This window comes from Myiozetetes cayanensis, unplaced genomic scaffold, assembly GCF_022539395.1.
Source record: "Myiozetetes cayanensis isolate MyiCay16 unplaced genomic scaffold, myiCay2020 scf2-11, whole genome shotgun sequence".
NCBI lineage: Eukaryota > Metazoa > Chordata > Aves > Passeriformes > Tyrannidae > Myiozetetes > Myiozetetes cayanensis.
This window is the reverse complement of record NW_026087411.1, coordinates 67,879,583-67,951,671: the sequence shown is the minus strand read 5'-3', so window position 1 is coordinate 67,951,671 and position 72,089 is coordinate 67,879,583. Positions and strand designations below refer to the sequence as shown.

The 72,089-nt window shown below is 38.6% G+C and overlaps 1 long non-coding RNA gene across 2 annotated transcripts; it reads left to right on the top strand.

Annotated features, from left to right (window-relative positions):
- The first annotated feature begins 24,868 nt into the window (after window positions 1-24,868).
- Window positions 24,869-49,235, top strand: LOC126640260 (uncharacterized). Of its 2 annotated transcripts, XR_007628967.1 has the most exons (4): window positions 24,869-24,954; window positions 41,754-41,872; window positions 46,286-46,386; window positions 48,309-49,235. It is a non-coding gene; the product is annotated as an uncharacterized LOC126640260 (long non-coding RNA). The 2 variants fall into 2 exon arrangements; XR_007628966.1 differs by lacking the exon at window positions 24,869-24,954 and having other exon boundaries at window positions 41,509-41,872.
- Window positions 49,236-72,089: the final 22,854 nt, after the last annotated feature.

The following is a 72,089-nucleotide window of genomic DNA, read 5'->3' as shown; positions in this document are numbered from 1 at the left end:
AGTCTGTTCTTGGGGTAGTGAGGGTGTGACTTCTGTACTGGAGTTGACTGTTTTCTACTGATCTTATATGTACCATGAAAGAAGCCCACGCAGAGGGGAAAACTCATCTTTTTGTCCAACTTTGAAAACAGAAAATTGCAAATATTAATGAACTTGTAGACTCATCTACTTTTCCCATTCAAAATCTGCTACAGTAAATCTACCTTCATTTGTCTCAGCAAGAGCTCAGAGATTAGCCTTGTCATGTATCTTGCTTACACATTTAGGGGTAGAAATCAACATCAATCGATTCTTCTCTGCCTCCCAGAAAACAAACAAAAAAGCAAAACTAGTCATAAAATCAGTCATAATCACAGAAACATTTAGGTTGGAAAGGTATTTATATAGTTATTTATGATCTGACAGTTTTTGTTAACCTGCATTCTAGCTGTATACTTGTCACTGTATAGAGCCAATTGTGTTCTATTCGTTTGTGCTCATAGAGATCTCATGTAAGCTACTAATGTCTCCTGTTTCTGTAAGTAAGACTACAGAAGTCTCTGGGAGTACTGAGGATATAGACATGATAGATCCATTCAGCATTCCCAGTTTAGCTTCCTGGCCTTTTGGCCTCTCAGCACATATTTTTGTTCTTTTCATTAAACACTTTCCTTGGGGTTAGACTTGGAATGTCATTTTGCTGTCTCCTTCCTCTTTGTGTCGGTACAAATCCCTTTCATTACTTCTTCCTTTGGCACCAGTTAAAGTTGCTCTCAGGCTGGAAAGTTCCTGTGGATGCTGTAATCTTTTCCAAAGCCCTTGCCATCTCCCTCCTTCTACCTCCTGTCCTCAGGACACCAGTTTCTGAACAAGGCTCCTGGGTATGCTGGCTGCTGGGTCACGTGCAGCTGGCAGCGACCTTCAGTCAGGCTTACTTCGTTGTTTCCAGCTCCAAATTGCATTAGAAGAACTTAAACTCCATTAGCTTGTTCGTAGTGTTGCTTTCCTTTGCACTCAGTGCCATTGCCAAAGGAATGTTGTTGATTCTCTTTGGAAAAGATGGTGATCAGCACTTTTCCAGTTGGAATGGAATGGGAGGGAAGTGGGAGCAACTGCGTGGATGGGGAAGGAGTGAGAGCAGATGGAGGAGAAGTGGGCCAGGAGATGTCTTCCCTGATGGAGGTGGGCAAACACACTTTTGGTCTTTCTCCTTCTGTTAAAAGGTCTGGAATACCTGTCTTGTCCTGGAGGAAGAAGAGAAAGAAAATGGAGGAAGAAATGAAAGAGTTGTGAGCCTTCAGTCCAAGTAAGGACAAAGGGCTAGTCCCTCAGTATGGAGGCCTGGAATGTGGCCATATGACTGTGAATCAGCTGCCCCTACACAGTTGAGCTTGGACTGAAGCTAGGAGCAGCCAGGACGGGTAAACCTCTGTGGAGTGGGCTGTGTTTGTCCTTGTGCCTTCCGAGCTCTAGCACAATTAGGTGTTTCACTCCCACTTAGATTTCAGTAGTGTAAGATAAAGAATACAAGAAAATAGTTTTGAAAGAAATTTGAAACAGAAAAGTAGCATGATACTTTAAGGTTATACTTATTTTCTATAACAGAATTGCTTCTGTGAAAGTTTACATGAGTTGTTTTAAATAAAATAAATATATATATATTAGGTGTTTAATAGGAATTGAATCATATTCCATCTATTAAAGAGGAAAAATACAGATTTCCAATGAATCAAAAAAAATTCAAAATAGATGCTTTAACCACCTCTTTTTTTTTTTTTTTTTCATGTTTCAGAACTGGAAATCTTTGCCTGTATTTTCCTCAGCTTTTCACAGAGGCCCAGGCCAAATATAGTTCAACTAATGCTGCAAGCTGAGGAAGGTGACAGTGACAGCTTGAAACTAAACCATAGTCACCTATTTCTTATACAGGTGTTATACCTTCCTGCAGGTCAAAGTTTTACTGCCATTGTTTTTTATGTATGTGGACATCTAATGCATGTAAACATTTTTATGTTTTACCATCGAAGTTGGAAAATATGTTTTGTGTCTATGATCTATTCTTTAGTCCACGTGTTACATATGCTACAGAGGTTGGCAGCAAAACAGTAACTGCTTTAGCAAAGTTTGTAGTCTATAAAGAGCGTAGATGTTCAGTGCCCAGCCTTTTCCCTGAGGGGAAACAGACTGTCCATCTTCCACACAGATCAGGCACAGATCTCTGTATAACAAGGGGCAGATTTCCTTTGCAGATCATGGAAGAGCAGCTGAACTATTTTCTGGCCTTTTTTGACAACTCCACCTCCCCTCTCCAATCCCATGCCCAGGGTGTTTTCTCTGGAGGGAGGGATAGTATTTTTGAGCACATCTTCACCACAGCTGACTGGTACAGAAAGCTTTCCGTGGGGCCTCTGTCTGGGAAAGCAGTGTTTGATGGGAAAGAATACTGCACATGGAGAAAGGGCTACGGAGGTGTTGTCTTGGGGTGTTGTGTTGTCTTGATGTCTTCTTGCTCTGTCAAACATTGACTGTTAGCTCCTGCAGGTTTATAAAATCAGAAATGATAGGTGTTTCCAATCCTTTCCAATCTTCACCACCAAAAAGCCTATTTAAAAACAAAGCAAGCAGGAAAACTAAAATTGCCTTATCAAAGCAGATTGTTTGAACAACATGTCAAATTCCTGTCCCTGAGCAGATGGCAGTGATGTCTTCAGTGAGTGGATGTGCTCTAGCTCATGGTAAGGAGAAGTCAGCAGCAACAGGAACTGGATGCCAGTGTCCCTGTCATTCTTTGTGGAGCTGGCTGGAAATAGAAAAGATGCATTTCTTGCCCTTTCTACCACTGTGTACAGACATGGTAGAGGTTGCAGGTTGCTTCAGAGCTCTCTTCAGCATTCTGTTCTCCTGTCTATCCCCATCCCGGAGGAAAAGGTTCTACCTGGCTGTCCACCACAACCACTCTTCTTTCCTAGGCCACAACAGTGGCAGGAGAGCCCCAGTGAAGACAGTGGGCCCAAATCTCCTTAAGGGAATATAGAGAAGCAGAGCTGAAGTTGCCTGTGGGTGGTCTGCCTTTAGATAAAACTGCATAAATTATGATGGTGTTAAAGAAATGAAATAAACAAACAAATTTAAAAAATTAAAAAAAAAAAAGGAAGGAAAACAGGGGGGAGGGAGGGGGAGGGATGTGCAGGGATGAGGATAAAAAAAAAGAAAAAAAAAAAGGAAAAAAGAAAAAAAACCCCAGCCAGATTTTTTTTTTTCAGTTCAATATGCTCCCTATTTCAAGTGTATTTGTGTATTTAGCCAAGCATGCAGTAGATAAGAGGTATGTATATATATATATCTCTATATATACACAAAAATATTCCCAGTCAGAGAGTTGTCTATTTAGTGAGTCTAACGAAGAACTGAAGAAACAACGGATCCATGCTTTGGTGACCAGACTCATGCAGTTAGCACATTATGAAACTGATTCATGATAAGTTAGGAAATGGTATGCAAAATGCAGGTGTTTGAATGAGAAATACTTACACATCACACGCTAACTCTGCCAAAAGTTGTTGGCAGATAAAGCAAACTGAAAGCTCATATCTAAATGCAGAGCAGAAGGGGAGCAGTCTCAGAGATAAACAATTGGTTATAATGAGAGCACTGGCAGCCCAACATCAATGCTGGGCAAAACCAAGTGCAAAACAACCAAGGAGAAGAAACCAAAAAAATGCAGAAAAATGTCTCTGAGCACACTAGGGAAAAGCATGAGAAAGTGGCTATTCATCTGCATGATCCCAAGTAAGTTAAGTAAAGTTGATTTGGGAAAACTGATATCCTATCCTGAAGATAGGTCTTGGCAAGTGCTGCTGCATAAAGAATTTTCTTTTCTGGCTACATTTGGGATCTCCAGCCTGAATAAACTTCTGGATATTGACAATTTAGAAAGATTTCTGCATCTACAAGTGAAAATGCATCTTTGCAGCTTTCTTCAAGAAAGAAGTTATCCAGAATGGCATGGATATATATTATTAGCAGAGCAGAACAAGAGGTGTAGGATATTTAAAATTTTTGCAACATATTTTTTTTACCTTGATGAGGAATATCACTGTATGGAAACAGAGATTTATGCAACCTATTAACTTCAAAACCTTTGTTGCAAATGGTGCTCAGTTCTAGGACAGAACAACAGAGAGAGAGACTGAGAGGGAGACAGAGTCCTGGTGGTGGGTGGAACACCCACATGAGAGTCCCTCTAGGGTTAGTCTGCATTGCTCTTCATAATCCTGTGTTTGTGATAAAAAAATGATAAAGGATATGGAATTTACAGCAAACAAGATTTCACATTTAAAATCAAGATAATTTAAAACCAAGCTAAAGCCTTCCATCTTTTTCTCTTTCCCTTCATTCTAACTCTCAAAAGTCCTGAAAGCATTGAAAGAGGTATGTATAAGAGAATATATAATGCATAAAGACAGCTGAGTCTCATCTGTGTGTTCACTGGGATCAAAAAATATCCTGAGATTACACTGGATACATACTGGAGAATATACATGTACTGGAAAGTGTACACCTGCCAGACATGGTCAGAGATACCCAGAGTCTGTTGAAAAGAAGTGGTTTCTTGCAACATCTTTGGAACAGGTTTCTTTACAGCATGCTTTCAAGATATATTTTATTGCAGACTTGTGAGTTCCATATTATTTTTTTTCTTTTATTTACAGCCATTTTAAAATATTTTTACTGGAGAGGAGATGCTGACCATGTAGATTCCCTTCAGAGCAGGCTTAGGTTTTTTATTTGCTTTTCATGTAGCTGAAATCTTAACTGTTCTCAATAGCATAAGGACTTTAAAGAACGTCACTGATGTCAAATCATGCCTACTTAGACAATGAAATGTCTAAGCTTAGCTGATTTTCAAAATTGTGAACACTCAATCAATAGGAGCTCCATGGAACATACAGAAAAGTGCTGTTAGTCATTCTTGAACAAAGAAACACTTCCTCTGAAGGATTAGGGCAGTTCAGCACAATGTTTCATTTTAAGAAGCCAGTGAACAATGATAACTATATCTCTGGTTTTATTTCAGTTGGTTCATATTTTACTTGAGTGTCATTGTGTAAAGCCTGTTAGCTTCAGTGAAGGGTCAAGTCTTGTTCTTAGAAGCTGAATAATATATCTTGTGAATGTGCTCTGAAATCCTTAACTCTTCTGCATTAAGAAACAGTTTCTATATTTCCTTCAAAGCTGCACACTGACTGTCGTGTCTGCGATTACCAGGTGAGAAGGTATCATGAGGCTCAGTATTGAACAAAGGTAATTTTGTGCATGTTCTTCTAAGATTACTAGGAAATTCTGATATTTTATAATGCAGTTGTCATCACAAACCTATGCAATTTACAGTTCCAATAGTATGTTACCACTGACTTTGTTAGCCAAAATTTGACTCACATTCATATACCCTTTGAGAAGGCCTTTGCAGATGCATGATGGATATGATGTTAAATTATATCTTAATAGATCTCTAAAAAGACCTTGAAAGAAAAGAAGAAGAATCACTTGATACCTCTTTGTTGCTGTGTGTTTTAATAAACTAGCTTTGCAGGAGCCAATAAAATATGGTAGAGTAGATACTTCTTTTCACTACCAAATCTAAATGGAGAAATGTCTCATCCTGATGATAACTGTGTTTTAATGTTTTGATCTTACTGCTGGTCTGAACTATATTTTTCAATTCAGTGCTGTCTTTGGGTCTTAGGCTGACCTGCAAGAAAGGTGATACTGATTTAGTTCTATGGCTTCAACATCCACTCAAACATCCAATGAATTTGGCTGATGCTCACTACCGTATCTATCCCTCTTTATCTGAAAGTGCTTGTGTGCTTTAACTGAAACAGAAGCATTTCAAGAGGACTCTCCAAATGCAGCAGCAGTGAGATACTCATTTCAGCAACATGTACAAGGAAACCTAGCATCACTGTACAGTAAAACACACAGAGCTCTAGTTGCAATGAGAGAGCTATGAAGCGGTATTCTATTTCTGTAGCTGTTCCATTTGTAAATCTCATAATTTACTCATCTGATTGCTGAAAAATGCTTAGGGATGTGGTTTGTTTGCCCTAATCTGTCACTGCATCACCTCAGGCTCTCATATTGCAGCAAAGCTAATTATCGTGTTTCCAGCAACACAGCATGATCTCACATTTGTTTATTGGAGGAAATATAAATATGGCTTTCCAAACAAAAGCCTAACATATATTTTATGGCATGAAAAGCAAGGGATTCGGAAGGAGTAAGGAAATAAAAAAGAAATATTTTCTCTTTACAATGTTTATAATTCCTTGGATTTTGTTGTAAGCATTCAGATAATTTTATCCTGTGCTTTACGTGACATTTTACACTTAGTGAGAGTGTGACATTTCATGAGCAAACCCAAAGTGAATCTTCTGTTGTAAGAAAATTACCTCTAAGGGATCTTTTTATGTCCTCTTGGTATCTCTACGTGTTATGTGATTCTGACCAAATTAAATTTATCTAGAGTAACTGGTGCTGCCTGGAATAAATGGCCTTCATTTTGCTACTGCAAACACTCATGTGCATGTGCAGGCACACTAGTGCTCTCTCAATTTGTGGCATCCAGAAAGCTTTATTTAATGTTCTCATTTGTAGTTGTTTAATTTATTAGCAGGAACAGATTCAATCAAGGCGGCAGTTTGGTTATTTTTTTAATGTTTGTTTCTGAGCAGGCTGAGCCTAGCAATTGCAGCTTGTCACATACCTCCCCTGGAAGCTCTGTTATTCACATGAAACTTGTATCTCATATATATCACTAGAATTATATAAAACAGGCTGTTCTCTGGGAGATAACACACTTATTAAAAAGCATACCAGATTATAAATATCTACTGGCACACAGAGGCTTCTTAGACAATAAAAGAGCAATAACAGCTCAGTCCCCACAGCTCCCCCTGCATACAAAACTAGACTTCTGTCAGCTCTCTGTGAGGAAGTGTTTTTCATGAGAAATCAGATGATGGAATTGAAAGGATCAAGATGCTACTCGGATCCAACCCCTTGCATTGAGCAGGGGAGGACCCTGTGGTACTCCATTCGTTGTAGGCATCTGACCTCTCCTTAAAGCTACTGAAAGCCTGTGTCATAACTACACCATTAGTCAAAATGTTCCATCAGCTTTACTGACAAAAAGTTTTCCTAGGATGTGAGATATAGCTGTTTTTCATCACTAGACAACAGTATGTTACACTTGTGGAATCCAGCATGAGAAATTATTTTTCTCCCTGTACTGATTTTCATGCCTCAGATAATTTGATGAGATCAGAACAGACTTAATGGCAGATACTCAGGAGACATGAGACTGGAAAGGTCAGAAATGATCTGGGTCCAGCAGCACTGAACCAAATAAGGGGTCCCCATTTGATCTGCTGCAGCATGATGGCAAAATGTATGAGTTTCTTTGCCATTCCTCACTCCTATTATTACATCAGTTTCCAGCTGAGCAACACAGGGGATGTCCCATGACCAAATAAGCACCACCACCCCTACTGTGCTGCTGTCAGACAAACAACCACTCAAGCTACTCAGTGAACAGTCATCTTACTAGTGTATGGCTCCATGTGCCTCAGTTAGAAATAATCTGTGAATGATTCATGAACTGGGAACAATCTCAATTCAGTGGCTTTTCAGTTCTCCCAGTGTGGGTATCACACTTCCTTTTATTAATATTTTGAAGCTTTGCAATTTTAGCCTAACATATGTATTCGATTACCAATTTATATTTCCTAAAATAAAACCCACACACATTTCCTAAAATAAAACTCACACACACTTTTAGTATATCAGTAATATTTAACCTATCTACAATCCAGAGTGATTCATCTATCCCGTAGAAACACATATGACAATATACTTATATAAAATCAGTGCACCCCTTATAAAGCTCATTCTCTCCAGTAATGCCTTCCAACCAGTCTTAAACTTTCTAAGAAATTGTGACATCTTTAAGTTTGGAAAGCAGGTTCAGGCATAGGACTTCAGAGGACAAAAATGAAGAGAGGTCAACATCTTGTAAGAATACTAGTACCTGCATCTACAAAAGTTGGAATTAAATGTTTTCAGAAGAAGAGTACTTTCTCTGCTGCTTATTTTCACAGAAGATTTTTTGGAATTGGAAGAAAGAGAAATTGTTAGATCAAATCTTAAATTCTTTCAACATTACGTGAAAATAAGGAGATGGACATAAGTTGTGTTTGAAAAATTACACTGAATTTTAAATGTGTTTTTTTTTTTTTTTTTTTTTTTTTAATTAAATAGATTGGAGCAATGGATTGTGAGGCAACCCTTACTCTTCTCATCACTTAGGATACCGAGTTTCTTGTGCCATGGAAACCTTCAAAAAAGTAAGGAGGGCTCTAATCTTTGGCACTAGTTTATCAATTTTGTTGTACTTTTTAAAAAATGCCTGATTTTCAACATTCAGCCTTGTTGTTTACCACATGATTTAAGCCTCTACTTTCTATCCAAGGCAATGTATAAGAAAACTTTAGTCTAATTTGCTAACATGTGTTTACTGGCTTTGTTACATTAGAATCAAGTTGTGAATCCCTATTTTCCATCAATGGCAACAAAGGTTTGTGTGCAAACACTCATAAGATCATGCGGACTGATGTTTTCTGCTCTACTGATAGAAAATAAAATCTCTGACTGATAATAACTAGTATTTTATTTGTCATTGTTCCCCCTCCTTTTTCTTGACAACAATAAATATGAATAATATTGGGCTTTGCTTTTCATCATTGAGCTTTATTAATCAGCAGAGGGGAGGTATTTTAAACACAATACGAGGTCACATAATTAAACTGTCGCTGAGTAGAATTTAAATCATTAAAAGAAATAAATTGCCAAAAGAAGCATCAGTATTTCTTTTAATTTAACAACAACAACAACAAAAATATATTTAAGAATGCTATGTTGCCACTCCATTCTAGTCATCTAAACAAAACAAAGAAAAATAATCAGCCTGTACTCTCTCAACCATGAAAAAATTTATAGCTAGGAAAGCTAGAAGCCTGACACATTTGGCAATTAATACAGAGAACACTAATTCAAAACTAATTCAATCTTTCTCCCATTATCACTATAAATAGGTAATTTATGTAGGTTTGGATAATATATTCCAATCATAATACAAACCTGAGAAATACAACTAACATCCAGACTTAATAAAGTCTATTCTAATTTCTTGCAAATTTATTGTCCTTTATTTTTAACAGTGCTTCATTTCTTCTTGACTGAGCTGCCCATACACTCCCTGTAATTCACAAAGTAATGTCAGACAAAGTTAACACGCATTAAGTATCACCATCCTACTCACAATTGTGCAGGTCCAGGGCAACTTAAAGAGAATTTCTTTCAGTCAAGATACTCATGAGTTCCCCCTTCACTTGCCCAAGCCACTTCTGCACAGTTTGACATTTATAAATGAGTGGGAGAGAGCTGCTGCATGTAGATGGAGTCATGTCTGCTTGAACTAGCACCCACAGAAATCCTGAAACCCCTCTGAACTCTCTTGTCTTACTGTTTACCCTAATATTCCTGAGTAAATATCCACTAGAAATACCTGATTCTACCTTTTGTCACCTTAAGTCAGCTGAGAACACTCTACACCCTGAATAAAAGAACTGAAACAATGGCTTCACACTATAACAATCTGTGTTCTATAACTATCTACGTTCTACAATACAAGCAATTCTTCCCCAATGAGTCTCCCCCAAACTGTGTTATCATGTGGGCTTTTACCAGGAAGCTCAGAAAAAGCTGTTTAGGAGCTAAGAGCCACAGGTCCTACTAAGATGGGGTAAAAAAAAAAAAAAAAGAGGTAAAAATGACTGTGGGTCCAGAGATGGGTTTGGTAGAAAACTTATTTGCTGCTGAACTCTGGATTCAGGGTGAGAAATTACTTTTGAATTTTGCAGTGTATAGGCTCTTTTTCAGAGCAAGTGTGAAAAACACCTGTTCAGAGCCAAGTCAAGATATATTCCTTACAGGAAACAAATAAGAATTACTCAGATTCAGCAAGCTGCAGGCTGTGTAAAGATCCTTCATTACTTTTTCAATATTAATATCCAGACGGAATGTACATTTGGCTAGATTTATGGATAGAAATATAGTGTATATTTAGACATAGAGATAAAACAGTTCTTGAACTCATGCTATACTTTTGATAGAAAGTAACTCACGTATCTTTGCTAGTTTATAATTATAGGATGTCTACACACGCATTTTAGCTGCTCTAGGAATGCAGTTCTAAATGCCTCTGGAATTATTATACCTCTTCTAAGGGCACTTTGATCCTATGGTGAGAACAAAAGCAAACATATCTATCATATTTAAATGATGATCAAAATAGTATGATGGCCATAAGCATGAATTTGTAAAGTAAGTCATTTAGCTGCAAATCTTCCATGTAAAATAATCTTTGATCTTTCTTAAGGCAAAAGATTGCTGCAGTTGCATGAGAGAATCTTTTTTGTATATTTTTGAAAGTATTGAAAACTGACGACTGAGGAAACTTGAAGACAATGAAGAGTCCACAACTAAACCTACTACTAAGAAAACTGTCACAAGAAGCAGTAGTGTAGTAACATTTTTTAGATATCTGGATAAACACACACTCTTTTGCACCAAAGAAAGAAGAACGGTAATTACATAGATGATATCCTCAATCAAAATGTACAAAGGACAAAGGAAGTTAGAGAAAGAGATCAAAAATTGAATCTGCAAAGTCACTTAGGTCTCTAATCTTGTACCCCCAACCATTTGTTATAGGCTTTAGATAGCCAAACAACTTGTGGATCTGAATTTGGGTTTTCTGTTCACAGTCTCCATGAAATAATGTGAGGTAATGGTTTCATACGTATTCTTGATGTGATAAATGACTGCAGAGCTGTCCGTTTTAAATTAATTTATGATTCTAGCCTGTCTGCTGGAAGTTTAATTCTCTCAACATTTCCCAAAATGCCCCGGAGCAGGTCTTCTTTGTCCTTGGAGTGCCCTGGAGTATTGGTGGCTCCGTATTTTTGTTTTATTTTAGCCTATGGATTTGAGACCAAAACTGTGCCTATATAACACCTATGTAATTGTGACTGCATAATGCCTGTCAGTCAGAGCCAGAGCCAGAACTGTCTGTGACAGTCTACAGGGTAGCATAACTCTGTTCACACCATGGAAGCATCTCTCCAGTCTGCTGTGTTTCTCCCTCTGTCATCTCCAGGGCAATTCTAATTCAGACATATTTGTTTAACAACAGATGGAAACGAAGGTGAAGAGGAGGGTAAAGAGTCAGAAGAAGTTAAAAATATTTTAATTTGACACAGAAAGATTGTGCTGCTAAGATTAAGAGACAACACAATAGAACCTGAGCAGAGTCAGTTCTGCCTGAAAGGGAATTCGCTCCATGTCCTTCCCAGACATGTATAATGCACGTCTGCTAATTTTTTAATTTGAATTTGTCATTTCCTCTTCCCTGTACTTAATTGACAGAGCAAGCAATAATTATAAGTATTGTGCCATGTAACTAACCATATCAGCTCTTTATTAGCTTAACATCTGTTAGGTCTTCATGCACCAACATCATGTAGGATGTTCTGTGTGATATAATTATGAATTTAAAATTTGTGTGCCAAGGGCTCAGGCAACTCTGGAAGGTTCAATTATACCCTGATATGCTGTGATTACTGGGGATGGTCCTGTGCAGGGCCAGGAGTTGGACTCGATGATCCTTGTGGGTCTCTTCCAACTCAGAAGGGATTCTGTGTTTCTGTGTGATTCTGTGATATCATGAACTACAGTCCCTATATTACTGTATTAGCTATGACAATTAGTAATGTTAGTTAAGTCATACACAATTTTATGCTGCCATTTCTCCAGCAACATTTAGCTGATAAAAGTGCAACATATGTACAGATGTGCCACCTCTTCCTAAAAGCCTCAAACAGAAAGACCTGCTTCAGTAGATCGGTATGTACATACTATCCATGGAATAACCGTGTTTATTTGAGTGCAGCAGAGTTAGTAAGAGCAGATAAGTTTATTTAAAACTGGTTTTTTGACTACATGATGCTGAACTTCTTGAAAAGTGACTCCAGTATTTTACAAGTACCAGAAGTGGCTTACAAAATCGTGGCTTGTGTTTTCAAATCTAGTGGGTACACTGTCAAGTTTGTGAGACATATAGTCCAGAAGCCAGATAGATTTGCTCTGTGAGCCAACTAACCACTTGAATCCTTTCTCTAGTATTTTTTAAATCTCTGTTCTCATAAACTATTCCATGAATGTATGTAAATGGAGTCTTAGCCTTTGCACTCCCCTAATAAGATGTCCACACCAGATGTTGCTGGGTTTGTAACAGCAGATAAGTTGAATCTCGAATTTTGAATGATAGGAGGGTTTAGATGCTTAAATACCTTGAGAGGTTGGTGCTGGGTCTTTTGAGTTAAACCACAGACACTTCTGTCATAAGACAGTCATATAAAAACATAGGATCTAACTCTAAATGTCGGCTCCTGAAGTGTTGATTATTCAAAGTCTTCTCTTATTGACTACATTTATTCTCCGCTGGCTCTGCTCTGCTCAGTTACAGTAGTGAATCCAGTGCTGCCTGGAATAGGGCTGAAAAAGGAGAGTGAGGGGCTGAAAAAGGAGAGTGAGTTTTGTAGTTATCCCTAGTAATCTTCATAGGAGACAAAATGGAGCTTTTGTTTTCCTTTTCAGATTATGTGGATTTAACAGTTACCTTAATAGTTAATAACCCTTTAATAATGTGTCTATAGCATTACATTTCTTTGCACTGAAGTTACAGAGGTATACACTTTCTTGGTGGTTTGATGGGCCAGAAGCAGCAATGTTTTACCCCTGCAGTGTTTGGCAGCTGGCTAACATAGCAGTACCTTTGTAGTGAATTGACCTACCGTCATGCATTGCTTCCCTCTCCTCTCCTTTACCTCTCCACCCTCTTGCAGTAAAGTCAATCTGGATTTCCTACCATGAATTTGCATTTAGTTTTGCATAATTTGCATAACTAAAAATTAAGCTTAAGCTCATGGGATGACTGACTCCAGAAAGTGTTTGCTATGAAGTACTATGGTGGGTTGACCTTGGCTGAATGCCAGGTGCCCACCCAGATGCTCTATCATTCCCCTTCCCAGCCAAACAGGGGAGAGAGTAATATGGAAAACAACTCATGGGTTGCAGTTTGTTAAAGCAGAAGCAAAATATTTCTGTTCCCTTCTTCACAATTTCATTACTTTCATCTGTGTTCCTAGTGAAGAACGTCTATATAGAGTTGCAGGACTTAAAATATTACAGTACTTGGCCTCAAGTCCTGGTTTGTGGTTTTTTTTTTTCCTAAGGAAACATTGGCTTTCACTGGACAAATGAAATGGAAAATCTACATATTAAAAAAAAGCAAAATATACTCGTACCAGACCTAACATGAGCCATGTGTGCAACCATCCACTGCAAGATGTTATCTCAATCAAAAATATAAATAATTCTTTCTGACTACCACTATGATTCTACTAAACCCCCCTGGTTTTCCATGGGGAAGGTTAATTTGGGGCAGAACTACATTGATGTGACTACAATAATTCAGGAACCAATGACAACTCTTGAAATATGTTGTAGAGTTGGATTTGGGAATTTGTATTTCTATCCGTTGTGCAGGGTTTTACAGTGCATAAATAAATGAACAATTCCAAAGGGAACTAAAAGGCAGATTGACAGATAAATACCGTAGTAATTTTTAAGCAGTCATGTGATAGAGTGTCGTATCTCGGTCAGGCATATATCATCAAACCTTAGCTAGAGGAAATCAATAAAACCTTACTAATGGAAGCTATATGGCTCTGAAGTTCTAGCAGGCTTGCTATTATTTTTAGTTTACTGCTTTGTAGATAATTTTTGTGTTCATAACGAGCAGGTTCTGGGGGGCAAGGCAAGGCAAGGGAAAGGAAGTACATCTCAACTTCTCATCTATTCAGAGGTTTGATCTGAGGCAATGACTTCAGCTTCTACTCTAGTTAGATAAGCAACCTCCAAAGAGCAGTTGATGACAGCTGCAGCAGTCCTCAGCTTGAGGGTGAGGTGAGGCATCCTCTGATGGTGCCTGTTCTCCAGTGGTTATAAAGGAAAGCTAGGAAAGTAGCTTCAAATCAAATGTCTTCCTTTAGGACAACCTAAATTAGGCAGGAGGAAGAGAACTCAAGTTCTCCAGCCCTGGCTGCACAGGCACAGAGCTCCAGTTGCTTCTACTGAAAGCTGGTGGGCAGAAGGCCCACACTCAACCCCATTCCTCAAGGGACTGGCTTAGGACACAACCCACTGGCTTGCTGATTATAATACAGGTGCAGCAGTGGGTTTACAGCCACACACCATCCTCCTTGAATAAAGCTGCAGCAATTGTTTGTGTGAATAAGGTTTAAAATTGCATCAGGAGGCACAAAAGGTATCTCAGACCTTGAGACAGAGAGACGAAAGAATAATGCAAATATGGGGCTCTAATGATTGAATTTTACCTCTTATTGCAATGACCTGAGCTCTTTGGATGAAACAACAAAGAATAGGTGTAATTCTATATACTATACTTCAGTCTGTAAGGGCTTTGTGAGGCTTTTACTTTAAGATATAGCCCTAAAGATGTTTTTTATTTTTTTCATGGAGATCTGTAGAGGATGCTTTTCTCATTTTGATCGTGATGGTTCAATCAGATTTAGCTGCTATACAGTGGATGCTTGTAGTGTTTGTTATTTCCCTGCACCAGCACATCTAATTTAAACAAAAGTGACTCCCCATGGTGCAAGGGAGATGGTGATGCAGAGAAAAGTATTTCTGTGTTTTCCACAAAATAAAGTGTCTGTGCTAAAGACATCTGGAAATATGTCTTACTGTACATCTGATTTATAGGATCAGAAAGAGATATGTTATACTGATTAATGGGAAAATGAGACATTGATTCAGTTTTTAAAGGTGGATGCTCAGAGATTTTTAGATTGCATTACAATATTCATCTGTTTCCTTTTATATTCAACAATAAAAAGCTTTCCAGGTACTATACTGTGCTATATTTTGCCTGAGATATTATCTTCTCTGTTGTCTTGAAGGTGAAGTCATTTATTTAGACACTGGGAATTAGCATCAAACTAATCTCATTTCCTTAATCTGCAGGTAGTGTATATTCAGAGCACATTAGTGACACTGAAAAAATTGATGTGAACTGTAATTCTACATGTCAAATAGCACTCAACAAATAAGCATTTGCAATAAATATGTCAATTTCCATAATTCTTTAATTTTAAAGAGGCATCGAAACATTTATTCCTGGACAGTACTTTCATGTTTTATCAAGCACACTTGTTTATGCTTGAAGCATGATTTTTCATATTTTCCAAAATGTTTTTTTCTTTCTTTCTTAAACAGAAATGAGAGAGATATAGATAAGCTAGAAAAGCATAATTAAGGACTCTAGTAAAAGCCACTTACTGATATTTAGTAGGAGTCCACCTAAGTTTATATTTTCCACACATTATCTGACAAAATATTTCCGTTGTTTTCCACAGAAAAGCATAGTGAAACAAAATTTTTGAAAAAGCCTGCTTTAAGGCTTTCCAGGCAGTTAGCCTTGTCCTCATGTATTATGCTGACAAACATAATGTGACAACTTTGCTTAAATTAACTCCTGTACTGTGATTTAAAAACATAAATCAATCAAACCTGAAGTGATGGGTATCATTATTATGCTGGATGGAGTATGGAAATGAAAAAAAAGCCCCTATGTGAAGGAGAAAGGAATTTGTTCCATGATGACAAGATGAAAAGCAAGTCTGAAAGCTGAACCTGTGATAATGGAGAGCTTCCCTCGGCTTTTTTGCAGTTATCCAAGGACATGCAGAATAGTGAGGGTTGAGTGTCTGAGCATTGTGCATGACTGCAGGTGTTACAAGTCTCACTTTTTCTTTCTCTGTTGTCATTCTTACAGCCAGCAGGAGCATTGCACTACATGTGTAGGTGCAGTGAAAGGCAGTTTCTGCCCAAACTGTTACTCTGGTTTGGCTGGTGTATAGAAAGGAGGAAAAGGGCATTTGTCTGCATGAAATTTTCCTGAGAGGAAGGAGAGTGAGATGGTTCCAGGCACAATTCTTTTGAAGTTTTGGGAAGCCTGACGCAAACCAGGCTTTGTGAAATTGTGGTAAAGTAGTTCATTTTATGAAAAAAAAAAAAAAAAAGTCACAGTGTCTATTCAAACATAGTATTTACCAAAATAGTGAAAAAAACCAGTCCCAAGATAACAGTTATGTTGATTTTTATGGAAAAGTCCAGCCCATGAGCAAAGCATGTCTCTGCTAAGTCAAATGAATTTAAATTTATTTTAATTTTTTGGATGATTGACTAGCTTCTTTCTGCTTGCTGGTTTCTGCTGTGGTTTCTGGGAGCTCTATTTAAGGCATCTATGCAGTGTTGAAGTCAAGATGTTGCATTGGCTGACCTGGAGAATGTGGGATGATTTACTTTGCTGAGCCAGATGTGTTCTGCTTGTTTCTTGTGTATCTGGTCATTTCTAGGATTTCTTTTGCTGTATTTGTCCAGTCTGCCCTTGAGCTTCTGTGAGCTTTGAACATCCTTTAACAGAGCAATTGCTCTCCTATCCCTTGGTTACTGTTTTCACCAATCCTACTAACGTGGTCTGATGTTCCCTAATTTTTGAATTGGCTATGCTTACTTCAATTTTGGTGTCATATGTTCAAAATAGAGAGCTCCACGTTGGCAACAAGCCTCACTTCAGTGAGCTCATGTTTATCCCCACCCCTGTGCGTGTGTGGTGTGGGTGAAGAGGACAGGGAGAGGGCGGGGATGTTGCAGACCTGCACTCTAATGTGGAGTGTGCGCCCCTAGACAGACAACGACACAGCCCTCTTGTCTCTCCCAGTAGATCTCAGCCCTACAAACAAGTTTTGAAGCATTCCATTTGGAAGATCAGCAGTCTGGTTTTAGAGAAGATGAAACAAAAGTCCAAGGGTATTTTGACTGGAGAAAACAATGCCTAGATTGACTGCTGGATAACAAAAAGTAACATATAACAATTTTCAAGCTTTTTCCCACTTCCCTTTTCTATGATACTTTGTCTGGTTTTAACTTGCCAGTTCTTGTATCCTTCTCTGGTACAAGGATCTTGCCTGTTGCTTTACCTTTTGACTCCATTTGTCTGGGTCATTCTCCTTAAGGGAAACCAATCATTCCATAAAGCTCATTTGTCTCCCCTATTTTCCTGCAGTGTGCCCTTTTATTTCTTCATTTCCAATAAGGAATTATGATTTACCACTAAAGTACTGACTACATGATATAGAGGTTCACTTTAAATCAGATCCAAGAGTACTTTTATTCCTACAGATGCTGAGTTCAAAGATGTTATCCTCCGAAAGGATAACAAGGCAGTAGTATCCTTTGTGTCATGTGCAACCATTTACAGCATTTCCTCTGTTAATAACTTTCGCATCACTCAGTGCTACTAAGATGTAAAGCTCCTGTAGGAAACACCTGCAATGGTCAGAGCCTACACGAGGTGGCAGTACTTGTATCATATTGATTTTCCTTTTTTGGGGCTTGCTGGTTTCCAGAAAATCTCCCTGTAAATTAATTGATTCATGTCAGAAGTGGGCAAGCTTGCAAACAAGTCCATCTGGTAAGCAGCTTACTACATTTCTATATAAATAAAGAATATCATCCAACTTTTTCAGGGTCACTCCACCTCATCAGATCATGAGAAAGTCTGTTTTCAATGCAGAAAAATTCAGATCTGTTCAGTGCTCCAAATGCATAGCTGAGCACATCCTGCCTGGCCTGACAATGATAGGCAACTGCAATGTTTAACGGCTCAGGGAAGAGTGAATCAATCCCTGTACAAAATTGAGCAGGGATTTGCTGGGCAATCTTTTCAGCTTCATGGAGTTGTGGGTAAAACTTACTTCTGTTAAACTGAGTCTCAGAGAATAGGGCCTTAGGATAGGAATTAACTGGGTTTTAAGTCATCTACCACCAGAAGAAAAAGTCATTTCATCTGCCCTATTTTCATGAAATGCTTTAGCTTTGTGGATAAAAATCTCTACATCAGAATCAAATACTGTTATTGCAATCAACAAAGTTAATGGACAAAAATAAAACAAATGTTCTGGTGCATTTTCTTCTCTCTCCTTCTGTTTTCTGACATTTTTATGCCAAATTGCTAGTTTTTAAACAAATTAACTAACTGTCAATGTGGTTCATCTTCAGGGAGGTGGAGGGCTGTGTTTCACCCAAAAATATCTTAAGTGTGTTGCAATGAGCAACAAGAAATCCCCTGAATTTCCTACCCTTGTTTTACTCTGTTTATCAGAAAAAAAAATTAGAAATCTAAATTCTCAGGCAGATTACTCAAAGCCTTTTTTTTCTGTGCCCATGACTGTGCTGGCGGGATATGGTTTGGAAGACAGGAGCAGGTCTGGGCATATAAGAGTGGAAGGGGGTGGAAGGGAAATGTGACCCCGGGTGGGGAGACATGCGAGGCAGCTCATCCCTGGCAGCTCTGAAAATCAGTGCCACCCTGGCTCTGTGAGCCCCAGCTTCAGAGTGCAGTGGGTCAGGGGACCACATCTCCACTGTATTGATGCAGCGAGTAGCTGCAAGACTGTGCTGTGTGTGAGGTGTGAGGTGCAGACCTACCTGCAGGGCATGAGGAACGGGACTCAACCATTTGAGTTTTTCAAACATACCCTGCAACTGAGACTATTTCTTCCACTTGGTTTCCTTGAACCTCCCTTTTCCTGCTCCATCCCTCGGTACTCCAAGTTGGAGAAGGACATTGCTGTGGAGAACAGATGATGCTTGTGGACTATTCAACTCAGGTCACTGTAGACAGCCTCTTGGCTACCCTGAGCATTAACAACAGGAAAGCCCAGCAGCTGGTAACTCACCAAAACTGCTTCCCAGAGCTGAGTTTCTGCAGCTGCAACCTGAGTCAGCCAGCAGGAATATGGTTCCCAGAGGAGATGCTTGGGAACAAGACTATAAGGAGGGACGTGCAGATGGGGCAGGGACTGTGCTGAATTTCTGTCATTTGAGGATTTTGTCATCTGAGGATGTGGTGCATTCTCTTGGATATCTGTGCTTCCCACCTCTTGAATGTGCTCCAAGGTTTTATGCTGCTTTTCCTATCTTCAGAGCAGCTTTAGAGCAGAGGCAAGCAGATACAAAGAGAGTGCAGGGAAAAAGCCCGAAACCTTTGGAGCTACTTGGTGTCAGAACTTCCACTGAAGTCAGTGAGATATGATCCTTTGCACCCCTGTCATGGTTTGGGCATGAGAATTTTTACACTGAAGAATTATTGTATTACTTGAAGTAGAATCCAAACCAGAAAAAAAAAGTCCCCAAAAAACAACAAACTACCTTTCATAAATGTTTTGAAAGATTGAAAGAAAAAGAAGAATTTTAAAATAGTTAGGTGTGATCTTTATATTTTAGGGCTTCTCAGTGGGTACAGAGAAAACAAATGAAGCAGTGTAAGAGCAGATAGTTGATGTTCTGCAACTCACCAGAGGAGAGGGATAGCACCAGGCCTGGCGAGGACACGTATCCATGTCCTTTGCCTGACAGGCCTTTGCCTCAGAAGCTACCACCTTACTAGAGAGGTTCTTATGAGCCCTGTCAGCCTAAAAGGCAAGGACCAAATAAAGAATGAGACTCTCTGTCCCTTTTCTATATTTCCTTCTAAAACCAAGCCTTTTTCTTGAGCAGAGTAACTAACTGCTTTAAAATCTGTGCTCTGAATTAAGACCTAAATTCATTGGATCATAAGGTCATACTTTGTTACAAAGAAAAAATGACCAGATAGGTAGACTGGCAGGCAGGGAGCAGACACTACTTTAATACACAGAGTGTTTTTACAGAATCTGTAAGTACAGCATATGTTGTGTTAGATAGTTTGCAGTCCCAAAGCTCTTTGTTAACTTGTGATACAAAAAGTCCTTGTCTGCAGCACTTGGCACCGAGGCCCTGGCTGAGCTGTAAAACAAGATTATGTCACCCTCCTTCACATCTGCTGCTCTTCTTGGAGAATATCTAAATTCAACATGATTAATTTGAAAAATTGTGGTTTTCTGAGGAACTGCATACTTAGGAAAAATGCTGAAAGAACTCATTAAATGGCTTACAATCTCTTTTCCCTTGTGCTTTGGTGGTCACTTGCAAAGGGGAAGCGGTTCAAACTGAAAGAGAGTAGGTTTAGATTAGATATTAAGGAGAAATTCTTTACTGTGAGAATGGTGAGGCACTGGAACAGGTCGTCCAGGGAAGTTGTGGATGTCTCATTCCTGGATGTGTCCAAGGCCACGTTGGATGGGGCTCTGAGCAACCTGGTCTAGTTGAAGCAACCTGGTCCTGCCCATGGCAGGGAGGTTGAAACTAGATGATCTTCAAAGTCTCCTTCCAACACAATCCATTCTATGATTCTCCTATCCAAGTAAAGATGGGCAACAACTTGTTTGTTTGTTTTTGTGGTTTTAGTTTGTTTGTTTGTTTTTGTGTTTTTTAAAAATTTATATAACAATTATAAAAAAGCTGAAATAGCTGCGAAGAAGGGGATAATCCATTATTCATACATTTATTTAATATTTTCTTTGTTGCTTAGGTATTGCAATGATCCAGTATGTCAACCAAGATATCTGTTTCCAGTCTACTTATACAGTGGAAAACTTCCTTGGGTTTGCAGTTACCAATACCCAAAGGAATTCTGCCTGCAGAGAAAAATGAGAGTGGTTGGGCAACAAGAACTACTAATCTGTTATCCCTCACTCTGAAAGATCTCTCTCTCCCACCTTAGAGCATGCACTTTAGGTAGTTGGTGTGGGTATAAACTCTCCTCAAACATATTGTGTCTTCCCTAGTTCTCGTCTCTGTGATGCCGAACTACAGAGCTCACAAACAGTAAAAGAAAACATTCTGCTCTGCTAAATTAATGACTCACGTAGGACTGCACAAGTTGCTGATCCACAGGTGCCACCAAGGTCATGACTTGTCCCCTGGCAGAAAATCTGGACAGGCTTCCAGCTGTGACTCTGCTGCTGACATTAGCCTTGCAAAGCTGTCAACAGGCACACATTGTTTCTCCTCAGTATGTTACCTTGCAGGATATAGAATGTTAGAGCTCCTTTAATTTTCCGTGGAAAAACATACTAATTCTTAACCCTGTCTATGCCCTTAAAAGTACACTTTAAAAGCATCAGTAGACACAAGTCAGTCAGGATCAATATGAGAACTGACCAACCACTTTGTCCTTAGGGCAATACAGAAATAAATAAATAAGAAGCAAATTTGAGCCTGTGTCAATATTTGGACATAGCCATGCAAGTTAACTAGTAAGTACAAAATGTACATTTCTGAATCATGAAATCAGATTCATCTTAGTCACATGGACACTATGTGATTTTTGAAGTTTGTTTTTTGATAAAGTACTGATGGCACCTCTTTTCATATTAAAGTAGGAAAATGACTGTGAACAGAGATGAAATGTCTTATTTCCTGAGCCCAGACATGCAGAGATATGACAGTGAGATTACAGCAATAGGAATTCCTGCCTCCCAGCAGAGGTGTGTTACGCAGCCCCTGTGGTCAGCCTATCTTCTTGTGCATTGGGGATTGCTTCCTCCTGGAACAGCTGCCAAAGGGGGACCTGCATTTCCAGGTGATGTAGGGACAGTGCATCTCTGACCTCTGTTGAAGCAGTAAACAGCATCATCTGTTTACCCTGCTAAGTGGTAAATTTGATAAATAGTTTGAATGGACTCATTACAGATGAATTTTCCTTGTTTTTAAAGAGAGCTTTCTGAGGGTGAGAAGGAATTTGAATATAATAAAATATTCAATACAAAAATGTCAACAAGTTTATAGACTGCCATAAATAAAGTGTTGAGAAAACACTTTATTTTCTCTCAGAAATAAAAATGGTTCTTTTCTCTGCAGCACAGTAGGAATACTCAGAGGTGAAAGAACTAGTAATCCAGAATAGGGCAACAGTGGAATAAATTTAGCTGTGACAAAATTATTTCCTTTTGCCTGCGTGTTGCAATAGGTAAACATAAATCAGTCAAGGTATACAACTGGTTGATCACTGAAAAACATGTAAAAATGCCTACAGTTATTTTTCCACTCAGAGCTGTAGCTGGCACAATTTTTGCAGAGCAGAAGTGGTCTCCGCTTCCACTATGTGCTTTCAGTGTCATCAGCTGGGCAAAAAATTACAACTTCTTCAAGTTAAATTTATGACAGAATTCATACATCTGCATTAACAGCTGGGGTTCTGTTCTAGGTAATGACAACTAAATGCTGGTGTTTTCATATAGGTGTTGATGTGTGGCTAAGCTTCCTTACTTGTCAAGGGCAATTTAGTCAGGAGAGTCAATGGAGTTTCAAGAGCTTTTCAGGTGAACAAATGATGCTTGCTCTGAGGTCAGCTGAGCAGCTTTGGAGTATCCATTGACTGGGAGCTGGTTTTAGTCATCTAAACAAATGCATGTTTTACAATTTGGGACTCATCAAAATAATCATCCATGACCTCCAGAAGGATCAGTTCACAAAGTTGTGAATCAACCAGAGATCCTGTATCACATGCGCCAGACCTATGTGGCCCTCTTTGATAGCGGAGGATATCTCAGGTTGTTGTGGACAGCTATGTTTAGCTACCTGTCCTAATTTCAGTAACCACAGCAGGAGCTTAGAAGTACACCTCACATTATATACATAACTACACACAATCCCATGACTCACAGACACCTATGCATGTAACATAAAATATAGATGTGTATATATGTTTAGATATAATTATAGAGATAAACACATGTGGAGGTATCTGTGTATCTACACAGGTTTTTCTCTGTATGTACTGTAGACATGTAATTTGATCATGTACATCTATGCAAACCTATATGTACTTTCATGTGTACCCATATGGGGTTATATGTGTACATATACTGGCTTACCTCTACACATGCTGATTAAATTTTGCTTCTTGATCCAGAGTTGAACCTGAAACTAAAAAGCTATTTTCTTTTGCTTTCATGAAAGCATGATTTTCCAAATGAAACCAATGGTACCCTGAGAAAATCCCATCTAATACCCCTTATTCTCATTAGGTAGCAGGGGGGCTGGCTAAAGAGCTACAAGTTGTGGCCTAACGGTAGAAAGATTTTCAGATAAAATACTTTTAGGCCACTACTAAAGCTGCACTATCAACTTGCATCAATTCACATTTTTGAAATCGGCAGCTCCCTGTTGGATTCCCAACTCCCTGCTGCTCAGTGCCTTGTAGATCCATCAGACTTCTATCCCCGCTGTCCACTTTAGTACATTAGGTGTGCAGGCAGTCCAGTGGAACTGTATGTGCTACTTTACAATATCAAATCATTTCTGGTGCCATGAAAGAAAGACTGTCCCAAAGATATTTTGAACCAAAATCTTCTCTGAGGGCCACACAAGCACCATGGTTTGCAGTGGGGTTGTATGTGCACAAGAGACAGTCTGCTGGTGCTTGGTCAAGAGTTTTTCTAGAGTATCTAAAGCTTCGTCCTTAATTTTTTGTGGGAAGCTGTAGCAACCAGAGGTGGGAAGGGGACAGTATGTGCTCTATGGGGTGAATATACAAATAGTAACTGAAGCACTCCTCAAGAAAACAGATCAGAAGTCCAGAATGAGGACAGGAAATCAATAGTTAATAAGTTTATACAGGGATAGATCACTTGTTCTGTATATATGCCCACAGTTCCCCTCCCCTCCTCTCTCCTCCTCTCCTCTCTCCTTCCATTTCCAGTATTTTTTTAAAGTTGCCCTATTTACGTATATAAATATATTAAACTCTCTTGGAACTGTTTTCTCATTAAAGTACTTCTCCCCTGTCAGCTCAGAGTTTATCTGTGTCCTAATGATCTTCTTCGGTTCCAGTGAGAATAGATGAGGAATGCCACTTACTCCTTCAGGAACACTAACTTTGGCGGTTATGTTTACTCTCAGTAATGAGGTTTAATTACTATAGCAATTACAATGTATTTGACTGAATTTCCACTGACTGCACACAACATCTGTACTGGTGGGACTACACATACTCTCTAATCTCTGCCCAGGGCTCCCTAGTACATGGTAACAGGTGTATTCCATTAGTCTCTAAACCAGTAAGCAAGCAGAAGCCCTTCAGATTTATGCTGGTAGATTTAAACTCATACATCTTGTCTTTTGTGTCAAGTAGAGATTGAAACATCCTGGATTTTGCCTTGTTTCTCACCCAATGTAATGGTTAAATCATTCAATGTAAACAATCTACATGACTTGTTCTGGATTTATACAAAATAATCTGTCCATGCTGTTTTCTGAGTAGAGATCTCTGGACTGATGTTTGTTGATGCTTTCGGGCACAGTGTCTGTCAAATGGCCTTTCTTCAAGTGTTTACCCCATAAAGTGTGTGCTACAGAGAGAACCTAGTCAGAGATCTGTTTTCTTATTGAATTATATGTGGTTGTTAATATTTCAGGAATTAGGAAGTTAAAGCTACTTGTAAGATTCAGTTTTCTTCCTAAAGATGCTGCTTAAAATGGTGACAGAAGGTGCCTTAACACCCACTCCCCAATGTTGCAATTTGCAACCATTTTCTTCATATATGTGAACTAGATAAAGGCACGGTTATGTTCCAAAGCCATGTTGAAATGTTAGGAAATGCTGGAACTGCAGCTGCGTGTTTTGCTTTGTGCCTCTGAAGACATTTCCCCTCCCTTATTTTGCAGTTGTCAGGTATGTGCCTGCCCTCTGTGATTGTTGGTCTTCTAAAACCTGAACCACAGCTCTTGGATCATCTTCTTCATCATGTCTGGGAAGCACTGAACCCACAGGAGAGTCAGAAGGTATCCCTACCCCTTCTTGCATGCCATGATCCTAGACAGTCCTTGAGGGACAAAGGGAGAAATTGTAAAGCAGTCCTACCTAGTCACAAGTTGGGAGTGCTGGTAATGAGCTCTGCAGGCATGTGGCTCACTCTACTGGATTAGCCTAGCTCTGTGTAAGTGCAGGCATCCCTGGTGTGGACACTCCTTTAGGAGGGATTTGTGAAATAAAGTTCCATTGAGCTTTTCCAGTCAGTTTCTGCCCTTATAAGAATATCAGGAAGACAGGTGAAGTTTTGAGATCTTCAGGAACAACACTGATTCTGGTAGCACACCGCAGTGTTGTGTTGTGCGCAGCTGAGCTACCTCAGCCTGAGCAAGTTTTGGGCAGTGAGACCAGTCTTGACGGGAAGTAAGACAAATTAGTACTTTTGTAGAGAAGACTCCTTTCAAAAGGAAGGGGATGGGAATGAGCCTTGTGAAGGAATGAGGAAAGCAGAGTTGTTGTTTGGCATCCATTACAGAGTGCAGGGAACTAATAACTCCTGGCTTCCCTGTCGTCTTCAACAGCTCGAAAAATTAAGAGATCACAAAAATCCCTTTCAGGTGGTTAAAGATTAAATGGAAGAATAAACAGACTGACTACGTCTCTCCTCCCCTATTCTCTGCACACATCCATGCAGTCCTAGGTGAATGCCAGAAGGGCCAGGTGTCCTGCCTTTCCCTCCTGCCACTACCGTGAAGTTTAAGGATGCCTTTCAGTGGTCTCCTGGAGCTTTGCAGCTGTGCATTATGGCTTGTGAAGGGAATTGGCTGGATAACACACTCTGGCTCCTCAAACAGTAATTACTTCAATGGAATTACAAAGGAAAATTTCTCAGGTGAATGAGGACAGCACAAACAACAAGTTATTTTTCTGCAAACTATAAATAAAGCCCTATCATACAATCATGCAGTGAGTCCTTCCAGTATCAGTCTCTTCTCTCCTACCTTCTGAAGAGAACTTATAAGGAGAGAGAATAGTTTATGCTCATAAATAAATTTGCACAGAAAAATTAATGAGCTGTGGAAACAGTCACAGTCAAAGACAGATTTCTCAGAGAAGAGATCATATGTTTTTGATACTATAAACAAAGATTTTTGGTAACAAACAAACAAAAAAAAAACCAGTGATAAAATCTTCAGTTAAGACTGACCAAAATGTACATAATTAAAAAATATCAAATCCCACCCCAAAACAGCTGAACTTGCTTTCTTTTTTTGTTGTTGCATATACGAAAAGAATATCTGGGTTCAATCCACAAAGCTACTGGAGGAAGTCACGTAGCCTCATTCACACTTCTTGGAAATCTCACCTATGATGAGAAAGAGCTGGGTCCCAATCACATCTTCCACTCTTTTGCCTGAGGCTATGAACTGACATGACAATGGGTTTGGTGACAATACCACAATGTTCCCACCCCTTTGACTGCTCAAGCGGTTGATCCTTGACAATTTGTACAGTCACACTGTTATTTAAATCAAGGATGGCTCTTGCAGAAAAACCATTTGGCAAAAAAAAATATACCTGATTGTTTTTTACCCTAATACAGATGGTTTCATTACAGTGGTTTATGGAACTCCCAGGTGAGAAGACAGCAAGGAAATTTGAACAGATTTCATTAATAATTAACATTTTATAACATCAACTCCAATCAAAAGTGCTTTTATGTGTATTGTTTTATTATTTTCCACTCCAAGAGAAGTTATGTGAATGGAAATCGTGCACTGTTTGTCAGAGAGAGCCTTATATTGATGAACGTTGAAGGTGGATAGGGAGGGGAAACCCCAGGCAAGAGGCTTTTCCTTTTACCTCTAGTCCTGGGAGGTGAGTGGTGCTCCCTTCCCCTCCCTCCACCACGAGGCATCCCATGGCCCCCACAGAGACCATAGGACAGCAGCAGCAGACAGGGAGAGCTGGCAGAGAGCCTTTATTGTTCTGGGTAACAACTTAAATACCTTCTGGAGGGATTGCAATGTGACCACTGGGAGTCCAGGAGATCTCACAAATAACCAATGACAATAAGGGGTTAAGAGCCAACAGGTGAGCTCTCAGTTATCTCTTAGAAATTCCAAAGGTACAGGTAAGAGTGAGGAATCTTGGGAAGGAGAAGGGTTTACACAAAGAGTTACAAAGCCATTTTGGAAGCATATTCCCTTTAAGCAACATTAAAACTTCTGCTTTTTCTTATACACAAAAATCTTACTGCAACATTATATTCACAGCAGGAATAGTAATTGAAATAATGATTTCCTACTATCTTCTTATTTACTTACAGTTTCAGACAGAATCTGCAGAAATGTGGTACTGCCTAAAACCAGATATATTTATAAAAGCACAAGCGGGCCAAAGTTTGTGAGAGATTTCTCCCAGAAGAGAGAAAAAGAATAAGTGTGGCTATGAGATTTAACACGTCTTTAATTTTACAGATGTCCAAATCAGCACTGAAGTGTTTTGGAAATATGTGTCTTTGTGTTTCCTCTCTTCTTTTCTAAATGGTCACAGATCACCAAAAGTCTTGAAGCCATTTACAATTAATCTCACGACTCCCAGTATTCAAGAATGAGTTCAAGACTTTTACTGATTGATTTGACATGACCTGGGAGGCCCACTTACATTAAGCCAATGCCTAACGTTTTTGCAATTGTAGTGGAACAAGAATTTGGAGGAACAGAACAAAACGTGTGGCTATTAGAACAGAAATATTGGGGTTTTTTGTTAGAGGTGTCCAAAAATGGGCTTACCCTCTGGAATTTCATATTCAAAAGAAAAAAGTAATAATAATAAAAATATATAATAATAATAAAATTTAAAAACGTCTCTGATATTCGATATTTTAATTCACAAATTTCAATTACATTTCAAAGGTTGTTTTTGTTCCGAGAAAGTTAAAAATGCACATCCAGGGAAGGTCATTATGTCTATCTCTATGCTTTTCCTCTAGAAGCAAAGGAGGATTTTAACAAGAATGAAACAACATCAACAAGTTGCATGAAATTCTCTGAAATATTTTAACTCCTAAACTGTTATTCCATGTTTAGTTAGCATTCAGTTGCATGTCTAATAGTAAAAGAGAACATATAAAGATATTTAATCTTCCATATGCCACCTCTACAATGACAGAAGTGCATTCCTTTGTCTTATGCAGAAGGCATCCAAATAATTTTTTTTGTCTACTCCTACTTTGGTTTTTACAATTTTTAATTTTTTTTTGTTTTGGTGTTTGTTTTAACTTTATTCTCTGCTCACAGTGATATTGCACTGCTTTATTTTCACTGACTTTGGAGGAATTACATCTGAACTACATGGGTGTGATTTACTGGGAATGAAGCCCATTCTAGATAATTAACTATAGCGTATTGTTATAATTCTTTTCTTTTTGTTTAAGAGATTTTTTTCCTCCCTTTCCCCAGGGTGTGTTCCATCTGCTCCAGGATAAGAGATAGAAAGAGAAGTTATTTATTTTTCATGTTTTTAAAGGCACAGAGAGCATAAAGAATGTTAGCTGTGTCTCGCTGTTGTGAGGCTTTTATTTTTTCTATGCCTTTCTTCTTGATAATGTCGGGATTGCTGAGGCATTGTTATTGTGTCCAAGGACAAGGTCACCCTGAAGATCAACAAGCCATTATAAAAAGGCTGAGAAAGCATGAGAGTAGACTAGATACTTAGCTGAGACATGGGCATCATTCCCCCAAATCCCTTCTGAGACTTCTGCCTGTCTGCAGGCAACCTGGAGCTGTGTGCAGCCTTTCCACGGGCAGCAGTCATGAGACACCAGCTCATCATCCACACTCCATCCCTCCCTTTTCTTGGTATGACAGGTTTCCCTAGGCAGCTCCTCATGCCACGCAGCTGTTGTCTGCTGGGTTTTTCAAGGCAGACCAATTGCACATTGTATGGAGGTACGTCGAAAAACTGTCTTGATACTTCTTTGCTTCTGAACTGGGTGCCTCAGGTGGTTTCATGTTCACTCCCTTTGTTCACTTGCATCATGTGTTTGTATAAGAAAACATCTTGAAAAATATCTCAAAAGCTGACTTGTATGACTGGACACAAGCGAACTTGTGGCTGACCTTTGGAATTTTGGCGCATTGTGGAAAGTGAGTGTGTTAAAGCAGCTCTCAGGGGAGGGTGATGCCTGCTGACTTCAGGGGGCTTACTGAGAAAATTGCAAGGCTTTTGCCTTTGCCTCAATAACAAACGTCAGCTTCTTTTTAAGTGTGTTGGTCTGAACAGAAAGAAAGGGAAGGACCTGGAAGACAAAGCCCTGAGAGCTAATTTTGATACGCTTTTCATACATTCAAAGCAGATATAAAACATTCCAAAATATCTTCCGCATGTTGGTTTCCTGTGGTTGATTTACAGGCTGTGACAGAAAATCCATTTCTGTTCCTGTAGATGCTAAATTCATTACCTTGTCACAGAATTCAGATTCTCCACTTCTCCTTGAACTTCAGCTTGTTACTATGGCAACTAGTGCCAGACAATATATTTTTTCTTCTCACTATTTTCCATTGGCATGGTTGCATATTGCAGTAAAAATAGTATCCTTTTGCAATATTAAAAAAAAATAAAATCACAAAAATCCCTGTATTTTATTAAAAAAGTTCCTCTTATACTGTGATTTTGGGACATACATTATATATGCACCATAAATCTGATTAATCAAAATACAATCAAAAACTTTATAAAGTTACAGGGTGCATTTTCCTTATGGCTCTACTCAAAAAGCTTTTTTTTTTTTTTTTTTCTTTCAAACCTTCCAACAGATGGACATTTTAGGTTACAGTAAAATGCTTTTTGTAACGGATTGCATTTTTCTTAAAAAACCAACTGGTCATTCTTCCACATTTCACACATTTCAGATGTTACCTCCTCTCTACAGTTGTCAGAAGTATTCAGGGATTAACTTGTGGATAAAAGTCCATCCTGTTTTGAGCTCATCTCTCTCTGAAGTCTTGTTAAAATTCCAGATTGGTTTCTGAGGGGGGTGTCTGTTCTTTCCTGAAAGAAATCCAAGGAATGTCAGGAAGATGGAAATTAAATGAGTCAATCAATAGATTGCCCTTGCTCTCCTGAATGAGATGGAAGGTTGACAAACTAAGGAAAGTATTAGATGATTAGACTGACTGACAGTGCCCTGGCCAGAAACAGTAGAGTCTGGCAAAAGGAATAACAGGTATTCAAGAATTCAAGATTTCAATAATAATTAGGTTGGGACTAATTTAGCAGTAATGGTTGATATACATTAACTGAAAAAATGCTTATCTGTACATATAATGTTTTGTGCAGCCTTTCCTATTCATATTATTTATTTAATTGACAGATAATTAGCACATGAGTGTGCTTTGCATGAGCCTGGGAACTCTACAGATGGTTACACCGCAAAATGCCTACGTTAGAGAAGTGCTTAAGTTGCAAAAACTCAGTAAACAGAGTTTTTTGCTCTTCGTGCAGAGCATGGAATTATGTTCCTCTGCATCTACCTTTCCACATGTCTTCCATGAGTGTTTAATCTTCCAATTGATTTTACTGCACCATTCTTTCTACAGTGCATAATGGGGAGACAACTGCTAATGAATGGATTTTCTTGACAGCTCTCTGAGATGAAAGCATAGTGGTATCCAGGCTTACGGATATGTCATCCAAGTGACTTAAAGCCCAAACTGCACAGGACTACTCATCCAATCTAGAAACCTGTGGACTAATTTACAAAGCCTTTAGCTTTTTGTGGTGCACATCCAGGACACAGGAATTCCTTGACTGCAGTTACAGCTGCAGATTAACCCTTTAACATAGTTTAATTAGCAACACAGCCCTGATCATTCTCAGAACATGACACACCATATGCATTAACCTAGGTATGAATTGTAATCTGATCACAAACTTGAAGTTCATACTAAAACGCATTAAAAAAGTACTTAATTGATTCAGTGTTTCCTGTTTAGTTCCAGGAGTTCCTAATTTTTGATTACTTCAATATGAGGCTGTATTATCACCTTCAGGCTTTATTAATAGTTATCTCTTTTTTCCCCCACCCAAGCACTCTTTTTAATCTCATGTGAGGTCAGGATGAGCAGTGAGACCATAGAACAGACAAAATAGGATATTTCTCACCAAGTACTTGATAGACCTCTAAAGCTGAAGCATGCATATTCCTTGGCAATAGATGGGAAGAAATACTGTCCTTCAGGGTGCCTTATGCCTGAGACCTGACACAAGCTGAAACAAGGATGAGGTCTCTGCTTTAAATTTATCATTTTGAGTTTACCTAGGCCATCACACTTTTTTTTCCTCCATTAGGCAGAGAACTCCTCCTTCAGGGCAGATTTAGTCTCTCACACCTTTAGACCAGATTATTTAATTTTGGCCCTCTGCTACTTTTCATTACTCTTACTGATGCAAATATATGACTTTGTCATTTTTGCACAGTCATTTGTGGGTATGTTTGCATATGAAATGAAAATTATACACTTTCCTGAAGAGGGACAGCTTCTAGGCCTTCCAAGCGCTTACATTCCACTAACAGTTATATTACTCATTTTTATTTAATAACTACCCTGAAATTGAATGTTCAAGAGTTTGACACTGTGCAAATAAATGCCACAGAGAGCAGTACATCTGGTTTCAATAACAACAGCAATAATTTCCAATATTTGTTTTCATAACGAAGGACCAGAGTCCAACTGGCATTACTGGAGAGAAGAGCACTGAAAGTGAGAAGGGCATATAATTTATTACACATACAAAAACTATGTTAAAAGAACATTATTAAGCTTGTAAAGTCAAACACTTGAGACTTAGGAAATGCCAGAATTAAGGTGGTCTGTGCAACTTTAATTTGACCTCGTCAGTGTATGCCTCCAGATAGTCTTTAGTTACATGAATGTATATAATTTCTCTCCAAGACACCCACCTCAGTAAGTGCAAAGAAAGTGTAAGTTGGCCATTTAAGGAACAGCTATGCAATACTTATTTTCCTTCTTGTTTCTGGCATGTGATACTTTTGCTCTGCACCATGCAAACCTTGCTCTGAAGGAAAAATGGGTTATTTCCCCCCAGACAGTTTTCTCTTGCTCATCACTGCTGCAACTCATCACTTTGTAACATCATTTTTGCAGAAATCTATGTCAGTACCAGTGAGTCCATGCAGAAGAGAGGGTGCTGATGACCTGCTGCTCACACTGTGGGGGGTTTGCTGCATCCTGTCAGCCTTTTGAGTACCTGTGAGCAGTTAGAGTGCGTTAGGTGGAGGCACCATCAGAACAATCTTCCAGTTTAATCTCACCCAAAGAAAACTGACCTGTGTGCCACAGAAGGGTACAGGAAGACAAACCCTTTGGTGAGAATGCAGACTCACATGGTGAGTGGGGGTGACTGGGACATTCACTTCAAAACCGCATTGCAGCTTAGACCTAAGAGGTTATCATCGGCACATCGTGTGAGAGGACTATCTGTTTTACAGATGGAGAAACCACACACACAGAGGTTAAAGCAAAAAACATCAAGTAATTTTGGGTGCTGAATGTGAGATAACAGAAATTAGGTCCCTTCAGACTTACTCCTTCCAGCAGTCCCGGCTCTGTTCTGTCTCTGGCATTACCTTGCTGCAGTCATAGACCTGTGGACCTGATATTTTCCTCTCCTAGTATATCATCCCTGTTGTAATTAAAACTGACCTCTCACTGAATGCTAAAATCAGTAAGACATATAGTCTACTTCTATATTAGAAAACTACACATAACCAGGGCAAGGGTCGTAGCACAGCTTCTTTCCACAAGGCTTCATTTACTCCCTCCCTCCCAGCAGTCCTAGAAAGCCTCATCCATATTGCTTACTGGGTACATTCTCTTGCCCAAGCTATGCTCCAAACTGTGACTGCCAGCTATTCTTGTTGGACTATTTTCTTGTCTTTGGCATGGATAATCATGCAGCTACCATAGAACAGGGACCGTAACTCTGTTTTCTTCCCTTACCAACATCACATTTCCCACATGGGGAATATGAGCTCATAGTTTTTTCCATGTCCACAAAGCTTGAAATAAATCCAGCTGTATGTAGCCAGGAAATTCCAGCACTTGGTATTTCCATTTCCTTAAAACATTCTATTTTTTTATCTGCATTTAATTTCAGCTGGAGGTTGGGGCTGACAAGTTGCTGACCTGTAAACTCTGCTTGGTTTCATCCCTAGAGCATCATGAACCCTCTGTATGAAGGACAGACGCATGCCCATAAATACTCATGCAGCTTGCAACTTCCACATCACACAACGTGGGAATGTGGATTTTCTTCTCCTACTAATACAAATCCCAGTGGCACCCATGAAAGAAGAAGAAAAGTATTTCTTTATAATTTAATCAGTGCATTTGCTGCCCCATTGCCCCAGAACAGTAGCACATCTTTTACTGCTTTCAGTTTGGATTTGATATTGGACAGTCAGTCAAGTTTTTCCAAATGTCCAGTCTGAGGTATGTTGATGTTTAACAGATGATCAGAATCACCTATCCTAAAACAAACAAGTAGCACAACTTATTAAATTACATTACTTCAGCTATACTAAGCTGCTGGGTTTTTTTAAAATCAAATATCATAATACCAAAATAATGACTAATAGAAAATTGTTAGAAGCACTTTATTGAACGGAACATGACGGAAAATGTTCAAGTAAATGAAAATCTTCTAGTATACAAACCACAGCAATAAACCTCCACCAGTATTTTTCATAGTGTATCATCATGCCATATGGGTTTTTAATAAAATATATGGTGTAGTCCAAACCTTGGCTATTGCTCTTCTCAATCATTTTTTATAAAGACACCAGACATATTTGATTTCTCTCATAAAATTGAATTCATTTCTGTCTTTAGGTTATTGCTGTTTCAGAGTCACTTCTGCCACATTCCTGGTTGGTTTTAATTATCTTTCTTACATTCTTTCTCTAAATGTACTTTCTTTCCCAAATGTTTTAAATTGTTTTCTGTTGATGGCAAAGTATCTTGCTGGGGTATGTTTATTGAAACATGCTACTTAAGAGCTAATTATAGAATAGATTGTAATTTTCTTTGTTTCAAATGCACTCAACTATTTTCATTGCTTGGCAGTAAGAAATAATTAACAACTATCTGGAATTCCATACTGGTATATGTGTGTGATCTTGGTGAATAGACACTAGGGTTCATGACCCTGCTTTGGTATCCCTTAGATAAGGAAAGACCTTTAATCGCTTTAGAAGGAAATCTTGCATATGTGGTAACGGTAACAAGGAAGTAGCAGATTATTCGAAACTGTTTTGTAAGAAAGATATATATAGAAGGGTCTCTATAAAAGTTTAAAAACTTGGTCTAGTTTCCAGTGTGATATGAAGATGTGTGGTGTTGTAACTTAGTCTGAATTTACTAAGATTTACTCTGGGAAATAGGACCCAGATTGCATTATTTCCTCATGTTGTTCTCTCTTATTTGTCTGATCATTTTCCAGCAGATTGTACTGGTGAACCTGTCCAAACAGGCAGACCTGGTAGGAACCAGGCAGGAGAAAAAGCAGTACATTAACAGCCCAGCTGAGAACACTTGAAGTTATTCCACAGGTTAAAATTAAGATGTATGGAAAATATAGGCCACTAACAAAGGGATTACAGAGCACTTAAGATCTTGTTTTCTGGTGTTTTTCTGTAAGTCCTACTTCTCTACCTTTTTTATTATACGTAGGAAAGAAATCCCTCTTTTCTTGCCCAGACTACTTCTTAAAGAAGATCCAGATATTCCTCTTGCCTGCTATTTAGCACATCTTCAGCAGCTGAAGGAGATCTCAGTGCCACATAAGCAAAGAGCAGGAAAGCTCATGGTGAGAACCTTCTGGAGCTTTAAGTGCCAGAGTATTTTTACACAAAACAAATGGTAGCTACCTCATGCTGTGGGTTTAAAGCTTTTATGCTTACTGCTATTTTCAGCTTTCTCCATTTTATTAAAATAAGTGTCCTTAGTATTTTTGGCCTGCCTGGTTTTAATTTTCTTATATATTCAGTTTCAAGAAACACAGAAACAAGAACAAATCCTGATTTTTTTCAACAAAGTGTTTGCATTTTAGGACTATGTTCAGACAGTTTATTTTAGGTACTCTGTTCAGATGTCTTACTGTCTGAAAAGGAGAGCTCCAGACTTGACAGATGGTTCAGGATACTCCAGATTGATGTATAAGCTCACCAGAGGGATAGAATATGATATCATCATGGTATCTGTACCTCTCTGGAGCTCATAAGATTGAATCAGAGCTGTGTATTTCATGATTGCAGGCTGCTGATTTTCATGGAGGAGTAGGTGTTTGCCTGCTGTGCTTATGTTTCTTTTAAGTGGCTATGGGAAAAGCAGAAGATCCTTCCGTGTCACATCACTCAGTCATGGGAGCTTTGGCAGGGGTGAGGCTACCTTATGACTCAGACAAGGGCTGCCTTTATACACTTGCAGGTGTCTAAGCAGAGGTATGCAGAAATTTCATAGATCAGCCTTGAACTTGGTTTTAGTCACATATCAAAATGTTTGCTGTGCCTACTTGGCACTCTCATACCAAAAACATGCCAATCATGGAAGTATTGAATGTCTGAGTAGGAAAATAACACCTTTTAAAGTACATTAATAAAGTTTTCAAAAATAAAGTGGAATTCATTAGTCTAGAATGTAACCTCTAATCTTTTAAAGGCTGTCATAAACCTATAACCACAGATTTTGAAGTACTTAAATGATCACATAATACCAAAATGTTTATATGGGCATTCAAACAACTAAATTTTAGACCTGTTGTGCTTTTCAGTATGATCTAATGGCTGGTGCACAGAAGCTGTTGTTAAGACTCCTAGGCTCTGTTTCTCTTTTCTGCCAAGATTTACAGCTAATGAGACGCTATTTTCTGTACTCCTTGGCTAGACCAAAATTGTATTTGTTAGGCGTTGTTTTTATGATCTAAGCTTTACGATTTCTAAAGATCATGTGCAAAGAAAACCTTTTATTTACTTAAGCACTGTGGGAGACTGCGTGTAACAAAATCAGCATGTAATTCTTGCTACAGGAACATTGTTGCTTTATAGCCACTGTGATTTTTTAGACTTTTACACAAAGAACCAAATTGTGACACCTCGGCTTGTGCTAGGCAAAATCTTGCAACCAGCCCTTTAGAGGAGATTTTAATTTTCATGAATGATTTCTTAAGACTTTAGTGAAGCACAAGAAGTGGGAAAACTGACAAAAGTGAAATCAACATAGTTTTCCAGGAATGAACATCCCATTTTGCCATGCCAGGGCACAAAGTGGTCTATTGTAGTCAGGTATGTTGAATTCAGTCTGGTTATTTGAAAAAAGAATTACTATTCTAAGTAAAAATATCAGAAACTGTTGCAGAGAAAACAACTTTTTTTGATGACAAGGCCATAGGGAACTCATACTATGCCTGAATTTATACAATTTAAAGTAACTCTGAAGTCAATGATAGTTCAAAAAATATGTAGTGTTGTTTCTGAAGTTAGATTATAATTCTGACTATTCACTTTCTTTCCCTTTACATTCATATTGACTTGCTCTTTGGAAGTTTATGCAATGATTTCAACTCACGTAGGTAAGATATGATGCTTGTTATGTTAGTATTTTGAACAGGTTTGACATGAGTGAATGGATAATTTTTCAGTAAATTACTCAGGTTGAAATTAATATATTGTGTTCATATGATTTCTACAGTCTTCAGCATTTTTGGTTTGTGGTCTCAGCTCTTGAGTAATGTATGCTTATATCTTTTACATGTCTATTTGAGCAGACAAACCAGTAAGAAAGGGCAAGAAAACCTCTGATACATTGCTCTTGTGACACGAGATAGATAGTGTTGAAGCATAGTAATATCCAAGATCATGATTCATTAATATCCAAGATTATGGTGCCATCACCAGAAAGGGTCAACAAATACTATGCAAAGGTGTTATACCATTGAAGGGACTTGAGTATTTTTATTCCAAGGTTCAATCCTCATAGGCTTTTGTTTCATTAAGAGTACACAATGACCTAAGCCTATCTAAACCACTGGTGGTTTTATGTTCTTATTGATTCTGTGTAGCAAGAAAGTAATTTTCTGGACCTGGATCTTTTTCAACTATTGCATTTTCACTAGTACACTCTCCTTGATATTGTAAAGTCTAATGAAGACAGAGTGAAGCTTTTCTTTCATACAAGTTTTAAAGACTATTTGGTCCCAACTGCAATATGGGCCCTTTACTGGCAGCTGGTATAAGTAATTCTGTGGGCCATCTGCCATAAACCCAGACTCTCACTATGGATTCTATAAAATCCACCTGGCCAGTATATTTGCTTCTTGGGATACCATATACCTACAAACAGGATTATTCAGTAGTTGAGGACATGTTTTCAGGTGATCTTGTGAGTCTGACAAGAAACATTGTTTTATGTACTAAGCCTGTTACATGCAAGCATTTGAGTTTGCTGTAACCAAACTCAGGCAGTCACTACTGTCCTAATACCTGGCTTTGAGCTTATTCCACAGTTGCAGCCATTCTGATGAAAGGAAGAGCATGTTCACCAGGTGAAGTGTCTCGGTGGTCAGCTTTGCTTGGTGCACAGAGGACAGTCAGGTGGACATGTATGAAGACACCACAGTTATCTGTTAAATTTTCCAAAGGGAGGGGATGGACATTTAAGACTATAAAGGGACCACAACAGATAATGCTAGGAATTTCTGCAAAAGAGTGAAGACAAAAGTGTATGTCTAGCAAATTGCAGACAGTGACCAGAGTGTTGTAAATATTGAAACTATTAAATATTCTCCGTGTCAGTCACTCTTTAGAGAAATAAGGCAACCCCCCAAAAAAAACTCCCACAAAAACACATAATAAAACATGTATAAAAACATGACATGCCATGTGTTACTTCTGATTTTTGTATTTATACGTTTTTAAAATATAATTTGATCTTTTCTTCCAACAAAGACCAATGATGCCTCACTGATTCTGAGAAGACAAATTGTTTGATTAAGGTTTGTACAACAGTGAGTGAAGTTTGGAGTTATAGTTTATAAGGCTGGTAAAACCAACCAACCAACCAACCAACCAACCAACCAACCAACCAATCAGCCAACCAGCCAAATATAACTAATTCAGACAGCTGTTTTCCCTTTATAATTTATGCACACATTGAAAGATATTCTCTGTTAAAAATATTTACTCACTGATTTAAGGTGCATTTAATCCACAATCGCAGAATTTGCTAGTGCAGTGTAGTGATTTCTGAACTAGGTTTAAGTGAGATATTCCATGGATAAAATTCCAAATTTTTCTTGCCTGGGCAAGAAACTGAATTAAGAATGCCTTCTATATCTCGCTTTCATACAGCTGTCACTTCTTTGATTACTCTGTAGCCATTGTCTTTGGCCATCATTTGGCCATTGTTTGGCCATCATTTATACTAAAGTCATTAATATCTCTTCATCAATACAAAAGTACATTAATGTTGCCTCCATGTTGCCAAGACCTGGCCTCTAAACTAGTAATTCCTGCTAAAGTTATCCTTAAGAGATTAAAAAATACTGACAAATGGTCATGTCAGTAGGGACATACCATGAGCAGAATAAATTGGTGCAATTGTACCATTAAATACTTTCAGCTAGATGGAAACCTTCTTCCTCATGTAACTTGCTGAGTAGGGAAGTAGAGTTGTTACATTACAAATTCAATCAAGAGGGCAAGCTACTATGCAGAATGAGGACAGGAGTTTTGATATAAAGATCCATGGATCTCTGCAAACTAAAGTATTCATGAAAGACATGACAAAAGAGAAGTTTGCTGAGCAGTGAAGGGAGGAGCATGATATGTGTTTGTGAATATGTGTTAAGATTCAGCAGCTGGGGTCTAAGTCATTGCAGGGTGCAAGAAAAAAAAGGTTGGACAGGTGGCTGTCCAGTTTCAGATGGGAAGTGAATTATCCATTAGGATATCAAGCTACCCAAATTCTGTAGAACATTGCAAATGAAGTGAGCCCCACTAGAGCTTCTGGAAAGAGCTGGAGGTTATGTGAGAAAGTCAGGGGACATGTTTTAATCCTATCAGTTCTCAGGAGAGGGAGACTACTAGATGAGAGCAGGAATAAAATAAGCACATAAAGAATCCTGCAAGGGAGGTAGAGAAATACCTTCCTTAAAATGTGCTTTCACTCTGAAACCAATATTAGTGCTATATTAGTGCTGCCTCTGATTTTGAAAAGGGGCAGTGTGGCCAGTGTTCTGGTTTTTCAAATGAGCTAAGAATCTGGTAGCATTACATTTCCCTAGTGCACATACACCTTTCACAAAAGCCACTGTCTTACAGAGCAGTGCCTTGCCTCTACCCAACATTGGACTGGTTGAGCCCAGTGTCTGAAGTGCAGCTTTTGTCATACTTCCAAGATTTCTTGGGAGGCCCCTAGGTCAAGGCCCTTGCTGGCTCTATGTCCATGCCACAGCCTACACACCGCGAGTGAAGAGTAGCAGTTTCCATTGTAGGGAAGAAAAGAAGATGGCAATGGCCCTGTAGCTGGTGCAGGAGAAAGCTGGGACCCCTTTGATGCTGGTTTTCATGGGAGGAGGTACAGTCACAGGGAAGGAGGTGTGAAGAGAGCAGAGAGAGGAAGGAAGACCTGTGCTCCACTTCTGTGTCTGCAAGTGTTGGTCTTACATAATGTGCTGCTGATTTTGAATTGCAAACACACAGCAATGGGTATAGATCTTCCTTGCTTTCAGTAGCCATCTTTTCTGTATGAAAATCCTCCCTCACCATAGCTCAGAAAGCAATCCAGCAAGCTTTGGAAATTCTGGTGCATTGTGTCCCACCAAAAAAAATTCATGAGAGAAAAATACATTTTTTCATGCCATGCACTGACAAAAATATTTTGCCTTCATGCTTGCAAAAACGAAACCTTCAAGTGTAACTGAGAATTCTCTCCTGTTCCCCAGCTTAATGGTTCCAGGATTTCACTCACAGCAACAGCTCATCTTTTGCATGGGAGCCTCCGTCACATTTTCACTCTGTGCCAATCCATCCCCTATGGAGTGAGTTTACAGCAACCAACAATAATTGGAAAGGATTGAAGCAGATGTAAATAAAGGGCTGGTAAACATTTTCAGTTCAAAACAATGAACTGTGATCACTTGTTTTCTAAGCTGGCTGAATGGCAGAACTTGTATGTCTTCTTGATCATCACTGATAAAATTAAATTTTATTAAAATGTTTTAATTACCAAAACTAAATTCCCACCCAAAAATAATGCTCGGTACTTCTTGCTTCTCCTTATGAGTTAATTTTGATGCTGATTTTTCCCAAGAACAATAAGTATGTTGGATATTTTAGACTGATATTATATTTTATACTTTAAATGGATACAGATGTATTTAATATATCTGATATAGAAAAGTTGTCCATATGAGGTGCATTATATATGATAATGCATATTCCAAAGAATCTTTTATAGTCTCACATTATGTTTCCATTGTGAAGGATGATATATTATTTATTCACATATGGATTTCTGCGTACATGTGTGCAGAAGCAAATTTGCATGTGTCATCTGTCTGATATAGTAACAAGCATGCACGAAAACATGCTTGAACTACAAATGGGTAGATATTAAACATTTTTGAATATTCTCTTAGCAACAATATTTTGTTATTGATCACATCGCAAATGTGAAGTACTTATTCAGCATAAAATGTCTCTCTGTTTTCTGCAGTGGCTGCCATCTTTTCTTTTTTTTTCTTTTTTTTTCTTCAAATCCTCTGACCTCCCTTGGGAAGGCTTTTATGCATGTTCTGTATGCTCACACAACTATTTCTACCAGCACTGTTACCATAGAAACCAAGTGATTTCCCCCCTCGCCCCTCCTCCCTGTCAGGATTTGGACCTAGTGCCAGACCTTTCCACTGTTAGCAATAATATTTTTTCAATATTTGGACAGATCTTTTAGAGCAAAAAATCTGTTTATGTTTTCAAGATGTGGTACTTTATTTCAGAATGCAAATTTTCAGGTATTAACATCAACTAACTGACTCACATACTTCAAGGATCTAGATAGCTCTTTCTTTTGCAATATTTAGACCATGACATTTTGTAAGGATGATGCCAGAATTGGTTATTAATTGTAGACTTCAAATCAGAACGTGAATGAAGGGATTTATGTAACAGGTCAGTGGACTGTGTCTCACGTTTTCATTTTTTTTAGTGTTTATTTTCAACACATTTCTTTAGCACACGAATAGCTTCCTAACCACAAAGAGAGAGAGACATGTAATTAATTACTATATAATTTGCAAGTTACTGATTGGCATAATTTGCACTCCTCATATTAACAGCTTCCTCAGATAAATTTGTAAGTATTTTGATTCTCTGAATACATATCATATTGATTTTTTAAATGAATCTATGCTTAGTTAAATACACAAGAGTATATATTAATTTTATAACTGTTCTATTCAGGCTGAATAAATTATTTCAATTAACATGACATAAAGAACATAGCTTTTCATTGACTCAACTGACATATACACATATGGATATATATACATATATATACACACAGATATATACATCTGATAATTTCTAATTTATGTAAAATGTTATGCTGAAAAGCAGAATCACAATCACACATTTTTCCACTCTGCTTCTAACATCACCTTATCTTTTGGATGCAAATATCATGTTACACCAGCAAAATGCAGGGGAAGGAAGAGCTGATTTGAAGGTGTGTTTTTGTCTTGTTGTCAGGCAACCACTGGACTTGCCGATCCTCGTCCAAAACCACCGAATCTTCTGTAAAGAAATTTTCAAGTGCAAGGCCACCACTGGTCATCTTCTTTCCCTGTGATACCTCTTTGGCGTAAGAGGTAATTATAATCATGTAAACATGAAAAACAAATTGTAGCATGTTCCAAATGCATTTATCCTTCAGTGACAGAAGAGGGAGCAATTCTTCCTTCTCAGTGTCAGAGATACACTTGGTGCCCATCCCCCCTGCCCATGCCCCTCTCGCCAAATGCAAACCCGCTCGACTGTAATCCAGACACGGCTGGGCTTTACTGTGGGGGCAAGCGGCAAGACATTTTGGGGTCGAGGATGGAGGGGAGACAGACCACCCACTTCGTCTCCAGAGGAACAAAGCTGAAATTCTTTTTGGGCTGCCACTATCCCTAAGGATATAGTTAGATATCAGGGTCTTTTGTGTTTTACTGTATATTTTTATTTGTAACAATGCTTTTTTTTTTTTTTTTCCCCTCAAATCCGCCTCATCACACTACAAAGAAACCATGGTGGTGTGTAGTCAACTGGAGTGAATGTGTGCATTCTCCAGGTCTCATTTTTGTGAGACTTTGTCCTGCTGTTGTTCCCACTCTGAGCTGAGCAGAAACCACGCATGTCTGAATAACGGGGCCCTTTCTGCCTGTTGTAATCCCAAATTGTTACAGTCTAAGGGCCAGCCATGCTGTCACCGTCACAAATTGATTTAACCATCAATTGCAGCGGTCATTAAAGCTGCTAGAAGTCCCAGCCAAGCTGATGAATTGCAGCTGAATGTGAAATGAGCCTCCAAGCCCGTTTCCCACCATCTCATATCAAAGCCTATTGTGTTCCTCCAAAGTAAAGGGTCGGAGGTTCAGCCTGGAGTTCAACAATGGGCTCAGTCAGAAGATAGAGCCCCCTTCGCCCTGGTATTCCCAATTACAGTTTTCTTTCCCTACCTTATTGTGCAGTATTTGCATCCAACTAATACGTGGAATTATTGACATACCCCAGTGTCAATGGAGCTTTTGAAAGATTTATCCCCCAAATACATGGAATCCTAAGCATCTGGTAGCTCCCCAGTAATGATAATACAACGATTCCCTGGGTTTTCTCCTCCGGCAGTGTAGTCGACTTAGCTGAGCTGAATGGCTACCTTTACTCAGCAGAGATTATCTGCTTCCAGGCCTCACAAAAAATCACCCTGAGTTTGTTTCTGGAAGTCCCTTTCCTTCAGATGTATTGTTCCCTGGACCTGTCTTGCTACGTATTTTTACTTAGAACTTAGCTCTGCTAGCCTTTTGCTTAACGACCATAAGTAACAGGGGAAAAAAGAAAGAATAATGAAAAGAAATCTAATGTACCAAAGAAACCATGGTGGTGTGTAGTCAACTGGAGTGAATGTGTGCATTCTCCAGGTCTCGTTTTTGTGAGACTTTGTCCTGCTGTTGTTCCCACTCTGAGCTGAGCAGAAACCACGCATGTCTGAATAACGGGGCCCTTTCTGCCTGTTGTAATCCCAAATTGTTACAGTCTAAGGGCCAGCCATGCTGTCACCGTCACAAATTGATTTAACCATCAATTGCAGCGGTCATTAAAGCTGCTAGAAGTCCCAGCCAAGCTGATGAATTGCAGCTGAATGTGAAATGAGCCTCCAAGCCCGTTTCCCACCATCTCATATCAAAGCCTATTGTGTTCCTCCAAAGTAAAGGGTCGGAGGTTCAGCCTGGAGTTCAACAATGGGCTCAGTCAGAAGATAGAGCCCCCTTCGCCCTGGTATTCCCAATTACAGTTTTCTTTCCCTACCTTATTGTGCAGTATTTGCATCCAACTAATACGTGGAATTATTGACATACCCCAGTGTCAATGGAGCTTTTGAAAGATTTATCCCCCAAATACATGGAATCCTAAGCATCTGGTAGCTCCCCAGTAATGATAATACAACGATTCCCTGGGTTTTCTCCTCCGGCAGTGTAGTCGACTTAGCTGAGCTGAATGGCTACCTTTACTCAGCAGAGATTATCTGCTTCCAGGCCTCACAAAAAATCACCCTGAGTTTGTTTCTGGAAGTCCCTTTCCTTCAGATGTATTGTTCCCTGGACCTGTCCTGCTACGTATTTTTACTTAGAACTTAGCTCTGCTAGCCTTTTGCTTAACGACCATAAGTAACAGGGGAAAAAAGAAAGAATAATGAAAAGAAATCTAATGTACTCCACTTTTTTTTTTTTTTCCCCTGGCTGTGTCTTGAATTTTTGTTTTGTTATTGAGCCACACACAGTAAACACTACCAGATGAAATTGCATCTGATCAGTTTGGGGAGGTGGCATTTGCATGCTGGGCACACAAAAGCTGGTTTTGCCTGCAGGCTCTGTCCTGTCAAAGGGTACTTTCCTCGTGGGCAAGGACTCTGGGGCCCAGGCAACAAGAGGAGGCTGATGTGAGACTCATGACTGCTCCTGTGTATATGGAAAGTTCAGGACGCCTCCTGCCATGCACACAGGTAGAAGAAAGAAAGGGTGGGGTGAAGATTCAGTAAAGAGATCACAGGTCCAGACTATTCCAATGTATTAATAATGAGCCAGTAGACAGTTCTAGGCCTGTATTTCCCTAGAATGTGCTCATCATAGACTGAATGTCTCCACTAAACCTGCATGGAGATGCCATTAGTGGAGGACTGACTGTCACTGTTGGCCTGTGTTCCTCAGTGGCTCCCATGGAGATCATCAGATGCCTGGTCTTGAAAGCTTTGTTGTCCAAAGACAGAATGAACCAATGGACAAGTAAATACATACACTTTTTATTTAATAGGTTCTTTAATTCTGATTGTGTCACAAAAGAGCAGTATTTTTAATGAACTCTTGGATCTTTCTGAGCTCTGGACTTTTCCACTGCACATAACTGTAAACCGTCCTCAATGGAAAGTATAATCATTGATGATTTAATTTTTTTTTTTTTGCATTACATGTTCCAAGTGAAGCATCTGAAAAGTCCATCAATGCATGTTAGCACTGAGTTATCTCCACAAAAAGCTGGACTGAATGATTAAGAGATTAAAAAATGGAGTGATATTCTGTTTGTCATATTAATGGCCTCAGGTAGGGATTTCATGTCTCCTGAGAATCTGGGATTTTAAAAAAAGTATTCCCACTCTTCACTGTGACAAGCCCAAGAGTTTTCACTTCTTTTATTTTTTTCATTAAAAAATAGAAAAGTAGCCCCAAATAGACAGTATCATGGCAATAGGAGACTGAATTGGAGACAATCAGATTCAAATTCAAATTTTCTCCATTTTTATCCACAGGATAGATAACTATGCCACCCATCTAATGATGGGAAACTATTAAGTGGTAATTTCCAGTTTTTTCCTCTTAATGTCTTTCCCGAATAAGTAAATATTCATTGAGACAGAGGCACAAACCTAAGACTCTCACGTACTCACCTTCTGCTCTAATCACTAAGCAAGAAAGCAAGGCAGTATTTTGGCCAAATAAGTAAAGGGGCAATCTCAGCCTGCTTGTGCAACCTGAGTGCCAGTATCCAGGGAGAGGATGATAGAAGGTAAAAACTTCATCTGACATCTTGTAATCATCCTGTTCTCTGTGCATATGGAAAGTATTCAAATGCTGCAGTGTGAAGCCTGAATAATAAATGGAACAGAATACAGATTATGGTCCATCTATCAATTCTATCCAAACTTCAATAGTACTGAAAGGTACAAGTGAAACAGCTTGTACCTACAGGTACTTATTTACTTTTGAGACAAATTTGTACTCTGAGACTATCCTTGTCTCTCTGCTTAGCTATTGCAAACATCTTGCTGGATGGTTTCTACTAAGTAATAATCAGTGATATTGGAGCTCAGGTCATGTAGCTTTTTCAGGTTATACAAGCCCTGAAATGAGATGATCAGAGATCATATAAACAACCTTAGCACATTATCATTGTCTAGTTCAAAGGGAGTAAGGCTGCATTGAGATATAACTTTAACAAAAATAAATTTCCCTTCAACTCAGTTGTAAAAATTGCCTCTGTGTGAACTCCTGCACAAATCAAACCCGAGAACACAAATTCCCAAGACTCAATGCCTGCCTGCTTTCTCAGGACTTGGAAGGCTGTCCACTGCATGATTATCTGAAGGATCCTGACCCCGTTACATTTACAGCAGTTGTTGAAAAAATTATTGTTTCCATGTGAGTTGTTGAGACAAAAAGAAATCAAGAGACTTTCCACTCTGGTGAAGAATAAAGATGTTTATATTACAAGCTTGCCTTCCACTGAAGGAAATCAATCTTGTCCTAGCAAAATTTATATTCATAAATGCATGCCTATAGATTTTGATAAGACTGGGTTGGCTGATAGATGAAGATACCTTTTGTCCTATAGGATTCAGTCCTCCAAGGCCACTGAGAACATAGATTTTATTTGCAATATTCAGCTGCTGCAAGGAGCAGACTTAGTTGCCCACAGAAAGCGATTTTTTTCTTAGGTCACTGGAGTGGAAGAAATTCTCTTTCTTACAGGTTAATATCCTGGGACTTCTAAGCCTCCCTCTCTTAACATCAGCTCGTTTTTTCATGATGCCTGTGAAGGTACTTCTACGCATCAGGAACCAAGAGAGAATGTGAGCAGCCACCTATGCACATCCTGCTAGGCCATCTAATATGATTACACTGGTTTATGTTCACCTGGTGGCAGCCCTCAGCAGAGCTGTCCCATCTCCTGGCTGGTAACTTTCACAACACCTCGAGAACCCTGCAGACCTCTCCCCTTTCATGTGTGACTAAAGTGAGCTAACATGGGCACAAACTGAAACACACGGAGGCTCCCTCTGAAGATAAGGAACTGCTTTTACACTCTAAAAGTGAGGGAGCACTAGCACAGGTTGCCCAGAAAAGTGATGGACTCTCCATCCTTAGAGGTACTGAAAACCCATCTGTACATAGTCCTGTACCATCATCTCTAGGCAGCCCTGCTTAAGCATGGGGGACTGGACCAGATGACCTCCAGAGATCCTTCCCATGGAGACTATTCTGTGGTTCTGTAAAAGCTTCAAAAGTTATTAGCAGGATAGACTGACAGGTAGACACTCAGTGCCTCTCAACAATTATATGTCTTGTTTTTGTATGTCAAGCAGGGTAAAAACTCAGAAGTCTTTTGCAGAGGAGTTGTTGAGATACAAAAGATAGTTTCAGATGTACTGAAATGTAGATATATTGAATTTATGCTTGCAAGAAAAGATATTTTTATAGTGCTTGTTTTTAGCTGTATGGCACGGAAGATAAGCTAATTTTTCCTCAAGGCAGACAGTTAATCTGCAAGTGCAACTCAAATTAATGCCTATGTATATTATTAACTTACATATGATTAGCTTATTAACTTTTATAGTAAACCTTTTCTGAACTCCATTCAGTTTGCACTCTAGATGTCATGGTAAATTTTAAAAAATAACATATTTGCCGTTTGTGTTTTTGTGATCAACAAATACAAACAGGAGATTACTACAGCAATAATGCCACATTAAAGAATAGGTATTTTATACAGAGCTCTATTTTACAGAAGTAGCGTTGGGGGAATAAAGGAATTTATTTCACTTTACAGACATTTGTTTTACTTTTTCTTTTTTCCTACACAAAGCATTGAAAATAAATAGCATTGTAAAGACATCCTTGAACTATCTGCATCAGGAATGTCAAAAAAAATCTAGATCTTTGATAAATTTCCTAATTTTAAGATGTTAAAATAAGAACTGAAAGCCTTTGACATTAATTGTAGGTGAAACCAATTCTGGAACCATTTACAACTCACTCAGCCAAATAACATGCAGTAAATGGCAATTGCAATTTCGGATTTTCCATGTCTTCCATTACCTTCTAAGCATGACAATCAGCTGGTGGTACATGAAAGATCTGCAGAATTTTTTTTTTCTTATTTTCATTTATGTACCATTAAGTTTTCTCCTGAAACTTAGGGACAGTTTGTTAGCTTTCAAAACCTACTGACAATGCGAAAAATGACCATTGGTGTTGCAATGGCAAAGCTGGTTTGTAACATATTTTAAAGTGTAACACTGGGGCTTATGTGCTTTTAATTTTTTTCCTTACTTGTAGCTGTACAAGCAGAATAAGAATAAGAATTACTTCCCTGGGAAGAAGAAATTATTATTTCAATTTGGAATCCAGAAATAAGTGAAACAAAGTTGTTGTTAAATCACTGTAAGCAGCCCATAAATAAAAGTCAAGGTTAGTATGCCTGTGGTTGCCCATTTGCTTCCAAGAAAAAGGCATATTTCTGGGGGCAAGGCAGCAGGATCTGCAAAACCCTGATGCCTCTCTAAATGTTCAAATTAAAAGGCTCACTAATTTAGGGTTGTTTCCCAATAGAGATTGCAAAAAGCATTCGTACTTGAGTTCATGGAAGGAAAATATACATTGATTCCTGTTACTTCCTTTCAAAAAACCCAAATGATGCTATGCTGTTTCAACCTCTCTTTCAGGTTTTCCATTCTGGGTACACAGTCTAATTCAGCATCCTGCTTTCTTTCAGGTGAATTCCCCATCGGGAGAGTGGAGGAGACTTCCCAGGCCACCACAACACCGAGCGATAGCATGCTTTTCATGTCTTGCTTTTAATTTCTGCTGTTTCATGTGACCCCCAGGTAGTCATGGAAAGGTTTTTCCAAATGTACGCTCTTGTTATGGGTGAAACACAAAGTCTGTGGAAGGCTGTGGAGACACTCCCACCAGTACTCATCGTCCTGTGCCATGTGCTGCAACTGAGGAACTATCCGTGCTCACCACTGCTGCATTTCCAGGAAATGCTGAAGTCATTTACTGTTTATGTTAAGGAGCATCAAATGTAAGTGAAATGGTATAACTAGGTTGCCAAAAACATATAACGAGGTTGGCTGTAAAAGTAGGTGGCAGGCACAACAAACTGGATTACTGTATTCCAGTTTTTCCATGTTACCAATTCTCCCTGCCCTTTCAAAGAAGTCAGCATAAGGCTTTAATAAATTGATATGATCTGTAATTAAAATATCAGACCCAATCCTGAATATATTACTTGCTCAGGGATAGGTTCAGTGATGTGGTGACTGACATCATTCTGCCTTTTGAATGTAAAGACTGTGAGTGCTTGATGCTCCTGTTAACTACCAGGCAATGGATTATTATTTTGTACTTCAGAAGCCATCTACTAATTTTCAGTAAGACTTCAACTTCTAAGTGACTTGGATGTTTCTGAAAAAGTCACACTCCCTCTTTCTTTTGGAAAGGAAAACACTCAAAGTGTGTTTTGTAAGATTACAGATAATTAAACGGCATGACAATGAAAACAAATAAATAAAACTTAATCCAGATTTCAACTAAATAGAAGTGATGAGATTGAATTTCTCTCTGGAAAAAAACTCTGCTGGCTTAGAGCAAGAGTGATTCTATCCCACGGTTTCTGGTTAACTTACAAAAGCAGGAGAGATTTCTGGAAACACACAGGGGAAACTCTCATAAAGGCCACTGTGGACTATTAATGAGACAAATGTCCCTGAAGTCTCCTGAATAGCCCATGGGGAAAGTAAGACTTCTCTAGAGAGTGAGTATGGTAGAATCCAGTGCTTGCTCTGGAGAATCCTCTTTCTTTCCAGGCACTGCAGGACTTAATCCACTGGCCCCAAAGCTGCCTTTGGAAGTGCCCACTAAAAAGTGCAGGGCAGGAACTGATAGAAGATCAATCAAAACACAAGACCAACAGTTTCAAAACATTATTTCTGAAAAGAAATCAAGCCACAATACCACAGTATCACAGCTGAGCTACCGTGCTGTACCCAAAGCTACGTACCCAAAACTGGTCAGAGGACCAGTGCTCTCTCTCTCTATCCTCCTTACCTCAGAGGGTAGATGTTCTCCAAGTGGGAATCTCAGTGGTTTCCACTTTCTAAATCACAACTTAACATTTCCAAAATAGCAGACTCTGTGCTGGAGCTAATTCTTAAAGCTTCCAGACATGGAGCAATGAAGTTGGGCAGTCTTTAGTACCACAGTGGTTGCTACTCACAATTTTCCATAACTAACTCCACTTCTGACAAGCTATTGCCTCCCTTTGAGCATCTGCTCTGTCTTTATCTATTCAGAATGTTCTTCTGTATTACTTTGGTCTTCAGCATCATTAGTGAAATGACTAGTATAAATTATATAATCAGAGTTTCCTGGAAATTTACAGGACTCCATGGTTGGTCCCCTTCCATCTGTTTTCCAGGGTTCTACCAGGCTTAGAAAACAAGTCATGAAAATATAACAGTGTGGTAACTACAGCCAAGGGCCTCTTGTATCTTCTGCTCCATATCAACAAGAGGTTAAATTATGCAATATAATGTTATATTTTTCCATTTTAGTCTATGCCATCAGTATTCTTGTGATCATAAAAACAAATCAAAACCAAGTTTTCCTCTCTTCTCATTAAGACATGCACTACATATTTAAGATGGTCTCTTGAGAAAATTTTACAGCCAAATATTGAAGAATATACAGCAGATGTTTATGATCTTTAATTCCAAGTAAGTTCCAGCTTGGAAACCTAATTGAAATACATTTACACTGATTTCAGGGGAGCTTTGCCCAGATGAGGGTTGCCAGTTCTAATCCTTGTTTCTGAACTCTTTAACATTTACATTAAGTACAGATGGACTCAAACAGAATCCAAATCTAAATTAAATCAAAGTTTTGATTATCTGTCTCCACATGATCAAGCTTTTCTTGCATCTAAAAAGAAAGTAGTAGATCATGAGGTGAATGCATTTCAGATACACTCAGAGCTGTCTTCAATTTTATTAGATGTTCCTGGGGCTCCAGGGTGGCATTTTTTTGTAAAGGTGGCATTCCTATAATCCAACTTGTGCCTAAATGGGGATACACAGTAAAGGTTTCTTTCTTTGTTGCCCAGAAAGAGAAACCTAAACCATAAAAATTCCTATGTTCTGTTTATATATATGGTCACCAGAGGAGAAAAAAACCCCAGCCTATTTTGAAACTTCAGACACACTCAGAGTTAAAATACTTTTCTGACAACTTTTCTCTGTTATTGGGCAGATGGTTAGAGTACAAAAGGATGTGGCTTAGATTTCTCTAACAACATAAGCATTTTTCCACTTACATGTAAAAATTTTATAGTTTCTTCCCTGCTTGAAAATATAACAGCACATTTATCTTACAGAAATGAGGGCTTTTTCTGTACAAACCATACTGTGCAATGATCTCAGCATCAAATGACTTTACAGGCTGAAGTGGGACAGAAATAATGAAAACAGAAGCAACAGTTTGTTTGCCTTTTCCAGAAGCCCTACACTGACAGCTCCGAATCAGAGCTTTAAAAAAATGTCCTATGTAAAAGTAATACAAGGTCAAGAATTTGATTTCTGTCATTTGATCCATTTCACAGAATTATTTTCTTTTTCCTCAATAGAATGTAAATATTAGTTCTGAAGATTTGTTAACATGAACCTTCTTTAGAATGTATTTTACAACGACTAGTGTCAAATCTGTTCTTTAATGGTGGGAGTTACAGAAGACTGTGTATCTATGGAGAGATGATTTCATTTTTACAACTAGTTCTGTAGGAATGTGGCATTATAGGAATGGCCTACCTCCAACTACACAAGAGTCTGTAGATGTCTTTAAAAGCAGTGAACACTGGATCAGTTCTGAAGTAAGAAGGCAGGAAATCCAAGGGTGGAAATGGCTTGTAGTGTGTAGTTTATTATATAGACATCCATAGTTTCCACTGTTTTTATGATATGCTCTATTTTTGTTAAGCAGGTTACTATAGCTCTGAAATTCAATTTCTGTCAATAAGTTCCTAAAACCCTTTGCTTAAACCACCACTTTACAAAGTTTTTCTAATAAATATATTATTGGCATGAGAAGAGCCATGCTGGGTCACAATTGAAGTTTGTCAAGCTCATTACCCTGTGTTAACTATTGTTAATGAATAACTTACTGAGAAAATGTAAAAAATAGGGAAATCATAAGCCAAATTATCTGTTGCTCATGGAATCAGTCTAGCAGAGGAGGAAGCTGACTACAAAGGGAATGATGGTGAGGAATAATTAAAGTTACAGTCCTGTAATTCAGGAGAGGACACCTTAGGGGAGGGATTTAGGGAGTAGTAAGAGAGCAAGAGATGGAGGCATCCCCTAAATCTGTACAGAGCCCTGTGACACCTATTATTTTCTGCAATATCCTGGTCTGAGATGGCCTCCTTCCTGAAACAGAACTCCTGCAGTTTTCCCTCTTTATCAATATTTCTTTACTTTTTGAAACTTCCCATCTTCAAAAGTCATGCTGTTACTCCCAACCCTTCCTTCTTCCCTCACCAGTGTATCTTTGAAATTCACTCTGATGTCACCACAAAAATTCAGCTTTGTGCCCCAGGAATGTAGGTAAGTTAGAGGTTTCTTTGTTAGATTTTTTTTCTTTTCCCCAGCCTTTGGGACAAGAAAGTGTAATGCTTATGCCATTGATAAAACATGAACCAATTCTGAGAACAAGGATATATGCAGCAAACCATCTCCTGATTACCTTCCCCTACTAATGTTTTTCAGTGGGGTCTTGGGTGCTTGAACTGGTGCAGGCTGGAAGGTGATGAAAGTGGAAGAGAAGTTGCCTTTTTCAAACTTCTGATGTAATTTCCATTCATTTTCTGAGCAAAAAGCTGAGATCACGCCAGACAGACATATGACAGTGTTTTCTTCTATGATTTGGGTTATTTACATCAGTTAGAGTAGGATTTCAAACCATTTTACATGTAGCATAGTGGAGAAGATTTCTTTTACTCCTCCTAGAATGTGCAGTAAATCCAGAAACATTTCTAGAATAATAGTTGGTAAGAAGTGATTGAGGCATATAACTGTAATTTTGCTGTTTTAATAGTCAAAAAAATCATTTGATACCATTTCATAAATTTGCTGATATATCGAGTGACAGAAGATGACAAAGATGTTCTATATTTCAGCAATGAAAACTTGAGAAACATTCTCTTCAATCAATTTTTTGCCTCATAGGTCTAATTTTGTAGGAGATACTGAGTGCCACTGTAAAAAAATTTTTTCTGACATTCAGAGGGAACCTCCTGTGTTTCAGTTTGTGCCCACTGCCTCTGGTCCTGCCACTATGTGCTCTTTGCACCCTTTCTTCAGGTATATGTATACATGATACGATCCCTCCTGTATCTTCTCTTCTTTAGGATGAACAGTCCCTGCTCTCACCCTTTCCTCATAAGAGAGATGCTCCAGTCGCTTCATTAGGTTACTGGTCTTTTGTTCAGGATTCTCTCCAGCACACCCATGTGTCTCTTGTACCAAGGAGCCCAGAACTGTACCCAGAACCCCAGGTGTGGCCTCTCTAGTGTTTAGTAGAGGGGAAGGATCACCTCTCTCATCCTGCTGGCATTACTTTGCCTATTGCAGCCCAGGATACCATCGGTTTCTTTGCTGCAAGGACATGGTGGTGGCTTATCTTCAATTTGGTGTTCACCAGGACACACAGGTCCTTTTCTGCAGAAAGCTGGGTGGTCCTGAGAATATACTGGTGCGTGAGGATTTTTCTTTCCATGTTCAGGACTTCACATTTCTCCATGTTGAACTTAAAGAAATTCCTTTTAGACCATATCCTGTCTGTTGGAATGCCTCTGGATAGCAGCATCTCTCTGGTATATCAGCCACTCCTCCCAGTTGTGTATCATCAGCAAACTTTCTGAATGGACACCAAGCTCCAAGTCCAGATCATTGATGAAAATGTTTAACAGGACTGGACAGAATCTTGACCCTTGGGGTACACTGCTGGTCCTTAGCCTCCGTCTATGCTTTGTGCCACTTATCACCATGCCATGTCCAGGTCATGTAAGAAGTAAGCACAAGGAAAAGCAACTCTTCCCATGGTAGTCTGTAAAATAACTGGGTTGTAGGCACCAGAGCAGAACTGGAAAAGCCTAAGGACATCTTCTTCATTGAAATGTAAGTATTTGAAAAGCCTCAGACTTCTGCTGGTCTGCAATGTGGGTCATTCATGTTTTGGTGTTTTGTTTTTGCTTCTCAAATCTGTTGGATTGGAAACCGTATTTCAATCTATGTGTTTGATAAATAGTCTATTTGGAGAATTCTGTCAGATGATTCACTTCTTGGAAGACTAACACTAAAATTAATTTTGCTGAGATACATGAGGGGAATCACTACCATGATGGAAGAGAAAATATGTATAAATTTTATTAAAATCTTAGGAACACCTAAACATCAATAACTGTAGAGTTTTCTTTATACTGCAAAGAGTTAAGATACATCATAGGTACAACTGTAAGCCATACAGTCCCTCCACTTCCTGCTTCTAGTAAAATGTGATTTTTTTATGAGGAGAATTGAAGTGACACCTCTGGTGTGCTTGATTTTTCTTTCAAAGAAAAGTGCCAAATAGAATAGATAACAGAGGCATCCTTACCTTTCCTTTTTGGAGTTGCTGATCTCTCCTCCAGTTGTTAGTGTCTGCAAACTATTTTTCATGAATAATTGCTTGTGGTATTTCTAACCATTTTAGGATTTAGTTGAACTTAGACAAAAGTGTTCTAAGGATATGTGATCCTCTGTGCCTGTTTTCCTGATGCTTAAAATCAGGCTAAACCAACATTTTTGTTTGTTTGTTTGTTTGTTTGTTGCTTGTTGATTCTAATCTCTTAGATCAAGGTTATATTAATTTAAATATCTTCAGAACTACAGAATCATTGTACAAATAGGACCCAATGTTGTTATTAATCCCAGGAACATAACCCGAATGTGCACATGAATAAGTCAGTAGCTGCATGCTTGTGCACACACACTCTCTTATTCCCCCTTGCTTTTTAGGATTCGTTCTCTTCAGCTCAATTGGTTTACGTTGTTTCAATGTTTTCACTGATTGCTAAAAAGAATGATATAAATATACACAATGGGCTTGCCAGGTACAAGAAATACATGCATGCTTATATTCTAAGGCAGCAAATGTTTTCTATGAAGTCTCAGCAGCCAAATTACACAAGCCAACAACATAAATGCAAAGTGATCTGCTTTCTGTTGCTGTCTTTTTGAGGAAAATGTGGGTCTTTCTTATTTATTTATTTCTCCATTTATTAATACAGTATCCGCAAACCACCTGCAATGGCAGCTTTTTGGCAGCCTGACTGGCACCCTGGTTTCTATGGTAACGGAAAAAAAAGGCACTAAGTGAAATGAAAGCACTGAATGCCTCAGCTTTACTGGTAGCAGGGAAAAAAAGGAGGCCTCATTTACATTCTGGTGCATAAATCAGCTAAGTGATGTTTCCTGAATAATTTCTGGTGGCTTGAAACTGCACATTCATGTGGAGTTTATGTTTTTTTATTAGGGAAAAACTGAAATTTCCCATAGCAGTGTATCAGTACAAATTAAAGGTGGGTGAAAATCACAGATGAACAACTGGAATTTTGAGTTAATTGCTCTGTTAGCTCTGAAAAGAAATAAAATGGATTATTAAATTATAATGACAAAACCAGTGGAGTTGGTTGGAAAGTTTTCTTCCTCTGTGACACAAATATGTTATGTTGAGGAAACATCTGCTACACTGAGTGAACCATTTCTAAACAAATAGCTTAAGAAAAGAGAGAAATCTAAATGCAAACAAAGCTCCTTATACAAGTCCCTTGACAATAACACATTCCAAGGGGATGTGCATATTCTCTAACTGTAAGACTTCTGCCCTTTGGTTTATTACTTTCCTCCATACAAACAGGGCCTTAATCCTGAGGCTTTGAAGTGTATTCACGCTTACAAAAGTGAAAACTAATAAACACATACATCAAAGTTCCTTACAAATAGTAACAGAAAATGTATTTTTATAGAGAATTAATGAACAACTTTGTTCCTAAATTGATTTAAAGGAGAAATATCTTATTTTAAGAGAAGTATCTTAATTTTATAATTCAGCTATCAATTCGTGAGAAATCACCTTGAAACAAAATAAAAATTATTTAATATCCTCAAAACACCTTCTTGGCTTTAATTTTAGACTGTTCATTAGGCGTACGTCCAAACCCAGTCAGAAGTCCAGAACTGCTAACTAGTCCACTATTCCCACCCTTTCAGGACCAGGCTTTGGGCTGGCAGGATAAATCCAAGCTTTTGGTAGAGAGTTTGGAAGAATCAGGCACAGATAAATTCAGGGGTACAACAAACCAAAAGGCACCTCAGCTACTCCCAAGGCCAAGGTGGCTGTTCTAAGCCTAACATACAACCACACTGCGGGCAGGAAAGAGAACAAAGTCATGTGGGCTGCAGAGTTCATTGTTTTTGTCTCCCATTTGACCCAAAACTGCACCTTGCAATAGGAACAACCTCTTTAGGAGCTCCTTTCTGAGGACTTTTTCAGTAACAGAAATTAAATTCAGGTTTTTCCTATATGCGCTGAACTCATCAAGACCAATTCTAATGAGTACCCTAGAAAACATTCCAAAATTTATTTCTTTAATGTTGCACAAGATGATTTCATCTGAATTTTGTGACATTTGATAGTTTCATTGAAGCCCAGTTTCCTGGAGTCACGACATTACATTAAAATGTTTGCTTTAATTTTTTAAAAGAAATTTAAAACGCCTTGGTTTAAAACTATGAAACTTAAAGACCTATAATTCATGAAATAAATAACAAGATAAATGTATCTTGTCTTTCAAGATAAAGACATGGTTGTTTTTGAAAGCATTCTGAGTCCATCTTATCATGCATGGCTGTAGAGGATTAACTTATTAAGGAAGAGAGAGTAGAGAGAGTTTATAATTTTTTTTTATCAGTGTGAATATATGTAAAATATAAAAATATGCATTTAGACATTTTTCTCTGGACATGCCTAATTACATCACTATTGTACAGTAATATAAAACCTGATGACTTATTTGAAAGAATATGTTTCATTTTAGGTATATAAATGCTCTGATAGGTATCAGCAAAGAGCAGATGGCTTCACAAAAGATGTTTGAAAGCTGCCTCCCTCCTGCTGAAGCTTTCCACACACTCGCTTTGTCTGGCTTCAGTGGGATTCCTCAGTGGCAGAGAGCTCTCTCTGTGCCTGTCTCACTGCTGTGGAAGTACAGTCACATAACTAGTTCTGCTCTGATTAATGCATTTTCTCAATTCCAGTGGCTACAGTCCTTTAGGAAGACTGCTTCCCTGCATCCAGTTCTGGAAGGATGTACATTCAGAGCATTAGAGCTGGGTGGATAGGTAGACAAGATATTGACAGTGCATAAATTCTCAAGGATAGCTTCCAAGAAATAACTGGAGTTCAAGGGGGTAACCTTAAGTCATTGATGTGACACCAGTGATTGGGCAGAATTGCTGTGACTGCTGGTGAGAGTGGATTTTTAGCAAGTAGGCCCAGATCCAGTCCACTTCAAATGTTCCTGTCCACTTCAAATGAACTGTGGCAGATGGCAGAAATCTCACAATGCCTCTTCCAGTTGGAGGATCTTTCTGGGTATGAAAGTAAGCACTCATAGAGACACTAGAGTCTGCGAAAAAGTCCAAAACCTGGAGGACTTTTTAGTCATAGCCACTGTGTGATGCAGCAAACTGCCAAAGTCAGCCTTAGCCTTGTTAATTAGATTGCTCTGGGGCCAACAACATAATCTTTTCTGTCTTTTTTTTTTTTCTGAGGATTTTCATTTTTATGTTGCAGTGCTTTAAACAGTAATGCCACCATTGTTTTTCATGGTTAAGTTAGCTTTTACTAAATTTCACAATTGTAGAATTTTGGGTTTAGTGGTTGAGCACTATGGATCAGCTGTCCTATATGACAAATAGCTTTAACAATGTTCAAGCAGTTCATTATTTGACCAGCTCTTCTATTGCTACAACAGTAGGAAAACAGTATAATACAAGTGTTGATTGACAAATTGGATGGATTTTTTTTTTTTTCTGGAGAAAGAAGGATGTTTTCTGGCAAGATATTGCTAGTATAAGGAACTCATTTCTTTCTTTCTTGCACATTGTAAAAGAAAAATCTGCCTACTCCTGCCTACCACTCTTTTGGAAAGAAAGTTTTAAGTGACAGGATTTACCTCCTTGGTCTCTTTTTCTTAGTTTTATTAGTGTAACACCAGGAACTATTTCTGCTAGAACTGCTAACATATCAAATCCCTGAATAGCTTCAAACAGCTACAAATTATGTTCTAAAAAGGAAGAGAGAAAAACTCTTTTTCTTTCCTCAAAACAGGAAGATCTTTGCCTAAGACCATGGGAGTCTATGGAAGTATCATGAAGCAAGGGAATCCTCCATATATTTTTAAATGAACACAAACATAAAATGATACTTTGATCATTGTATTACAAGATGGACCTTCTTAATAAAGGCACCTGTAGGCCTTCTGTTTCAACAGCCCTACAAAAAGTGTTTCCTTCTTTCTTCCAAGTGGGATAGAAAACCTGCGTTTCTAAACAGGAGGTCCCAGACATTGAAGTCACAACAGACTTTCAATAACTTTTATATTTCTTTAATTTTGTCTTTTCTTGGAGAAAATAGAGGCAATCTATGATGCTGAGACAACCTGAATTTTCAAAGTGGGAAGCATGAAAGCAGTGCCAATGCACTTAAAAAATGAATGGACATATACAAAATGCATTTATCTGCTGAGACAGCGTGCGTGATGTGGTATGGACAAACACATGGCATCATGGAAAGGTTTTCTGCATGAACATATGGTGTCATGGAAAGGTGTGCTGCATGACCAGCTATGCTTTTAAGTGATGTGGCTCATTACACCTTCCTTTTTTTAATGTTATTTCTTGCCCTATTATAAGCCATGAAAACTTCCTCTCTCCCTGCATCTTCAACTTCATCATTGTGCTCTGAGTTCCCTCAGTGTTTTCATTCACCCAGTACCAGTGCATTGTGCTGACTTCCTCATATTTCCTCAATATCTTATTTTAAACTTTCTTCTGGGGCTATCTCAATATTCAGGTTATAACAGTTACTGTCCTCTTTTGTCTCAGTTCCTAAGGAAGTTGATTGTTTTCCCTATGACTGCAAGGTAAGAGAAAATAATCATTTCTTTGTATTCTTTGGAGTGTATTTCATAAGGGATATTCTGTAACAGACTTATTTTGCCTCATATCACAATTCAGGCTTCTAAACAACCTTTGAGGAAAAAATGGGATTTGACCAGTTGCTATACAAATTGTAGGTATCGGTCTCACATTTGCATTCCAAATTTTACAACTCAGAGAATTAATGGGAGAAACAGCAGAACCTTGCAACTCTTCTGACAGACGTATAGGAACCTACTCACCAAGGGTCCCCTCAAAATAAATTAAACACTATTTTTCATGCTAGTTGATAAAAATATAGGTTTCACGTCCTTCCCTGAATTTCATTCAATTATGTGGAACAACAGTTTAGTTTAAATAAATGACTCCTTTGGGGCAGGAAGAGGGAAGGGAAAATATTTTAGATTTTTACACTTAACTTAGTGTATGATTTACATTATCTGGTTATCTTGTTGCAACTGCTGACAAACTCCACTTGGGAAAGAAGGGATAATTTGTAGCAGTTTGTAGCTGAAGCTAAAACGCTTACATGGTCTTAATTGTAAACAGAGTTGTTTGTATGCCATATTTAATATACAAAGGCTCTTCTGCCATTGGGTGCATGACCTTGTACCTCCTGCCCTTTAATACTGAAAGAGAGGTTTTATTTTTCATCTCTGCCAAAAATAGTTGTCACTTTTGGTTCTCGAGGTATAATTTCCATAGTTTCATAATCATAATAATTATTCAAGAAACAAAACTACTCTTTTTATAATTTATTTGATAAATCATATATGTAACATTTGTGGTCTTAAATGGCATACAAATTACCAGCTTGATAGCTGCAACACAGATATGCACTGAAAACCTGGAGCTGAGATTTCTCAAAGTCTGATGCACTATCCACATAACATGTCAGCCTGTCAACAATATTCAGAAAAACCTTAGCAGTAGTCATGAACCACTGTGTCATTAGCACTTAGACAACTGACCAATCAAAATAAAAAAAAAACCACTAGCAGGAGGCATAAGAATAAATCAATGCCTTTGTTTCTTCTACTCAATTACCCTTATTGCAAATGAAAGATCAGCTCAGCTTCAAAAAAGACTGTGAAGTTTTTTTGAGCAAAACTTGTTCTCCAGGAGAGAACACGTGTGCTTATTTTTTAAGATAAACTAGATTTGGTCTCATTTGCATTTACAGATAAGCTTTTGAATATGAGGTAGCTTTTGGCTTTCTTCTGGGTCATATGGCATGAACACCTCAGTTTCCACCTGAAAGACTCCACCTTCATTGTTCAGTCCCAGCAGGCAGGAGCTAGAGATGATGATTTCATCAATGTCATTGCTCAGCTTTTTTGCAGCTGGCAGAAAATTTTCTTCTCCTTTCTCTGCCTTACTTTCTCTTCCATGTAAGCAAGTAGTAACACACATGTCATTTCTGAAAAGTCCATTTATTTAAAGTCTGTAGTGTTTATTCTGCCCTTTCTCCTCCTAGGAGAGGTGAAAGGCACCTAGAGCACAAGTTGTCTACTGCCATCTACAATTTCAACTCATTTCTCTCTCCCATCAAGAATCAAACATAGAAGACGCTCCTATATAACCAACCACTCTTACAGCCTCCTGGAGGGAGGGGAGGGAAAGTCTGTAAAACATTCCAAGGAGCTGCTTAATTGATGGACTGCCTGTGCTCTGCTATATTTCTTTTTTAAGCTTTCAGTAGAACTGGCAGTATTACCTTGCAATCTTATGCCTTGAATGCTTCTGTTACTCAGTTGCTGTACCCGACAATAACAAAAATCACTTTAGCATGACCTTATATTTCTTTTAATCTTTCTACAGCAATACCACTCTGTCAATAGCTGAGCTCACCAAATCTAGCAGATTTGTCAGGATATCCACCTCTTTCTTTCTCCTGTGTGACTGGTCTGACCATGAGTAAGGTAGGTAGCTACCTGAGGCTGTAGGGAATGAGACTCCTGTTCTAGCCCTGAAGCCTGTGCTACCTTTTCCAGATAACTGGACACTCCCTGGTTTGGTGGGGATGCTGCCCTTCAGAGAGCATGTGGTGGATCCTGCACCAGTGGTAGCAGAATCGGTGAGCTTTGATTCCTAACTCTGGCCCCCATGGCATGCATTTGACAAAACTGAAGTTTATTTTTGCTCACATTATTCTAACATCTCTGCTATCTTCCTTGACAAAGAGCAATAGCTGTACTGTAACCTGGGACTGTGTTCAAACTTACCTGTGTTAAGTAGGTCAACATTTTGATTATTTATGGAGACTTTGTTTTCATTTGTTTATTCACCATATTTCATTATCCCCAAAACAAGCAAGAAAGCTCCCTTAGCAAAAGCACAGTGTTTTTTTGCAAATAAAGGAACTTGAGGTAGGAGCTTAGTTTGAAAAGCTTATGTATGAGCGGATGTGATTTTGACAATATTGCAAACCTTAACAATATTACAAATGCTAGGATACTTATAATTCTGACATTTATATTGCTGCCAATGGTTCTATATAAACACACATACACACACACATGGATACGCACACATACACACATATATATATGTATATATACATACACACATGGTTATTTAACCAGGATGGTAAATGGAGAGAGAGAATGCTTTCACGAGCAGCTGGAAGTGTGGTAATATGATTCTTGAGAATAAAAGCATTACCCGTTCTTACAAAACTGCAATAGGAGTGGAGCAAGATGCCAGAGATTCTCCTCTTTCTTTTATGCTGTTATTTATTATGTGAAATTACACAGTCAGGATCCTAAATTGTCAAGACTGTATGATGAAGGAGGGGGCCAAGAAAATATGATTTTTAAAGGTGTAATTAGAAGTACTCTTTGTGTGATGTTTAGTACCTTGATCAGAGTATTTCCACCTCAACTTTTGGTTGTGTATGAAAATGTGGGACTTTTTTGCCACAGCTTACACCGTGATGTAAAAATTGTAAAATCTCAGTGTAAAGTTGACTAAAAAAAAATCCAATCTGCTCCATTCTTTTATGAGAAAAATCAAGTAAAATTATGTTTCTCTATTCATACTTCTCATGAAATTCCACTATAATAATGAATTGTATTGCTGATGAGCTACATTTAATTTCAGTTCTGTGGGCTCAGTACTTGTGTTAAACCACTGAAATCCAACAGAGTGTTTGTAACTTCGAACACTTTCAGAACCAGATTAGACTTTTCTATCTCGTGTCCCACAGCAGCTCACATAAGAATCCAAAAAAAAAAAAAAAAAAAAAGCAGTCAGGTGTGTTGTTAATATGCTTCTAAAATACCCCTGATTTTTTTCTTTTTGTAAAAGGACATTATATGTTTACCATCCACACAGTTATATCCCATCCTGATAGAGCATTAGGCTGAAAGCATCTGCAGAGATTGAGGTGATTACTGGAAAGAACAGACTAAGCACAGTTAACCAAAGAAACATCTTGGCTATTCATGAATTGTCAGGTCTGAGAGCAACTTTTGATGATGGTTGTGGGTACAGTATGAAAAATGTGACACAGCCTTTACAGGAAGAGTTGTGAAATGCTGTTCTGGATTCACAGCCTCCCTTCTAGATTAAATGAAGACTGAGTATAGCAGCAATAGGGCATCTTCCTGCAATTTCATATTGAAGCTGTAGTCAATGACCACTAAAAGAGTGAGAAATGCCAGACACTATTATATCTGAAAAGGATAGGAGACTTGGGTGCATTCTCTCCTAACTTTTATCTGTTTCATCAGTCTTAAACACCGGAATCTTAAAGGTAACAATCACAGGCTTTTAAAAATGAGTGTTGCCTGTATTTTTAAAAGGATAGTTATATACAGTTTATGAAAAAGAATATTCTTTTTGCTTAAGTCTTTTCATCAGTATGGGGCTAGTCTCATTGAATTTTTCTTGAGTCCTATTTGAGGCCAGATGTAAGAAATATTTTTCTATCTTAGAGCTGGCAAAGTTACTTGGGCTACAGATGTCCCTCACTTGGAATGGTATTTTCTATTGTGCAAACCTGCAGTTTTCCATCCCATGAACTACTCTAACTTCAAAGTTCTCACTGTACTGTCTCTTACTTAACACTAAGTTGACAGATGCAATCCTGTTTGGACTTCTGGAGGAATATTGGAGGAATATTGACTGATAGTGGTATGCAGATTTGCAAACAAACAAGCCTTTTAAAACTACTGCACTAGGTAGACATTTCCTTAACAATCCAGAGTACTTGGATACAGTCTTTAAAAATTGCAAAGTCTGCAGTGAAGCATAATGCAAACTTCTCAACATGTGTTACAAAAAAGTCATTTGTAAACGTAATTTCTCTAACCATTTAAAATAAGTGAGCAATGGAATTCCTCTGCTTCACTGACAGTTCTCAAGTAGTAAGAAATAAAGATGGGTGGAGAAAATATTTTGCTAATAACAGTGTTTCCATTGAAAATGCTATCAGCAGTATCAACGCAGTGTCAACAACTTGAAGTGTAATCTTCAAAATGCAGCAAGAATGCATCTTTATCCCCCATCTGTCCAGATGCTCATTACAGCACAATAATCCCTTCACAAGTATTCAATTCACATTGTACTTCAATGACCATCACAACTCTCCAGAGAAAACGCATCAGATAAGGGTGTGGGAGGACTGTGAACAGCATTGTAACCTTGTCTGTTTGTACAAGGTGCTGGGAATGATATAGAAACTGTTTTTGCAGCACGAAGGGGCAGCTGTGTAACAGTGGTTATGCCATAGACTCTGAAGCCTTCCAAGACAATAATCTGTCTTTATAACATTTTTAAAGAGCCATATGGAATCATTTCTCTGTGAGATAATTCTTCTTGGTTCAGAAATAGGGGCCTATGAGGAAAGACAGAATTTCTAGTGTAAAAATACTGAATTTTGATCTATAGTGAGTTTACGTTTATTGCAGATGAGGTGGAGTTTGATTAACAAGGTAAATACTGTTTCCAGAGTAAAACAGAGCCATTCTGTCTAGTGGATCTTCTGATCTGTAAGTTAGCCAGTCAAGGCACATTTTTACATGAAGACATTTTTAGAGACCAGGAGTGATGGTCTGTTACCATCCAAAAACACATCAGTTTTCATAATTTAAATGCTAGCTGAATTTTTCTCAAGCAATCCCAACGGTGTTGTAGATCAAATACATTTTATGTATCCTCATGAAGACTTTTCTAAGGGGTCCTACCTACTCTCTGTGTAAATGCCTCATCTACATTGTCTTTGCAGATTACAAAGGGAGAACCTTATATTTACTAATATTTTTTAACTGGAACATCTGAGACTTTCTTTGTAGGTGTTTAAGATGTTTAGGTATGGAGGGTGACTTGTACATACACAGCTGCCCTCCTTTGATACACATTGGCCACATTCACATTATCCTTCTTGAGTGTCAGGCTCCATAGGGTGGGCATTATTTTTCAATAATTGTGTGGGGTTTTTTCCATTCTTTTCCATTCAAAGTATCCCCATCCCACCAAAGTAATGAGTTTTTTTTTGCAGAATATATTTCTCATGTCCTGAGGTACCTAGCATGAGGACAAGTCAAGATGCTGAAGAGACAAATCTCTCCAGTAAATGGGCTTTCATGGATTGTTAGTCTCAAATTAAGACTAACAATCTCCATACTGTCTGTCCAGACCAGTTTCTTTTAGTTTAAGTCAGTCTCTCTCAGAGACAAGAAGATGAGTAAGGTCAGAATGTGGCTATGCTGGTTTTAGCTGGGTTGGAGTTAGTTTTCTTCACAGTGGTGAGTATGGAGCTGTGTTTTGAATTTGTGCTGAACACAGGGTTGACAATATAGAGATATTTCTGTTATTGCCGAGCAGCGCTTACACAGAGCCAAGGCCTTTTCTGCTTTTCATGCTGCCGTGCTGGTGAGGAGACTGGGGATGCATGGGAGCAGAAACAGCAGAGATAGTTGACCCCAGCTGACCAAAGGGATATTTCATGCCATATGGCATCATGCTCAGTATATAGAGTGGCGGGAAGAAGGAGAAAGGGGAGGACATTTGGCGTGATGGTGTTTGTTTTCCCAAGTAACCATTATGTGTGATGGAGGCCTGCTCTCCTGGAGATGGCTGAACATCTGCCTGCCCATGGGAAGCAATGAATCAATTCCTTATTTTACTTTGCATGCATGTGTGGCTTTTTCTTTCCCTATTAAACTGCCTTTATCTCTGCCCATGAATTTTCTGGCTTTTACTTTTCTGATTTTCTCCCTGATCCTGCTGGTAAGGGAGTGAGCAAGGGGCTTTGTTGTGTTTGGTTGCTGGCTAGGGTTAAACCACACCACTGCACAAATGGGATCTAGCAGCTCTGTAGGGATGAGTAGACAGAAAACCAGAAAAATGAGGCAAAGTGGAGGCCCATGGAAAACTAGGCAACGTGACTTGCTTTACTTGGACTGTGGGGCCTTTCAGCTTCAATGGAAAGCAGTCACTCTCCTGAGGGCTTGGATGAGTGTCTATGTAAGCCAAAACTATGCAGAAAAATGTATCCAAATTCAATCTTGCAATGTTTGTGGTAGTACAGAAAAGGAAGTAGCAGGCTTGGCTTCTTTTAAGCAAGCCTGATATTATGCTTTTCAGAAAAAGATTTATTGCTCTGTAAAAAAGGATTGTAAGGAGTTCTCCCTGATCCCCATCAGCCAAAAGACGGACACAAAAAGAACTGGTGAGTTCCACTGCTGATTATGAGATCCTTATTGCTTACATACAGAGGTATACAACCACGACACCACTTTACTTTCTGAAGGTCTCCTCTCCTGTTGAGTAATAATTGTTGTCTGATCGGTGTATTGATCGCAGAGCTCTTACTCGGTGGCCTATCATATACTTCTCTGCCAATGTTATGTAACGAGAGGGTGATTTGTCTTGTTATCCAGTAATCAATAGCTGGATAAAGCTGATCTTTTCTTAAACACACAGTGTTGAACAGAATTGAGCTAATACACAACACAACTCCAGTCAGTTTTCCAAGGTACCAATCTGTAGTAAAAATACCACAGAACAGAAATCAAACAGCATGAAATAGTATATTCCAGTGTATTGAATCATTTCTCAGTACAGCATCAGTGACATTTAGAATACTAAAAAGATTTGTGTGTGTGGCAAAAAGAAATATTTTCATGCTTCTTTGGCCTGCACACACAGAGTTTGACAGTCTGTTTATATTCCTTTCTTCACTCTATTGAGTTCCTAAAGAAAGAGCAGCATGTGAAGTATTGACAATGAACAAACAAATAAGCAGTTATTTGAGTGTTCTACTCAGAGACATTTCTTTTAAACTAAATCCAATATGGTTTTATTCGTCAGCACATTTATGTTCATTTCTTGTATGAAAGATTTAAGCTGCTTTATTGGCAACACCTGCAAAGAGCAGATTTCAAGAATTCATTGAAACTAGGTGTCAAATTGTCCATTTACTGTAAATAAACAATCATGCTGTGCTGACTTCTTAGGAAAGCCCGGGACATACAACATAGCTGATTTTCTGGTGGATGAAGAGGCTGGAGGATGTTGTGAGGACCAGGATATGTCACATTAAGTAGAACTATGCATATAAAATTCACTGCATGGTGCTAACAGATGATCTGTAGGAATCTTAACTCCCTGGTAAATGTATACCAAGCATATTGAGCTGGGAGTCAGGGGAATAGGGCTTTAGTACGGGCTTGATAACTAGCCTCACTCCACCTTTCCTTTTTATGTGTCACTTATTTATTTATATCATATGCTCTTTGCAGAAAAGACCTTTGGTTGAATGCAGGAAAGGACTAGGATACCTGAAACCCTGTCTCCCAGAGAGGAAACCCTGGAATTATAGAGCCTCTTCTGGAGGAAATGCAGGGTCTATCTCAGAAACAAAGATGGAGAGTCTCTGGTGGTACTGCTGTGCTCTCAGAGCCCATACATGTTGAATTATTTCTCATACATTAGCCCAGGAACAAATACAGTCCTTGCTGGATCAGACTCCATGAGGTTCTTATGACAGGTTTGTGTGCAGATCAGGTCAAGGAGATCCTGGTCTCAGCAGAGGTCTTGTGGGAATATGGCAACACAGACATAAAGCAACAGTAGCATTTTTTCTGGTTTCTCATGGGATTTAGCAGGAACTAAATGCCTGACAGTAGCTGACTCTGGGTCACTTTTAGTCAAGCAGGACACTGAGACATTTTGGATCAGCAGGCAAGTAATGTAAAACACTCTAAGGAAAGACGTGGAAGAATATTTTTAGATGGGGCATTGGGGGATTTCTTTTGCTTTTATTTGGATATAGATTTTCCTAATTTCCAATTCACCTTAGGTACCTTCTCAATTAATGAGAATTTTTCTTGACTCAGGATTAATTTGAATTCTCATTTGTATTTTATTTTAGCTCTGTGATTCAGTTCAGTGATTAAAACTCCAGTATGTTGTCAGTAGAAGTAAGTGGTAACCTCTGACACAGTTGTAATAGCAAACTAAACAATCTAACAGTAAATATTTAATTTCCCTCTTTTTGAATTTTCAGAGTAAATATATAATGGAATTAAGAAATTTGGAAATGGACTCTATGCTATAAGCCTGAGGAAGTGTTTATGATCCTCCCAATCCTCTCTGCCAGAACACGCAAACAATGCTAGAAGAAGTCATTGTTGAGTTCCCTCCAAAGAGCTGCAATGTTCAATGGGGTTGCTCTTTTGAAAGCGCTGAGCTTAGTTGTTGTCAGGCTGAGATTAGTGGTAGGGTCTGAATTTCAGCTTTTTTGGTTAACCCTGGAGCAAACAAGATGGATCTGTCTATGGTTTCTTATTAACTTCCACCAGACGGAAAATCTGTGAAGTTCATGAAGAGCTGTAAAATCTCCTTCAGAGACTTTTGTACACATCTCAGAAGCAGAGGTTATCTCCTACTCTGATTTTCCTGCAAAGGTCACCCTTGTGCAGGAAACAATTTAAATATCTGACTTGGTGTGAGTAGAAAGGAAGCTGCCAAAGTGATTTATGCTAGAGAAAAGGCGGGAAAGTGAAATAATTACAAAGGATGTAAAAGGAATGAATAGATCTGAGAACATGTGTGTATATGGTTTGACTTTGTCTGCCTTTAATTGCTTGTGACATCAGCATAGAGAGCTGGATCTGAGGTTCCTTCAGGCAAAGCTGGTTCACTTGGCACATTTGTCATCACCAAGATAAGTCTCTCCAAATAAAACGAAAAAGGTGCTGTGTTTGCTTCCATGTGTTGAGCACACCTCTAGAGAGCTCTAAATTTCAGGCCTTATAGAAACCTGAGTACTTTCTTGTCCCCTGCCAATGGGGCTCCTGGGCGAGCCTGCCCTGCCCTGAGCTAACACACACGTAGTCTGGATATCCTCCCTGTGCCTCCCAGGCAGTGCTGCAGCTATGCATCCCCTAGTGTTGCAGGAAGGAGGGAGGAATTGAAGTGGATCTCACTGTTTCATTGGGTTGAGAGCTGAGAGCTGCCCAGCAGAATCAGGAGGAATCTCTTACTCAGATAGGCTACGTATGAATCTGCATTAATTTGTCTCATAGACTTTAATAGATAGCTTATCCTTTCAAGTAAAAAACCCTGTAAGTAAGATTTTCTGTTGTTTTCTTTATTTTCTATTTCTGTATTTCTTCATTCTTCACAACCTGTATTTCCTTTTATGGATGTCTTGACACAAGTTCCTTTTTTAATGTTTTCTATTTTTCTAAACAATAAATAAATTTGTTTTCTAAATATTTCCCTGTGCTTCACACACTCCATCACAACCCAAATCCCAGCTTTTGTCAGAAAATTCACCTTTCAAGGTATTTGTAATACTAAAATTATTCTATTCCATAACAAAAACTGAAAGAAAGCAAAATCAATAGAAGGGAAAAAAAGGTAATCTAAGACAAACAAAATTGTGCTTGATGAAATTACTGTATCTGTTCAGGAAGAATGAAGCATCATTAGGATAGGAAAATGTATCCAGCATCATATTTCATCTTTTGTTTTAACCTTAACTGTCTCTGTGCTTCCTTTTATAGTTGCCTGGCAAAGCAGAGCACAGTGATTTTATATTTCTTGAACATGGCTCTTGCTTTTTCTCTGTGTGACCCCTTGATGCACATCTCTGCTGTGAGATCTGGAAGGAGCGAGCCCAAATCAGCAGTGATTACTGTTTTCTTGAGGTCACAGCATGTAAAGAGTGGTTTTAATAAAATGTCTGGTTGAAGAAAGGTCTTTTCCTGCCTGCTAGAAAAGGCGTCTGCTTGCTGGAAAAGGTGTCTGGCAGGGACTCCATTTTGAATGTCTCTGTACACATTTGATGGGAATGCAGAAATATAATATTATGCCCATCATGGCTCCTGGACGAGTTGTTACCTTTGGGGGCAGAGCAGACTTTTAAGTTCCTGTCTCCACCCAGCTTCTTTCTCCCCAGCTCATGGCTGACTCCTGACATCAGCTGAAACCTCCCAGTTTTCACAAGCCCAGCTCCTGCATGTGCGTTTCTGAATGTGCATAGAGTAGAATCATAGGATACCCTGAGCTGGAAGGGACCCAGCAAAACCATGGGGTCCAGCTCCTGGATCTGCCCAGGACATGCTTTATACAGGTGGAGGAATGGATGTGTATTACATTACATTTGAACAGAACCTCGTGTGTAGCCTGGTGGCATCAAAGAAGTACAGTTCAACATTGCTGCAAAGGAAAGAGACTTCCCAACCCCCAAACCTAATTTTTTATTTTGATGCTAACATCAAGGAAACATCTCAGTGATTGCACTAATCTGATTTGATGATTTGAAATTCTGCATTTCTTGGTGTCCAAACATTTTCATCTCTGCATGAAGGATGTTTACATTTGCTTTGCATGGATAATTCTCACAAGCAGCTGCAGTACAGATTTCCACCTTTCTGTCCATGATTTACAGTAAAGAAAAAAAACTATAAGGCAAAGGGCAATACAGTAATTACCTGGATGTTCTCCGGGAGCTGTCATATCATTTTGCTGTCATAGCATGTGCCTGTGTGGAAATTAATTTCCTGCCAATCATCAAACACTATTTATTCTCTCAAATAACTTACACAGCCTTTTTACATATAGACCAAGTTTTAGTTCCTCTTTTCTTCAGTAGTTAGTCCTATCAGAACATATCTTCCACTGGAAGAATTTCATGGTCAGTCATACCTAACCAGCTTGACTTACATTCTAGAATTGACAATTTTTCAATTGTTATTTTAAAGTGTTAAGAGAAGAATATGTATATTTTCATTACTAAAACATCTTCATGAAATAAAGTACTAAGACAAACATCAGTCACTCATATTGCTGAATGAAAACTTTATCTCTGAAGAATGCTTCCAGAGGGAAAGGAACTGGAATGCATACCTGTCAGTGCTCATTAATGACAATGAGCATGAAAAGCATCTGTTTCACTTTTATAGCATCTCCAAAAATGAAACTGAAAAGTATCAACACAGAAACATTAATAAGAAAGAATTTGGTGTGGTCCAGTTACCTAATTTACACTTTTGTCTGCAAATAGCTCTAAAAACCTTCTCTGCTAGGTAAGATGGGTGTATCAGTTGCTACTTCTACTGCTTCACCAAGCCTCAACAAAAGAGGTCATGCTTTGCTTCTTTCATCTGCCTAGAGTGTCTATCCCCTCATTTTTTATATAATTTTGAAGCCAGAGGCTCAGATGATAGCTGATATGGCTTATCTACATCAACTTTTCTCATTAAGCATCTTGAAAAAAAAGGTCAGTTCAATCAAGAGATCTGTTTGGACTGTGTTTTCCACAATGAATGAAATTTGCTTTTTCATGACCTTTATCACATACCAAGAGGTTTTTAGAATTAAACACCACCCTGTCCTCTCCACCCCCCTCCCATATACTATGTCTTACAGCTGGTGACCATATCATAGTAAGGCCTAAGTTTAAGTGTTTGTGAGAATATCTTGTTTAGCTTTAGCTCTTCTCAGTGCCTGATGCAATACCTGCATTGATGCGCTGAAGACATTTGGTTTCCTGAGGTATTTTAGCTCTCTGTCAGAAATGTCAGATTCAAAATTTTACTAAAATGAATGCAGGTCACAATTCTTTGAAAAGCTTGTTCCAGCTGAATCCATAACTTACGTTTTTATAAAAATGAGGTTAAAGTTACAAACCAACCTGGCCCACTTCTGCTGATGTCTTAGGGGAGGAAAAGGATGGTGACTTTACTTTAGCATTTCCTAAAAAATTAAATAATTTTTATGGGTAATTTCATCTCAGTACAGATTTCATGTCTTGTACATACAAGACCTTGCAGATACAGATATTTAAATCTTGTCCATCTGAGAAATTTATAACAGCATTTTGCAGGTTGCCAGTACTGCTGACACTAGTTCTAAGGGGATACTAGAATTCCCACTGTTTAGGTGAACAGCCTGTGAACTTGTGCCTTTACAAACACTACTTTACTGTTCAGTGTTTGATTATCTGATAGGCAGGCTACTGGCATACCACGGACTTACTGTTTTAAAAAAATATTTCAAGTAATAAAACTACCTAGAAATATAAAATGTATTTCTCCTCCTCTGGCCACTTTCTTCTCCTTGGGAAAACATCAAAGAGGATGAAAATATTGCTTTTAAGCCTGTATGGCCATGAGGCTTTTCTGTGTTGCTCAAAACTAATATTAATTGCAATCACACAGTTCCCTTCCCTCAAACTAAAAAAAGAATGATCCTCTTCTTTTCATGCACAGAGTACTTTTTATATTTGCTGACATTTGACTCAGACAGTACTGGTATGAAATTGTTGAGGAGGCTTATAGGGAAGCAGAGGAAGAGAAAGAAGAAAATATTTTTTTCATTTCAACTAAACTGAGAGCTGAAAAAAAGTCTTGAATGTTTTTCCTCTGATGTACATTATGGCTTTGTTGAATATCTCGCCAGCCTTGCAATATTATTCTTCCTTTCACAGAAATCAATAGAGAGTATACTGTTGGGACTGAGCTGTCAAGGAGTGAAGAGCTATGTCTAAAGACAGAAGAAGGAATGAACAGAAGACAATCCACATGCTGCTGTGGACCTCATTGCATAGAGGACACTGTAAATGCTGAAATGCACCTGGGTGAGTAGGTGAGTGTAAGAAAGAGAAAATTATTTAGTTGAGGATCTGTGAAGTGGTCTGTTTTTTTAAAGGCATTTACAATACAGAAGTTTTGGATTGAACAAAACATGTGTTCTCCTAAGGTGTTCATGTTCTTCAGCTG